The following is a 68,080-nucleotide window of genomic DNA, read 5'->3' as shown; positions in this document are numbered from 1 at the left end:
ACGGGTGGTAACCATCATTCCAGCTCATGTTTATTCCTGTCCAGGAATGATTCCTGGAGACATTGCCTCATAACTTAGGCCTCTGAACTTCATTATTTAAGTTATGAGATGGAAACATGATTTAGCTTTATACCTTTACATCATGTCATAAGAAATTGAGTCAACTTCTAAAATAAACATAGGGCCCTGGGAAATTAAGAAAAAAACCAGTTGATCTAAATTAAGAATTCATCTGTGATTATTAGATGTCTGCAACTATATTCAATTATGTTCAAATCAAGTTTCTTTATTATTTATTTTGCTCTATGTTTTACTGGCCTAAAAGTAATACCTATTTTATCTCAGAGGGATGTTGTGAATTTAAAATAATTATCAAGTCATTCCACAGCTTTTTCTGGGCTAAAACTCCTAATATAAACCTTTTGTTTGTTTTCATACACTTAATTTACCTTTGTTGTAGCAATAGAGAGAACTTTTCTAAATCTAAAATTATTTCCTGAAAAAACAGATTCAAACTTTAAGGAAAGACCTTTGGAGATCCCTTTTAGCACTGGTAAATTAGATTTCATTATTTCACAGCTCACAACTAGGCTGGAATCAAAGAACAAAATTCAATTTAACTAAGCAAATGTCTATTGGCTTGTAACAGTACATGCCAGGTGCCATCCGAGGCAGACAAATGATAAGACAAAGTTCCTATCCTTAAAGAGCTCAGATGTATTTAGGAAGATATCTGTGTAAACAAAAAAGTGACTATTTAACCGGTACAAATGTATGTATAAAGTTCCGTAGGCTGAATAGAGAAGAGCTGCTTGACTTCACAGAAGGAAAATACAGGGGAAGTTGTGGAAGGCTGAATAATGGCCCCAAAGATGCCAAGGTCCTAATCCTTGGAATTTGTGAATGTCATACCTCATAAGGCAAAAGTTACTTTAGATGCAATTAAATGAAACATTTTGAGATGGAGATATCCTGGATTATCAGGACAGGCTCTTAAATATAATCACGAGTGCCCATTAAAGAGGGCGGCAGGGGAAATTTGACTACAGTAGAGAAAAAAATGTAACCACAGAAGCAAGAGATTGTTATTATGCCAAGGAATGCAAGCAGCCTCCATAAGCTAGGAAAGGAGAGGAAATAGATTCTTCCCTAGAGCCCTTAGAAGGAACCAGGAGTGCTGACACCTTAACTTTAAACTTGTGAAACCAGTTTCAACCATCTGACCTCCGGAACTGTAAGAGAATAAATTTGTGGGGTTTCAAGCCACCAAGTTTGTGGTAACTTGTTTTAGCTGTCATAGGAAACTAGTACATAAGTTTTCCCAGAGAACAAGAGTGATGTCTGCCTGACCTGGGTTTTAAAGGATGAACAGGAATGTTAAAAGAAGAAAGAGAGACTTTCCTGGTGGCGCAGTGGATAAGAATCCACCTGCCAATGCAGCCTCCTGGTCTGGGTAGATTCCACATGCCAAGGAGCAACTAAGCCCGTGTGCCACAACTACTGAGCCCACATGCCACAACTACTGAAGCTTGAGCGCCTAGAGCTTTTGCTGCACAAGAGAAATTGAGAAATATTGCTTTCCACAATAGAGAAAGCCCATGCAAGACAACAAAGACCTAGTATAGTCACGAAATTTAAAAAACGAGAGAGAAGGAAGGACAATCTGAAGAAGACTGAACCCTCCTTTTCTCTGACTCTCCAGTCTCAGAAGATAGGAAGTTGGACCATAAGATTTATGATTTTCCACCCTAAGTTTTGTGACATATGCCTCATTTTTTAGCAATAAGAAGAATAAAAGATTTCCAACACAGGTGTTATTTTTCTTCCCTTCACATCACCTCTGGCTTTTCAGTTTGAATTTTAATCTTTGTTTTTACAAAATTTCTTACATCTCAGAGAGGAGAGACTTTAGGAGAAACATTCTTCAGAGAGCAAATGAAAAGACTTGAGAATCTGATAAGGATAATTGTTTATTATTGGAGAAAGCGTAAAACAAGCAACAGAGAGTCCTTGCTTCATTTGTTTGGGACTAAGAAAAACAAGATAGTGAAATTAAAAGTTAGCAAGAGCTCTAAACTGGGTATAATTGAGTAGAGAATAAGTTACCCAGAATATAGCACAGACACAAGGATATATAATTAAGAGAGAGGGCAAATAGATGAAAAGCCCCAACATGTATATTGAGAGTTCTAGAAGAAAATAGCAGAATGATGGTGAAACAGTGTTTGAAAATGTAAAAGATAAAATTTTTAAGTATTGATGAAAGACATCAATCACCAAATTTTAAAAATAAGCTTTTAATATTAATAAAACAAACACATGCTGAGGCACATTATAGGAATATTTATACAACATTAAAGATAAAGAGAAAATAATAAAAAGCTACCAGAGAAGAGAGGGGGAAAAAAAAAAGATTACTTATGAAACAACAGTGATGACTGATAAAGGACTTCCCTATAAACTTAGAATTTTATCCCCAGACAAGATATCATTAAAGAGTGGGAGCAAAGTACATTTTGATATACCAGAAAGAATTAAGGAAAACTTTTAAAACCACCCATGCAATCTCACTGAAAACTATAAATGACAATTTATAAAACTGCTTGGGGGACTTCCCTGGTTGGGACTCTGTGCTGCCAGTGCAGGGGTGTGGGTTCAATCCCTCGTCAGGGAACTAAGATCTCACATGTGGTGCAGCACAGCCAAAAGATTTTAAGCAGAAGTTTAAAACTGCTTGGGAAACTTTCATTTCTGGCCATGATGGTATTACAGGGACCACATTTACCCTCCTGCCTTAATCATCTAGAAAACTGGACAAAATATATGAAGCAACAGTTTTCAGACATCAGACAACAGGCAGCACAGGACACTGATCCCTGAGAGAAGGGAAACAAATCAAGAGAATCCTATGGGTACCCCCACTTCAGGCCACTTTGTAGAAAGAGGAGACCCAAACAGAGCCTGAAAATCTCACTGCATTGGGAAGACAGAGTTTGGAGTTCAGGGAAGCCTAGGTAGCTAACTTGTGCCTTAAAGCATGGAGATAAACATGGAGAGAACTATGAAGCTCTTCAGGAGCCTCTCAAGATCTTGGCTAAACATACTCATGATGAAACTATCAAGGCTCAGGAAAGAACCATTTGAAAGGAGGAGTTGGAAGAATCTTCCAGTGGTGCGAAAGCCATTTTGGTGGAGAGGGTAGCAGGATTCCAGCTGGTAGGTTTCCTATTACTACTGGGTGTATGTGTGTGTGTGTGCTCAATCACTCAGTCATGTCCTGTTCTTTGACCTAATGGACTGTAGCCCACACCAGTCTTCTCTGTCCACGGAATTTTCCAGGCAAGAATACTGAAGTGGGTTGCCATCTCCTACTTCAGGGGGATCTTCCTGACCTAGGGATCAGGCCCACATCTCTTACGTCACTGGCATGTGAATTCTTTACCACTGTGCTACCTGGGAAGCCTCTTAGCAAATCATAGAACCAAGAGATTACAAACTTGAGGTCATTTGTTACTTTGTGTGTGAGTCTCAGTTAAGAACTTCTGTCCTCATGGTGACCACAAGAACCAGCAGGACTTTTCTAAGTAACACTCTGGTTCTCTTGGGCCAATCAGTCAGACTCAGCTTGTAAGTCCTCAGTTCTCAGTAGCCAACAGAACAGAGGAGTTCTTTAAAGGATACTGAGGAATCTCTAAGGAATGTTTAAGTGTGACACAGATCCTCCCTGGAAATTACCATCACTTTTGCCAGCTGTCCCTGCTCCAAACCACTGTGGCTCTTGAACTTTACCACCACCTCTTCAGTCTCCCCACATGGCCCCATCCCAATGAATACATATCTTCTCACTTGATTCCTCAAAGCTCAGTTTAGTCCAGACACAGAGGCACAGATATGAAACACAAGTAGTCCATGACTGCCAATCAGTTCAGTTCACTTGCTCAGTCATGTCCGACTCTTTGCAACCCCATGAACCACGGCACACCAGGCCTCCCTGTCCATCACCAACTTCCAGAGTCCACCCAAACCCACGTCCATTGAGTCAGTGATGCCATCCAACCATCTCATCCTCTGTCGTCCCCTTTTCCTCCTGCCCCCAATCCCTCCCAGTATCAGGGTCTTTTCCAATGAGTCAGCTCTTCGCACCAGGTGGCCATATTGGAGTTTCAGCTTCAACATCAGTCCTTCCAATGAACACCCAGGACTGATCTCCTTTAGGATGGACTGGTTGGATCTCTTTGCAGTTCAAGGGACTCTCAAGAGTCTTCTCCAACACCACAGTTCAAAAGCATCAATTCTTCAGTGCTCAGCTTTCTTTATAGTCCAACTCTCACATCCATACACGACCACTGGAAAAACCATAGCCTTGACTAGACGGATGTTTGTTGACAGAGTAATGACTCTGCTTTTTAATATGCTGTCTAGGTTTGTCATAACTTTCCTTCCAAGGAATAAGCCATTAGAAGTGGCTATTCTTCAGATTCCCGATAAGGCAGAGCCAGCTCAGCCTACCCATATTCCCCGAAAGGAATCTCTAGATTATGCCACATCTTGGAGTCTTCATGCCAGCAAGAGGCACGAGTCTGAAGAGAATCTTTCTTTTCCAGTTCAAGGCCTGCTTATGTTCACTTTAGAACGTCTGACTGAAGCACTATCCTTTTCCTTACGGGGGAAACACTCACCTCCACTTTGGCCTGGTTGACACAGTCCCAGGAATCATGGACACTTTCCAGGCTTCCAATAATCCAGCTCTAGCACCACTTTGTAAGATACCAGTTGTTCAGACCAGTCTGTCCTGTGTGAGATACGAAGAAAACTGGCATACTCCTCAGGGTGGCTCCAGTTTTGTGATCACCTGTGAGCAAACACTGGATAAAAACGAATGGTCTCCTAAGAACAAATAAGGATTTTAAGAAATATTCCAGTCTATATTCTTATTTAGGGGGAAACAGATCTCTCTCTGCAAGGGTACAATCCTGTGAAAGACATAATTTATAACACAAATAAATTAATCCCCGCAACTCAGTCTGAAATATCCGGATTTTGGTTAATAGTAATTTCATGATTTTCTTTAGGATAAAAGTGAGTATTTGCTTTATGTATGTGTAGTGGGCCCATCCTGGTGATTTTCCTAAGCAAAGACAGACTGCTTCAAAATGAATTTACATCTTGCCTTCTAGAAATATAAAACTGAAACTGAAATTTTAAAAACTGACTTTAAAAAACATTTCATTTATTGGGTACCCTTTAAAATTTATGAGTACAATGAGGAGCATGGACTGGACCACATCTCAGAAATAGACTCCTTCCCTCCTCTTTTCTACTAACTTCAAAATATCTGTGTTTCTTTTTTCTTAGCCTTAAATCTTCCCCCCCGCCACTTTTTTCCACCTCCATGGACCAATCTTTCACATTTAATCCCACATGGGGGGAAGTGGGAGGGCAGCTCAAGTATAAGTGTATACATATATATATATACATATATATATATATATACACACTTATGCTGATTTGCACTGTTGTATAGCAGAAACAAACACAACATTGTAAAGCAATTATCCTCCAATGAAAAATTAAAAAAAAATCACACATAGGAAGGAATGTAGCATAAAATCTGTTGAGCTTCCAAAGGTAATCTTTTATCAATAGTATAATGTCATCAGAAACTAGATGTGAAGAGAGTACATGAACAGTCAAAAGTAGTATTAGAATCTCCCAGAAAAGCCTGGATGTGGGTTAGCCTGGGAGAACTTATGTCTCAACTTCTTGCTTTTTTCTAATTCTCCCCTCACTAAACATCTTTCACATGCAGGTTAGGTTTCTCAATCTGTGGTCTGTTACTATCTGAGGGTCTTGAATTTTCAAGGCACTATGAGTCTTCTACAATAATTTTATTTTTTTCTTTTTAAATTTTTATTGGAGTATAGTTGATTTACAATATTGTGTTAGTTTCTGCTGTACAGCAAAATGAATCAGTTATATATACATCCACTTTTTAAGATTATTTTCCCATATGCATCATTACAGAGTATTAATTAGAGTCCCCTGTGCTATACAGTAGGTCTTTATTATCTATTTTATATATAGTTGTATGTATATGTCAATCCCAGTCTCCCAATTCCTCCCTCCCCCTTTCCCTCTTGGTTACCATAAGTTTTTTTTCTATATCTGTGACTCTATTTCTGTTTTATAAATAAAGTTCATTTGTACCTTTTTTTAGATTCCACATATACACGCGATCATATGATATTTGTCTTTCTCTGACTCACTTCACTTAGTATGGTAATCTCTAGCTTTATTCATGTTGCCGCAAATTGCATTATTTCATCCTTTTTAAAGGCTGAGTAATATTCCATTGCATGTGTACCACATCTTCTTTATCCATTCCTCTGTCAATGAATATTTAGGTTGCTTCTATATCTTGACTACTGTGAACAGTGCTTCAGTGAACATTGGGGTGCATATAACCTTTCAGATTGTGGTTTTCTCTGGATATATGTCCAGGAGTGGGATTACTGTTGAAGCGAGCACTTCTATAAGAATTTTAAAACATTGTGCTTTAAGTTTATAATAAAAGCTTGTTAGCATTTTTGGATCATCTGGATTAACATCTGACATTTTTGAGTGATCCTGAATTAATGTTTAAGTTTACAGTTTAACTAGTGTCCTATTATACTCTGAAATTAGCATTTAACTTTTAAGGCAACGTTGCCCAACCTTGGCAGTGTGTATGTGGTGTCCCTTAAATCCCTCAAAATCTGCAGGTATGTCTCAGTGGTAGACAATTACTTATGCTTGAAAAACTGGCTTTAACTACTTTCTTTTCTTTCCTCATGAAAGAAGCTCATGAGAGGCTAACAGAAACAGACAGACAAAAGTTTTTAAAATGACAAGTATTTGTCAGTTTATTCTCAGTGTTTGACCAATTTGAGGGACAAGAAAATAAGCAATCTAATTTTAAATATGAAAGTTGAGAATTCCCAGGCAGTCCAGTGGTTAGGCACCCCACTCCAATACTCTTGCCTGCTTGCCTGGAAAATCCCATGGACAGAGGAGTCTGGTAGGCTGCAGTCCATAGAGTCACCAAGAGTCTGACATGACAGAGCGACTTCACTTTCACTTTTCACTTTCATGCAGTGGAGAAGGAAATGGCAACCCGCTCCAGTGTTTTTGCCTGGAGAGTCACAGGGATGGGGGAGCCTGGTGGGCTGCCATCTATGGGGTCGCACAGAGTTGGACACGACTGAAGTGACTTAGCAGCAGCAGCAGCCAGTGGTTAAGAACTCAGTGCTTTCAGTGCTGTGGCCAGGCTTCAATCCATCCCTGGTCGGGGAACTAAGATCCCACAGGCAGTGAAGCAAAAAACAAAAACAAAACCCCAAAACCTATTATTTTTAAAAATAAGTCAAATGCAATACTGTGATACTGTGAATACATAAAGAAATTGCCAAATTCTTAGAATTAGTTATTTTCTATCTACAACTAATTCCATGCCTTTATCCCTTTTTATTGAGTGAACTTGGTATATACTTTAGAGATCTTTTTTACATTCAGGCCAGCCCCTAAAGTACATGTTCAGAAGCTGCTTCTGCTACCATGTGTGATTGGCCAGATTTTTGAGGCTCACAGTTTACGAACTCAGGTAAATCAATCTGGAAATACAGTGTTTTGGAGTATTTTTGGTATAAAAATTTTTTTTGCTCCCCATCAAAGCATGAAACCTTTGTGTCCTCAGAATTGTAATGTGGTGGTTTGGGGGGAAATGGAGGTGAAGGAGGGAGAAGATAATCTTCGTATTCATTGTCTCTTCCCTATCTCCTTCCATGAGCTACTTAGTCTCCCCCATTTCTCCTCTCAGGGTTACCACTACCCTCCCAGTTCCTTACTTTTTCTTTGAATCATATTTTCTTTCCCACATTTTTCCTTATCTGTTTTTCTCCCATTTTATTTCAGGCTGTCTTCTATTTTTTGTAAACATAATTTAATGTTATTTCCATTCCATATTTAGCTTGTATATATGTATACTTAATAAATGGTAGATTTTTGGTTGACTAATAATACAACATTTATGCAAACTTGCCATTTTATATTTAGCTCTTCTTAGCCTTAAAGCAATCTGGAAAAGTAGATATTGTATGTCTTTTATAGATGAGGAACTGAGTCTGAGACAGAATAAGTAACTTGTGAAAGACCACACAGGCAGGCATTATATATCAAAACTGCTTTTTTTTTTCTTTTCACAACGTCACATTCTATTCTTAGAAGAAAAAAAAGAGGTTGAGTAATTTTACATTCCCTTAACACTGCCTTGGTAAGTAAGAGATCTCATCCAGGTTCATGATGACCAACCGGCCTAATTATCATCTTCTACCCTCAAAGCTTAATTTTAACCAGTTTCCGATGTCTGTATGTCTAGTTGTTACCTTAAATCAAACCATTTTCTCCTCAAATTAGCACTACCCCCCTTCCCCATCACACCATTTTCTGTTAATGGCTGCACCAATTTTTGTCATCCAGGGTCAAAACCTTGGTTATATTCATTCATTCAACAAGTATTTAAATGCTTTTGAGCACAAAGTGTGCTAGGGGTGCTGGGGTATAGAATGTCAAAAGTTTGACAAGAGTTTCTGCCTTCCTGAAGGCTTATAGTCTATCCGGAAAAGATAAGTGGGGATCCAAACCAATGTAGGGATATTAGAGAATTCCTAAAGGAAGTAAAGATGGGGGTGGGTGGGGAAGTGTATTCCATGGGTGAAAGCATAGGAAGAGAAAGCATGGAGAAACCCAAAGACATATTGCTGGAGCACTGGGTGGCAGAAACAGAGAGGAAGTGGGAGAGACATGCAGTAATTGAATCAAATATGAAAGGTCTAGTAACCTATGTTAAGGCATTAGAACTTTCTGAAGAGCAGGAGGAAGCCATGATTAGTTTTGTATTTTAAAATAATCTGTTTATCCTTTGAGAATTTTTCCTTTCTCTACCATCCCCTGAATCTAACCTATTACTAAATCCTGTCCATTTCTTTTTGTCTAATTTGTTCTTTTATCTCTGTTCCCATTGCCACCAATTTAGTCCCAGCCTGTCTCACGCTTAGATGAAGAGCCCTTTTTAGCTAGTTAGTCTCCAGGCTTTCTCTCTCCAAACTGCACACAAAGACTAGACCAATAAACTCCAAAGGCTCCACCAGGATAACACTGAAGTCCAAGCCACCCATTTTGGCACTTACGACCATTCTCTATCATGTCTAACGTTACTACTTAAAATCACTCTCCAACGAGGCAAGCAGCTTCCTCAAAAACCCTCCCCAAAGCAGTTCACTTTCTTCACCCCTGCAACCCCGTAACATTTTTCCCTTCTCCCCGGGCATAATGCACGTCTGGGGCATCCTGAGGACCTCAACCAATAGCTCTTCCATTCCCTTTTCATTTCTTCTCCACCCGCACAGACTTGGTCACAGAGAGAGGTCTTCATTTTCTTTGGTCAGAAAGACTGTCTCACATCCTACTCGCATAGGCCTCACAAGGGTACTTCATGTGCTCAGAACAAATTATTAATACTAGTCAACTCTAATTGAACCGCATCGGGAGATTTGTGGGAGTCCGAGGGCGCGGCGGAGAGAGAGATGGCACTTTAGAGGATGAACCGGAAGTGCCCAGTTCCACACAAAAGAGCCTCAGACAAAACGCGAGAGGCCAGGCTAAGTTAGTGAGAGGTACTAGCTAGGAGCAACCTACCAGGCCGCCCGAGGCGGGCCGCGGCCGTTGGTGGGCGTGACTACGCCAATCTCGCGGGAGCGGCGGTTGGGCGGGCCGTTGTCCCCGCGGGCGGGGCGAGTTGCTAAGGAAATGACTGCCCGCAGCGCCGCGCCGCGCCGCGCCGCGCCGGCTGGGCGGGGTCTGAAGCGGCGCCGTTTCCGCTTCCGCTCTCTCTCTACTCCCGTCCCGTTACCGCCTCCTGGCCCGCCTCGCGCCTTTCACCGGCACCTTGCGTCGATCGTGCAATTTAGCTAGTTCTTGCCACGCGCGCAACCCGGGGCTCCGGCTCCAGCGCCGGCACGGGTTGCGCTTCGTTCGCCTGCCCCTGAGGCCGCCGGTCAGCCGCCGCTATGGGTGCCTACCTCTCTCAGCCCAACACGGTGAAGTGCTCTGGAGACGGGGTCGGCGCCTCGCGCCTGCCGTTGCCCTACGGCTTCTCCGCCATGCAAGGCTGGCGCGTCTCCATGGAGGTGAGGCGGGAGGGGCCCATGGGCTGGCGGCTGCAGGGCGGGAACCCGACGGAGAAAGGGAGCGGGGGATGGGGTCATCCCCGGGGGAGGGTCCTAAACGAGAGGCTGTGGCCGCAGCGGCAGTTTGTGAGGCGACAGCGAGAGCGGGGCCGTGGCCGAGAGCGACCTGCTGGGGCTAGGGGACCGTGTGACGGTGGCCAGCTTGGCGGCGAGCTCTCAGCCATGTGGGGAGAGGCACCTTCCGCCAACTGACCGACCTCCCCGTGCCTTCGCGCCATCCTCTCGTGCCAACCCAGCTTTCCAGGCTCGTAAACGGTGTGAGGTTTAGTGTAGGAGTAAAGAAAAAAGGGACTATTTATCCATTGACTTTTGCTCGGGAGAGGCGGATAGATGTGAATGACTGTACTTTAAGAAAAAATGTGGTATGAGAGCTCTTTCTGGGCGAGGAGTTTGACAGTGAAAGGAAGCCAGGCAGATAGTCTGTTTCAAATTCATATTACCTAGTTGCCTGGTTCTGGGCACCACATGTTAATTTCAGAGGCTTGACTTGACCTCCAAGAATTGTCACTCGTTTTTTTCCTCAGGGCCTTTCCTAGCCTTTGGAAAACTTGAATTGTGTCAGTCATTCTAATTTCTTTTAAAATTATGCCTAAGTATTTTTTTCTTACTGAGAATACCTCTACAACTTAGTAGTTGTCATTTGCCTGTGCTTGTTGTAGTTTATAATTTCCTTGATTTTCTATAAAAAAAAACTTTACAGAAAACTTATCCTTTTATAGAAAATTGCACTGTTGATAAAATGGAAAATTCTGGATTAAAAGGAATAGTGTTGGGCAAATGGATATGAAACTACAAAGGTGAATAGAGAAAACTGTGGTAGGAGGGAAAGGGAGAAAGACATGTGTAAGACCTGTTTTTGTGAAGAGTATTGTGAGGTCTAGGCAGAGGAGCCAGGGAAATGCTCTAATTATGTCTGGGATGGAGGGTTTATCCAGTTAAACTAGGTGGGCTTCAGGTAGCAGGCAAATACTGTCTCCCTTGGGAATTTCTTCAAATCCCTCGCTCCTCCCTGTGGTTAGCTCTGGAATGACAGTATAAACTTAAATGGTTTGTTCTCAGACTCAAATTTTATACCTCTAGCAGACTTTATCTTCTCACCAAGTTTGGCTCCCAAATTTTACAACTTAGAAATTGAGGCCCAAAGAGATTAGGATAGCTGTGCCTTGGTGGAAAGAATCTGTAGGATAGAAATTTGACACACTGTTCTCATCTGAATCAACCTGAAATGAAGCATTTATGTTTCTCTATGGTGCACTGTATGGAGCTTACCAATTCAGTTGGGTGCTTGGAAAAAAAGCAATTATCTGGCTGGTGGAAATATCTTGATGGAGCTTTGAAAGGAAAGGCTTAAAGTCAATCTTGTTTTTGCGTTAGTTGGTAATTGGAGGTTCCAGTTCTATGGCATTTTCTGTTAATATTGTAAGATTTGAGGTGTCTGTCTCAGAGTAAGGCTTTTCCTTTGAGTTTCTCATTCCGTATTTTCCTCTTTTCCTCTCTGCTGTGGTTTTTTCCACTTCTCTGATATTCTTTCTGGTTTTCTTCATGAATTGAGTTGCTTGGATATTCAATTTTCCAAGTCATTTGTCCAGTGATTCTGTACTGTTTGCTTCTCTGTAGGGCATTTCCTTTTATTTTTGGTTTCTCCTCTGGTAATTGGAATATAAGTGTTTCATGAGAAGCTGTTTGGTTTGTAGAAATCTTACTAGACTATTCCTTAAATCCTAATCTTCCTCCTGAGAGATAACCACTTAGGGTTTTAAAATCTTGTTATACTATTTCTGAATCTCCCTTTGTTTGAATAGTTAAATATACCTAATCAGATCCTCTTGAAGTCCTGTTTGGGCTCGTGTTGTGCTGCATCCATAACATTTGCTTCTGGCTTTGTTTCCTTTCTCCCTAAAGTATAATAGTTTCTTTGCTATGGCAAGAAAAGAACTTTGACTTCAACCTCTTGAGTGAAGAGCTACCTCTTAGCTTTACAGAAAGTATACTCCTGTTCCTCTTAACCTTTGGGGCTTAATTCCGCCAGTTTATTAATTCTGTCAACCTTATTTGCTTAGTCCTAATGATTTAGTTGAGGTGAGTTTATCATAATGGCACACATAATAAAGGTTACTGAAATCCTGATTGATGCATAGATTCAGCCTTAGAGAGTACTGTTTATCCCTTCTCTTGAGGCAAGATGGGAACTACCAGTAGCTGGCATTTTATACTTTCTGCCCCTCTCTAGCCCCTCTTGCTGTGGAACCAGGGTGTTTTGAGGAGGGGTAATCAGATTACTACAGTTGATGTTCCCTTCCCTTCTACCTTCTTGATGATTTGGAGGGACCCTTAAGCTGGTGGTGGTGGTGGTGGTGGTGGTGGTGGTGGTGGTGGTGGTGGTGGTGGTGGTGGTGGTGGTTCAGTCGCGTCCAACTCTTTTTGACTGCATGAATGCAGTGCTCCAGGCTTCCCTGTCCTTCATCATCTCCTGGAGTTTGCTCAAACTTATGTCCATTGAGTCGGTGATGGCATCTAACCGTCTTATCATCTGTCATCTCCTTCTCTCCTGTCTTCAATCTTTCCCAGCATCAGAATCTTTTCCAGTGAGTTGGCTGTTCGCATCAGGTTGCCAAAATATTGGACCATCAGCTTCAGTATCAGTCCTTCCAGTGAATAATTAGGGTTGATTTCCTTTAGGATTGACTGTTTTGATCTTGCTGTCCAGAGGACTCTCAAGAGTCTTCTCCAGCACCATGGTTCGAAAGCATCAATTCTTTGGCACAAAGCCTTTTTTATTGTCTAGCTCTCACATCTGTACATGACTACTGGAAAAATCATAGCTTTGACTATACGGACCTTTGTGGCAAAGTAATATCTCTGCTTTTTAATATACTGTCTAGGTTTGTCATTGGTTTCTTCCAAGGAGCAGGCGTCTTTTAATTTCATGGCTGCAGTCACCGTCCACAGTGATTTTGGAGCCCAAGAAAACAAAGTCTGTCACTGTCTTCATTGTTTCCCCATCTATTTGCCATGAAGTGACTGGACCGGATGCCATGATCTTAGTTTTTTGAATGTTGAGTTTGTTTGTTTTTTTTAATTAATTCTACCAGTTTATTGCTACCAACCCATCTCCCTCCACCCTCATGCATGCATGTTCAGTCATGTAACCCCATGGATTGTAGTCCGCCAGGCTCCTCTGTCCATTGAATTTTCCAGGCAAGAATACTGGGACTGGGTTACCATTTCCTTCTCCAGGGTGAATGTTGTGTTTTAAGCCAGCTTTTTCACACTCTTCTTTTACCTTCATCAAGAGGCTCTTTAATTCCTCTTTGCTTTCTGCTATAAGGGTGGTGTCATCTGCATATCTGAGGTTATTGATATTATCCTCTGCAGCCTTGATTCCAGCTTGTATTTTGGGAGTTAACAGGTATGTTGTGGAAGGGTGCCTGAGAAATATTTATGGAAAGGCTCTTGAGTTTCTGGTGTCAAAGAGACTAGGGTCATTTTAGTTTTTGGTTATGAGGGTCTCTGAAGTGACAAGATTGTTTCCAGTTAGGAAGTGAAGATATATATTTTTATAGATACATACTGTGCATGTGTATATTATAAACACTTACATTTACCCCCTTTTAAAGGCAGCATCAATGCATAACATATAATTTTCAGTTGGATAGCTGTTGCCATATAGAAGCTGGCTTATTAATGGTCAGAATGGGTCATCTAGAATTGAATGTACATAAGGTTGAGCAGAAAGTTCTTAAGCTACATGCATGACAGTTTCAATCATTATATTAATAGGGGGGATATAAAGTGAAATATCACAGGCATGCTGTGGGGTTCCACTGGAGAGCAGGCATCTGAAGCTGAGGAGCATTTATTGTTTGATCCTCAGATTAGCGTCTCATCTCTGTGACTTAAAGCACTTTTTACTTATTGAACCAGATCAGAATTCCTTTGTCTAGGACATGGTTAAGCAACTTTCATGGAAGGGCATTCTTTTCATTTGATCAGCATGCAGTACCTTTTCTTCAACAATTCAAAGATAGTATGAAATGATATCAAATGTATGCCCTTGAGTACAGAGAAGTTGTTTCCTACTCTTCCTTTGTAAGTTTTCAAACAGTTGTAAGTTACAGTCAGAATGTATTTTTCAAGATTTCAAGAATATTTTACATAAATTATTTCTATTGCCTAGTCCTCTAGCAGTTAAAACTACTCTCAACCCCTGACCACCCTCTATTGGGTTATCTACTTAGAATTGTAGAGCTTGAATTTGAGTGTAGAAATAAGATCAGATTGGTAGTTCTTGTCATTATTAGCTATCATTAAATTTGTGCTGTCTGGAAGCACAGATCTTTCGAACTGAACTAATAGCATCTCTGATGCTTAATGACACATTGTCATCTCAGTACCAATTACAGTGGAGTTTTCTGTTTCCCTCTAGATCTTGTTCAAAGATGGAGTATATCAGCTTTAATCATGTGTAGTCCTTGAAAATGTATATTCAGGTTCTTTTTAAACAACTTTCTTGTGCCATGTCCATTTAAAGTATACATTTCAAGGGTCATCCAGGTTGTGCATGAATCAATCACTACTTCATTCCTTTTTTTGGCTGAATCATCTTCCATTGTATGCACATTTTGTTTATTTATTCATCAGTAGATGGACGTTGGGAATTTCATATTTTGACTTTTTTGAATAATGATGCTATGAACAATCATGTTCAAACTTTTGTGTGGAAATAGTCACCCTGCTTATTTAACTTATATGCAGAGTACATCATAAGAAACATCCAGCTGGGCTGGATGAAGCACAAGCTGGAATCAAGATTCCCGGGAGAAATATCAATAACCTCAGATATGCAGATGACACCACCCTTATGGTAGAAAGTGAAGAAGAGCTAAAAATATTTCTTTTGAGTGTATACCTAGGAGTTGAATTGCTGGGTCATATAGTAACTACCATGTTTAACATTTTGAGAAACTGCCTAACTATTTTCCAAAGTGGTGGTTCTATTTACATTTCTACCAGCAGTATAAGAGTTTCTCTTATACAGCAGTTTCTCTACCTCCTCCTTATACCTGTTGCCCTTTTTCCCCCTGATTATAGCCATTCTTATGGATGTGAAATGATATTCCATTGTGATTTTGATTATATTTCTGTGATGGCTAATGATGTTTGACATCTTTCCTTGAGCTTAGTGGCCATTTAGGTATTCTTGGAGAAATGTCTATTCATATCCTTTGTCTTTTTTTTTTTTGGCCATGCTTAGTGGCATGCGGGCATTCAGGATCTTAGTTCCCTGACCAGGTATCAAACCTGTGCCCCCTGGAAGCATGCAGAGTCTTAACCACTGGACCACGAAGGAAGCCCCTGTTGGTGGCTTTTTAGGCACCAGAATTTTAAATTTTGATGAAGTCCATTTAGGTGATCCATTTGGAGTTAATTTTTGTGTATGGTGTAAAGAAGGGGTCCAACTTCATACTTGTGCATCTGGATATGTGTTTGTCCCAGCATCATTTATTTAGGATCCTGTTCTTTTCCCTCTTTGAATTATCTTGGCATCATTTTTTCAGTCCAGTTCAGTTCAGTCTCTCAGTTGTGTCCGACTCTTTCTGACCCCATGAATTGCAGCACGCTAGGCTTCCCTGTCCATCACCAACTCCCGGAGTTTACTCAAACTCATGTCCATCGAGTCGGTGATGCCACCCAGCCATCTCATCCTCGGTCGTCCCCTTCTCCTCCTGCCCCCAATCCCTCCCGGCATCAGGCTCTTTTCCAATGAGTCAACTCTTCACATGAGGTGGCCAAAGTATTGGAATTTCAGCTTTAGCATCAGTGCTTCCAATGAAACCCAGGACTGATCTCCTTCAGAATGGATTGGTTGGATCTCCTTGCAGTCCAAGGGACTCTCAACAGTCTTCTCCAACACCACAGTTCAAAAGCATCAATTCTTTGGCACTCAGCTTTCTTTCAGTCCAACTCTCACATCCATACATGACCACTGGAAAAACCATAGCCTTGACTAGTCGGACCTTTGTTGGCAGAGTAATGTCTCTGCTTTTGAATATGCTATCTAAATTGGTCATAACTTTCCTTCCAAGGAGTAAGCATCTTTTAATTTTATGGCTGCAGTCACCATGTGCAGTGATTTTGGAGCCCAGAAAAATAAAGTCTGACACTGTTTCCACTGTTTCCCCATCTATTTTCCGTGAAGTGATGTGATCAGATGCCATGATCTTCGTTTTCTGAATGTTGAGCTTTAAGCCAGCTTTTTCACTCTCCTCTTTCACTTTCATCAAGAGGCTTTTTAGCTCCTCTTCACTTTCTGCCAGAGGGTGGTGTCATCTGCATATCTGAGGTTATTGATATTTCTCCCAGGAATCTTGATTCCAGCTTGTGCTTCATCCATCCCAGCTGGATGTTTCTTTTATGATGTACTCTGCATATAAGTTAAATAAGCAGGGTGACAATATACAGCCTTGACGTACTCCTTTTCGTATTTGGAACCAGTCTGTTGTTCCATGTCCAGTTCTAACTGTTGCTTCCTGACCTTCATATAGGTTTCTCAAGAGGCACAGTTGACCATAAATATAAGGGTTTATTTCTGGACTAGTCATTCCATTCCATTGATCTGTGTACCACACTGTCTTGGTTACTATAGCTATTTTTTTTCATTTCTTCCTTTTGAGTCCCTCTTATATCTATATGAACTTTAGGATCAGTTTGTCAGTTTCACTGCAAAAGGTACCAGGGATTTTGATAGGGCTTATTCTGAATTTGTAGATCAGTTAATGAGTATTGCTATATAAAGAGCCTCTTGATGAAAGTGAAAGAGGAGAGTGAAAAAGCTGGCTTAAAACGCAACATTCAAAAAACTTAAGATCATGACATCTGGTCCCATCACTTCACAGCAAATAGATGGGGAAACAATGGAAACAGAGACAGACTTTATTTTCTTGGGCTCCAAAATCACTGCAGATGGTGATTGCAGCCATGAAATTAAAAAACGCTTGCTCTTTGGAAGAAAAACTGTGACAAACCCAGACAGCATATTAAAAAGGAGAGACATAACTTTACTGGCAAAAGTCTGTGTAGTCAAAGCTATGATTTTTCCAGTCATGTATGGATATGAGAGTTGGAGCATAAAGAAGGTTGAGCGCCAAAGAATTGATGCTTTTGAACTGTGGTGTTGGAGAAGACTCTTGAGAGTCCCTTGGACTGCAAGGAGATCCAACCAGTAAATCTTAAAGGAAGTCAGTGTGGAATATTCATTGGAAGGACTGATGTTGAAGCTGAAGCTCCAATACTTTGGCCACTGGATGCAAAGAACTGACTCATGAGTAAAGACCCTCATGCTGGGAAAGATTGAAGGCAGGAGGAGAAGGGGATGACAGAGGACGAGATAGTTGGATGGCATCACCAACTCAATGGACATGAGTTTGAGCAAGCTCTGGGAGTTGGTGATGGACAGGGAAGCCCAGTGCATTGGGTTGCAACGAGTTGGATACGACTGAGTGACTGAACTATCTTAATGATATTAAACCTATAGTTTTCTTGTGATGTCTGTCTGGTTTTGGTATCAGAATAATATTGGCCTCATAGAATGAGTTGGGAAGTGTTATCTCCTTTATTTTGGAAGAGTTTGTGAAGAATTCATACTAATTTTTTAAATATTTGGTAGAGCTCACTGGTGATGCCATCTGAGCATGGGCTTTTGGTAGGAAGTGTTTGTCTGGTAAAATACACACAACATAAAATTTGCCATCTTAACCATTTAGAACGTACAGATCAGTAGTGTTAAGTGAATTCACTTTGTTGTGCAGCCAATCTCCAGAACGCTTTTCGTCTTGCAAAACTGAAACTATACCCACTAAACTACCCCCCATCCCCCTCCCACCCCGTACCCAGCCCCTAGCAACCATTCCTCTTGTACTTTCTGTCTATGAATTTGACTGCTCTGGATACCAAAGTACTGGCTGGCTTATTTCACTTAGCATCATATCCTCAAGGTTTATCCATGTTGTAGCATGTGTCAGAATTTCCTTTTTAAAGCTGCATGATATTCCTTGGCCCATATATACCACATTTTTAAAATTCATTCATCTCCTGGTGAACACGTGAGTTTTTCTACTTTTGGGCTATTGTGAACAAAGCTGCTATGAACATAGGTGTGTCAGTACCTCTTTGAGACCCTAATGGGAAGATTAAGATCAGGTTGTCTGGAAAAGGCTCACAGTGGATTAGCTGTGTCCTCACCAGGCAAAGGACTCCGCTGGTGTCTCTTACTATAAGAGTACTAATCTCATTCATGAGAGCTCCTTCCTCATGACTTAATTGCCTCTCAAAGTCGGCACCTCTAAATACCATCACATTGGCAATGAAGTTTCAATATATGAATGTTGGGGGGACATAAAACATTCAGTCTGTAACACAGTGGTAATATGTGCATATGATTTTTATAATCAGACAGTAATACATGACTTTTAAAAATGTAGTTCTCTTTCCAACCACTTTGAAAATTTTTTCCTTGAGTTGCAAAGATTTAGATAAATTTAAGTATCAGAAATCTAAATGGTTGATCCAGTAACAAAGGAGCTTTCATGGATGTATTTGTAACCTTAGGAATAATAAAGTGAAAGTGAAAATTGCTCAATCGTGTCTGACTGTATGCAACCATGTGGATCGTAGCCTGCCAGGCTCCTCTGTCCATGGAATTCTCCAGGCAGTTCTGCTGGAGTGGGTAGCCATTCCCTTCTCCAGGGGATCTTTCCAACCCAGGGATCAAACCCAGCTCTCCTACATGCAGGTGGATTTTTTACTGTCTGAGCCAGTAGGGAAGCCCACAGGAAAGGTAAGCAGTTTATTAATAACAGATCCATTGTTTGTCTAGATGGTCAGAGGGGCTGTGTGATACATGATCTAATAAGGCAAGACCTGAGAGTCCTGATTCAGGTGACCTGTGTATTCTACATCATTTCTTTCAGATCATCTCGGTTAATGTGTTAGGACACATCTCTAGGTTTAGAATAGTAAATAAAGGAGGAGTTATCCCTAAGATATTTGTAAAACAGCCTGTTTTCATGCTGTTTTGGACCTACGACACTTTTTCCCTATGGAATTTGGATAACGATACAAGATAATATATGCTGAATGCCAAATTATTGGTACAAACAGTCAATATTAAGAGAGTTCAGAACGGGAATGATCACAGAACATTGGTGTGATCTTTTGGAGGTGGTGAGACTAAGTGGACCTTTAGGAAATAGTATAAATGGTAACAAATAGGGAGGAGAAAAATGAGAGAAGGAAAAATATTAGAAGAGATAGGAGGAAAGATTGAGGTAGGCATGCTTACTATGCCAGGGTAGAGTGTTCTAGTATCAAGAGTGCTAAGAGTAGTTTCTTTTGGGGAATGGTATGAGTTAAAGAGACTATAGGTTATGGAGATGGATAGAAATGATTATTGAGTGCCTTTAGTTGCCAGTAAGTTATATGGAATTAATCTAATGCAGTAGGGTTCACTGAAGGGCCTGACAGTAAAACATCATATTAGGGAGATTAATCTGGCAGCTGGATGTATGTGGGCTGGATTACAGGAGATAGAGAGTAGAGACAGGAGAGGAGTTAAAATATTGAGTAAAGTAATCCAGGATCATAGTTATGAGGGGGAAGTTAGCAGAACTCAGTGATAGATGTTGATAGATGGAAGTCAGGGAGGACTGATGACTGGGTGTTGCCTAGGAGAGTTAAGATTCCATCCACAGGAATAAGACATGTAGGAGAAGCTGTGATTTTTGTTGTTGTTGTTGTTGTTGGGGGCAGTGACTGCTAAGTTCCTGTTTACATATGTTAAGTTTGAGGTGGAGAAGGGACATCCTGTGGAAACAGACAGTTGGAGGTATAGAATTACAGTTCTTCACAGAACCCAAGAGAACTTTTGAGAAAGCTGACATGGTTTGCACTATTTAATTTCATACAGTGGTTGGGGAGAATGAAGCCTGCAAAATGGCTATTTGGGTTGCTGTTATGTTTATTGCCTGTCTCTGACTTACGATCATGAGGGAGAAGGGTTTGTGTTTGAGAGGAAATGTTAATCTAGAAAGAGAAGAAATACTGCTTCTGAGGAAGACGTGAAGGAGAGGTTAGACACTGCTATGGAGAAATTAGAAATCTTCCTAGGGAAGTTGAGGTATATCTTGAAATAAGACCTCAATCTAAGTAAAGTAAGAGGTTAGCTCATCTGCTAAGTAATTGTTTTGTCGCTAAGTCCTGTCTGATTCTTTGCAACCCCATGGACTGTATCCCATCCACCAGGCTCTTCTCTCCGTGGAATTTCCTGGGCAAGAATACTGGAGTGGGTTGCCATTTCCTTCTCCAGGGGACCTTCGCCACCCAGAGATCAAACCTGTGTCTCCTGCATTGGCAGGCAGATTCTTTACTGCTGAGCCACCAGGGAAGCCTTTTTTTCTGCTAAGAATGAACAGAAAATATCCTTGAGAACTTGAGTAGTGTGGAAAAGGTTTGTGACTAACTGTGGTTCATATATTTAAGAGTCACTGCAGAATAGAGAAATTCTAAATGGAAGTAGTCACTGCAGTCAACATGATTTCATGACATTTTTATGACTAGCAATACTTAGTGGCTTAGATTCAAGGGTAAAGAAAGCAGTTGGTCGGGTTATACAAGGATGGATGAGTTTTTCTAGATTGCTAAGAGACAGTGTTGAAATGCTTAGCTCTGACTCAGAAAGGGACAGAAAGGCAAGGGTAAAGGTAGGGAGGCTATGGTTGAAGATATAAGGGGGGAATTGAAGTGCTTAGAGAAGGTAGAACAGTTCCAAGTGACATAGATCCAAAGCCTTACCAAAAGGTGGAGGAGAACAAACCTCAAGACAGGAAGTGAATCTTTATTGTGGGCATTCCTGTTTGAGAAAAAGGATAGAGAAAACAAATGTGAACTGGGTATGACATTCAGAGCAGAATACATGTATATACTTCCGTACTACATGCCAGTTTCCAAAGAATTTCTACTCATTTTACATCATCCTCGTGATTGTCCTGTGAGAATATGAATAATGCAGATACTCTCATTCCATATTATAGAAACAATTATTACCCAAATCTCACCTTCCACTATTTGGTATGCGATCTTACAGATTTCTTACATACAGATAATTTATGTTTTGTTTATCACTTAATATGTTGTGAAATCATTTCTAAATGAACACATATTCATCATTTCTAACAACTGCATATATTCCGTTGGAGAGATGTACTGTTTGTGATCTATTCATGGAAATTTAGATGATTATAATTTTTTTATTGTAAGTAATGCTATAATGAGCATTCTTTGTATCTTTTTATCCTTCCTTTAGTACTCCCATAAGATAAATCTAGAAGTCAAATTTCTAGATCAAAAGACATGCACATTTTAATACATATTACCAAATTGCCTTCCAGGAAAACTGCTAACTTACATTCCTGTTGATCAGAGTATGAGAATGTGTTTTTATCTTCACTCTTATTACTACTGGATACTGTTACTCTTTTGCATCACTCTAATTTGCACAAAAAGATAATTCCTTGTTTTTTTAAATGTCCATTTGATTACTGTAGAGGGTAATGATTTTTCCAGTGTTCACTGATGGCTAGATCTGCTTCAAAATCACATGATCTTGTGAAGAGCGACGAGAAGTCAGAGATTTTTTAAATAGAGGTGTGGGTTCAAAAGAGACAATACAGCTGTGATTTAGAGTGGTGTTGCAGGACAGAGAAAGACCAGTTGATTCTCTTGTCCACTGGGAAGTAGTAGACAGGAATAGTGCTAAACTCCTCTACCAAAAAGGTGCAATTAAAAGACATTTAATTTACTTTTGAAAAGCTAAACATTCCCATGGTTCCCTCTTGCTCCCATTCATCTGTTTGCACCCTCATGCAGTTTATTAGTTTTCTGTGTGTCCTTATAGTATTAAAGTATGAGAAGACAGATGTACTCCCTCTTACACAAAAAGCAGCTTACTAAATAAATATGTTATTATATGCTTTGCTTGCTTTATTTAACAGAATATCTTGGAGATTGTCCATGGATTTTTTTTTTTTTTTTTTTTAAGGAAAGCAGAATTTGTGGGTCTCTAGTATTCACTGACATGGTTTTAATTTACTGTTACTTCAATGTGTACAGACATAGACCTGGACATAAATTCCATGCCAACAAACCAAACTGCAAAATCAACAGAACTAAAATCAACATTAATGTGACATAGCTATTTTGCTGAAACTAATCAGACACAGCACATCTTGGCACATAATGGATACTCAGATATTTGAATGAATGAATGAACGAACGAATGAATGAATTCTGAGGCACGTTAAAGGCTGAGAACCACTGTAGAGACGATCATAAAAGGCAAGAAAGATGTTGGTGAAAGGAGAGGAGGGGGCAGTATGATAATCCCTGGCTTAGAGGGATGGTAGGTCAGCATGGCTGGTGGTGGAGTCATTGGTAAAGTGGGGGAGAGGAGGAAGATGACTTTGGTGTGGGGTTCTCTAGATCTCAGGGATGAGGCTAAGAGGCAGTTGTGTCGATGACCACACAGGCCATCAAAGGCCTTCTGAGGATCCCCATTAGCTTCTGGGGGCCTTTCTCCTGGAGACAGAGGGAAATAAAAGAGTCCCTCCTTTTCGTTTGCATGTCTTAAAGCCCTAAGTTTAATTTTCTAGCGGACTTGTATAATGACAGCATAGTCTTATTTTAGGGACAGCAGAACTGATACACTCAGATTTCCTCTATCAATATAATTTTAAAAATGTAAATACTAAATACTTGAAAGACAAAGTAGAACTATTAACTTTACTATTTAATCAGAATAAATAGTTACATCCTTTTTGTCTGTAGAGAATATACCTATAAGACCATTGCAAATTTCTTTTCAGATGTGCTGTGCCTTCAGAATTAAATGGTGTCTCAGTTCCAGCTGGGGGTGGGAGGTGGGACAACTCTTTGTGACCCCATGGACTATAGCCCTCCATGCTCCTCTGTCCATGGGATTATCTAGGCAAGAATACTGGAGTGGGTTGCCATTTCCTTCTCCACGGGATCTTCCCGACGCAGGGATCTAACCCACGTCTCCTTCATCAGCAGGCGGATTCTTTACCACTGAGCCACCTGGGAAGTGGCTGATTTAATTGTAAATTCCAGTTAACAAGTACTGCATACAGTGTAGTTTAATAACTATTTGTTGGAAAGATTTTGTTTTGTAACTGTATCCTCCACCTAGCCTGGTGGGGTAATCTGTTTTGATGGTGCTTTTCTGGGGATGGGGGGTGGGGAAGGGATACCTCCACTCAGGCTGTCTTAGGATTCTCCTAGAAATTTTGCAGGTAGGTAAGACTTTCCAGTCGCTTTGTCACTTTTTGCTGTCCTCCCTAACATTTTCTTCCTTGAAGTTCACTGATTCATAGAATGGGTCTGGAAGTGACTTTAAAGATCCTTTATTCTGGTTCTTCCCATAGCTGCCACAAATCCAAAAGGGTCAGGTCTAGAGTTCCAACAGCCAAACATTCTGCCATCTGGACTGAGATCTCCTAGGCTGAGGCTGCTAGACTGCAGAGGTAGTGGCCTGATTCATCTCTTCCCTTCTTCCCTCCCGTCTTCCTTTCCTTTTGCTCTCTCCCTCCCTTCCCTCCTTCCTCCCCGCTTCCTTTCTCCCACCCTTGTGCTGTTCTTATCATCCCATCTTCCTTTCTTATTTCTAGGCCATGTAGGTCAGCCACGGAAGGGTTTAGTGAGATTAAGATGTGAAGGCAATCCTTCTGACCTGAGATGCACAAGGAAGAATATCCTTTGACCTTAAGAAATGCTAATTATGCTCTTTTTCATAGGATGCTCACAACTGTATTCCTGAGCTGGACAGTGAGACAGCCATGTTTTCTGTCTATGATGGACATGGAGGTAACTTTAGCAGATCATATTGGTAAATTCTGGGAACCCCAATTCCAGGTCCTTTGTTCCTTTTTTTCCCAGAGTTCTGGTCCTCAGATACCATTTCCTGCCTAGTGCTGTTTTTCTCTATTCTGCCATTCGTTTTTCCCAGTAGGATATTTGATTTGTTCTTAATCTCACCAGGCCTTGTTTTAATACAAGAAGGCTTCCCATATATTAACATTTGTCTCTTTTTCACTGAAAACTAAGTATACAGGTGAGAAAACACATGGGCAGTATTAACATAGCCCCGAGAGAGGTGATGGTAAAATCCATTTTCTTGGTCAGAACATCCTAAAACGTTGTTCAGATAGGTTTCAGATGTGCTAAGATATTAAGCTTTGGGATTCACTGGTGTGTTGATATTGTATCACTTTCTGTGTGTGCAAAGCTGTGCTCTGGGTGACTTTACCTTTCTTCTAGGAGAGGAAGTTGCCTTGTACTGTGCCAAATATCTTCCTGATATCATCAAAGATCAGAAGGCCTACAAAGAAGGCAAGCTACAGAAGGTCTGTCTTCCCACACTGTTCGTTCTCCATTTCTGCAGACTTTCTTTTTCTTCCTCACCTCTCCCCGGCCCCAATCCTTGGCTTTTCTTTTTTGATTGCCACCTAGCTATATTTCTTAATTCTTTACCTAAAATGAGCTTATTCCCACTTGGTCCTTTTTAGAGTGTCTTATTGATTCCCAAGTCTCTGAACTGTTTGTCTCTGAGTTATCTCACAGCTTGGTGGATCACTCTGATTTGCGTCCCATCCTTGTGCCCAGGATTGTGTATAGTCAATTCATTTTGTACCTGCAGTTTTTCCTACACTTGCTTTATACTATTTTGCTTATATTTAGGCTTTGGAAGATGCCTTCTTGGCTATTGATGCCAAACTAACCACTGAGGAAGTCATTAAGGAGCTGGCACAGATTGCAGGGCGACCCACTGAAGATGAGGATGAAAAAGAAAAAGTTGCTGATGAAGATGATGGTGAGTGTGGCACCTTTTGTTTGAGAGGAAATAGGCATATTAAAGGACTATTCTTTAATATACATATAAATTACGTGTCAACTCTGAGAGAAAATGGCTTCCTTGAGACCTGGGAAATCCCCTGTATGTTAAAGAATCCCCTGTACTACAGGTGGTCACGAACAGGAGAGAGGATTAACCTTTGTTGAGTCCATAGTGTTGTAGTTGTAAGAACTTTAGTATACATTATCTTTTGTCATTGTAATGGGGTCTTTCTGGTTCCTTTCGATGTTTATGTGATCTTTTCTTTTAAGATTGGAACTGCTGTTAGCTATACCAGCCGGTCATTAAGCCTGGGCCATAGGCCTGGACTGGCATTGTGGACTTCCTGGGTCCTCAGTCAGAATAGGGTTTCCAGCTTACCCATAAAACATGAGAGGTGATAGGCGACACATACAGTGACTAGTATTCCTTTGACTAAGAAGGGAGTGAAACACAAAGACCAAAGGAGATATCTGGAGGCTGATGTTGCTTGAGGAAAAGGAAGCAAAGGGCTGTTTTTCTGTTTTCTGAGTTGTGAAAAGAGACAGGAGCTACTCGAGAAGGGGCGGTGGTGGGCAAGTAAGTCGGAAGTCAGGTCACAAGGGCCATGGAGGTAGTAAGGGACTGCTTCCTGGAGGAGTCTGGCGTGGGGCGCTGATGTAGCATCTCCCCTGCAGTGGACAATGAGGAGGCTGCACTGCTGCATGAAGAGGCTACCATGACTATTGAAGAGCTGCTGACACGCTACGGGCAGAACTGTCACAAGGGTGCTCCCCACAGCAAATCTGGAGCTGGGACAGGCGAGGAACCAGGGTCCCAGGGCCTCAATGGGGAGGCAGGACCCGAGGACCCATCTAGGGAAACTTCTGCAGAGGAAAATGGCCCCACAGCCAAGGCTCACACAGGCCTTTCCTCCAACTCGGAATGTGGGACTGAGGCAGGCCAAGGTGGGGAGCCTGGCACTCCCACTGGTGAGGCTGGGCCTTCCTGCTCTTCAGCCTCCGACAAGCTGCCTCGAGTTGCTAAGTCCAAGTTCTTTGAGGACAGTGAGGATGAGTCAGATGAGGCGGAGGAGGAAGAGGAAGACAGCGAGGTAAGGGCCCATGGGGTCAGACAGATGCTGAAGTTGTAGAGAGGGCCTGGTTGATCGTGGTGCATAATTGCTTTCTACTCTTTTCTGTCTCCTATTTTGACAGCATCCCGCAAATATAGTTTAAGCTTTTAAAAAATTCATTATCTCTGCTAACACAGGTACCATTAGCGCCCTCTTACCTCTTCTTTTGTTGACATTGTAACAAATAGATTTAGTTCTAGCCTTTCAGAATCTGTCTCCTAGAGAGATAACAAGATGGTCTTCCTTTTGGATAGTTGGGTGTTTTTTTGGGGGCAGCTTATTCTCTGGTCATGTTGCTGGAAGGTGCATTTGGCTAGCAGCCCTGGCCTTCCCCAAGGTTTCCTGCTAGTGACCACTGAACCTAGTTCAGGAAACCAGTATTTCCATGCTAGCCCTCTCTCCCTTCTGCCACATTTTTCCATCAGGATCTTACATGTATGCATCTACTATGTTTTGAGAATGTGTGTTCAGTAAAGGCCTCTTGGTTCTGAGTGCGTTAGGGGGAGGGGCAAGGGGGTCACCCCAGCCTCAGTAGCCTGGGGTCGTCCCTCTGGCAGGAATGCAGTGAGGAAGAAGATGGCTACAGCAGTGAAGAGGCAGAGAATGAGGAAGACGAGGATGATACTGAGGAGGCTGAAGAGGATGATGAAGAAGAAGAGATGATGGTGCCTGGGATGGAAGGCAAAGAGGAGGTGTGTGGGGAAAGGGTGGGCAGTGAATCTGAGAAAGCCAAGAGGCTAGGTGTGGTGAATTCTCTGACTGTGTTTTTGGGAGAAGGGTCCCCTTTCTGTCTTCGCATTGAAGTCAGTGGTCACGGGGGGATTTACTCTACTACAAGGGGAACTAGGTCTTTTGGGTAGAATTGTCTCACAAAAGGGGGCCAGCATGCTGTAGTTTCTGCAAAGATTAAATCTGTGTTCCTTCTGTCTGTTAAAGCCCTCTTGGTGGTCCTAGGGAGAGGAGAAAATATAGGAGAATGATGAGAACTCTTATCCAGGAGCTCCTATGATGCTCCCTTTCTTCCTTTTAAGCCTGGCTCTGACAGTGGTACAACAGCAGTGGTGGCTCTGATACGAGGGAAGCAGTTGATTGTAGCCAATGCAGGAGACTCCCGCTGTGTGGTGTCTGAGGCCGGCAAAGCTTTAGACATGTCCTATGACCACAAACCGGAGGATGAAGTGGAGCTAGCACGCATCAAGAATGCTGGGGGCAAGGTTACCATGGATGGGCGAGTCAACGGTGGCCTCAACCTCTCCAGAGCCATTGGTAAGTGCCAAGAAACTATGGGAAAGACTTCTGGGGTCTTGTTCTCTGTTCTAGTCGCCTATAGCAAACTTTAATCTTCAGAGGCCTTTTATTTTTCAAACTACTTTTGTATGTACTACCTCTGTCCCTTAAACATCTCTGTGAAATAGGTAAGATAGGTATTGAAAAAGACAGGTTAGTGACTGACCTAAAGTTCAGCAACCTAAAGACAGGGCTGAAACCAGAAAAATTAAAACTCACTTCATCCCACTAGATAATAGAACTTGTAAAGAATAGAAATGAATGGCAGGGTTTGACTGGCCTCAAAACACAAATCTGTGGGAGGTGCTCAGACTACTTACTCATCAACCAACCATTCCTTTACTTCAGGAGACCACTTTTACAAGAGAAACAAGAACTTGCCACCAGAGGAACAGATGATTTCGGCCCTTCCTGACATCAAGGTGCTGACTCTCACAGACGATCATGAGTTCATGGTCATTGCCTGTGATGGCATATGGTGAGCACTGGCAGAACACCCTAAAATTCCCTTTTTCCCCTGCAGTGTTACTTCTCATGTGGGGCTCTGAGCTTCTTTATCTTCTTACTAATGACTATAGTCAGCCCCTTTTTTCAGGTTGCTCTAACATTAGAGCCTATATAGGCAACTAACTTGGTGTCAAGATCCCCAAGCGGAAGGCAGAGCTGACAGCAGTCTCTGTGGGTGTTTACATTGCCCTGGGGCATCTGTCAGGCTTCCCAGGTGGCGCAGTGGTCAAGAATATACCTGTCAGTGCAGGAGACAGGTTCAGTCCCTTGTTTGGGAAGATCCTCCTGGAAGAGATATTGGCAACACTAGTATTCTTGCCTGGAGAATGCCATGGACAGAGGAGCCTGGTCGGTCCATAAGAGTTGGACACACTTGAGCAGCTGAGCACGCACACATGGGGCATTTGTCACCGATTCTATCCATATTCTTCTACTCTGCCTTGGTGGGACTAAAAAAGATTCTTTACTGTTGTTTATGACCCCAGGAATGTGATGAGCAGCCAGGAAGTTATAGACTTTATTCAGTCGAAGATCAGCCAGCGTGATGAAAATGGGGAGCTTCGGTTACTGTCATCCATTGTGGAAGAGGTAAGTCCAAGGATGGAAAAGGGTGTTTGGTTTGTGTATCCAAAATTTTCTCTTTTAGCCTAAGTTAAAATCAGAGCCTGGGAATATCACTATTTACTGACATACTAAACTCTGACTAGAAAGATCCACTTTCCCTCGCTTCCCTGACTTATACCTTATGGACTCGCTTATAGCCTGTTTTGTGGCGCCTGTTGCCTGTTCCCTTCCTTCTGCCACCTTGTCTCAGCAAGGCCAGCCCTCTAAGATTTTAGGTTCCCAGAAAGTTTTCAAACCCTGCAGCTGAGCTGCCCCTTCCCTTTTGTAGCTGCTGGATCAATGCCTGGCACCAGACACTTCTGGGGACGGTACAGGGTGTGACAACATGACCTGCATCATCATTTGCTTCAAGCCCCGAAACACAGCAGTGCCTCAGCCAGAGAGTGGCAAGCGGAAACTGGAGGAGGTGCTGTCTACTGAGGGGGCTGAAGAAAATGGCAACAGTGACAAGAAGAAGGCCAAGCGGGACTAGCGGTTGTCAAGATCTCTGCCCACCTAGACTGTTTTCTGAGCCCTCCAGACTGAGACTGAGTTTTGTCTTTTTCCTTTAGCCTTAGCAGTGGTTATCAGGTGTGCAGGGAGAGCTGGGTGGCTTGGCTCAGCCCATTCCAAAGAGGGCTCTCCCTCCACACAGCAGCCTGGGAGCCTCTGCTGTCCTCCCCAGCCTCCTCCTTGCTCCTTGGGGCTCATCACCGGTTCTGTGCCTGTGCTCTGTTGTGTTGGAGGGAAGGACTGGTGGTTCTGGTTTTTACTCTGTGAACTTTATTTAAGGACATTCTTTTTTATTGGCGGCTCCATGGCCCCTAGCCGCTTGCACCTGCTCTCTGTTGTACACTTTCAATCAACTTTTTCAGACTAAAGGCCAAAACCTAATCGTGCTCATGGTGTCCTTTTTTTCTCTACTGCCATCTTCGCTCACCCAGGGTGCCCTGGCTGCGTACTTAATTCCCACCAGAGTAGCATCTACGTAGCCCTTTTCCTGCGCGCGCGGGCGCGCGGTTGTTTGTGCGTATGTGTGTTCGCGCCTGCTTGCCTGTAGTGTAAGTTGGGGAGAAGGGGCCTGGGTATTGTAACTCCCTGAGCTGCTGACAGGCTAGCCTGCCGTCGCGGCTCATTCTCACTGCCTCCTAGAGTTAGGAATGATTTCCTTGTTCCTCCTGCAAGGAGTCAAAGGCTGGTAGACTCAAAACCTAGGGGTAGGGTTCGACCTGTCCTCCTTACCGGCGAGGTTCCACCTGACTCCTGATTGGCTCTTCCGCTTGCTTTCGTCACAATCACTTCCTGGTCACACTGTGGACGCTTTAGCTGCTGTTACTTTTCACGGACTACGCGTCCCGTGTGGCTCTGCGGCAGCGGAAGCGGAAGCGAGTACGGAGGTACCAGCTGGTGTCCGTAGGGGGGTAGGGGGCTCCATGAATGGACGCGGCGGCGGCGGCGGGAGCGGCCTGAGCTGGGCGCCGGGGCCAGGGCCGGGGGCTGCCCGGGGCCCGCGCCGCTGTATGGGGGCTGCCTGCGGGCCCTGAGAGGAAGGGCGGGCGGGCCGAATTGGGAGGGCGGGGCCGGGCGGCCGCAGGCCGGAGGCGCGTCGGGCTGGAGCCGGTCACGATGCCCCGAAGGAAGCAAAGCCACCCGCAGCCCGTGAAATGCGAGGGGGTCAAAGGTCAGGGGTCAGGGGCCGTGGGGTGGGGAGGAGCGGGGGTGGGGTCAGTGGCGAGGGTTCGGGTCTGGGTGGAGGGCGACTCCTGAGGGATGGGGTGGGCGATCTGGGACTCCTAGCTTCCCATCAAGGTACCCGAGAGGGTCTGCGAGTGCGGGAAGTACGGTCTGTGAGGGTTGGCTCCCCGGGTGCGGATGATGGGCTCGGTTCCTGAGGGAGAATCTACAAGCCCCCTCCCCTCTTCAGTGGATACCGAAGACTCCCTCGACGAAGGACCCGGGGCCCTGGTATTGGAGAGTGATTTGCTGCTAGGCCAGGATCTGGAGTTTGAAGAAGAGGAGGAAGAGGAAGAGGAGGAAGGTGACCGCAACAGCGACCAGCTCATGGGCTTCGAGAGAGACTCTGAAGGTGGGTTTGGGGGCACTTAAGGAAGTGGCCACTGGAATCTCAGCCTTTAGAAGGCGGGTTAGGTTTAGTGCTTGTGAGCAAAACATGCTTTCCTGCCAGTGCGACGGGTTTAGTGTAAGTTTAGATTTGAGCTAGATTTCTTCATTTGTCTGATGGTCCTTCACTTTGCTGAGGTGAAGTTTTGGGGCCTGGTTCAAAGATGTTATGAATAGTACAGTGGAGGAATCACAAAAAGCAACTGATTACAAGTAAATGCCCTTTTAATAACCTTGTCTTGCTCCCTAGCCCATTCATTCATTAAGAGTTTAAAGAGGTTTAGGGAAGCAACCTCATTCATGCTGGTACTTATAACTCCATTTCACCTGCAACATAAACTCCTTTTGTACTGAGGTTTTAACCTCTACCCTCAAATATCCTTCACAGTCTTCCCTGTGATCTTAGCATCACCCCATCCTAAGTTGCTGCACTACCTATCCACTTAATGCCAATTCTGGAAGTTGCTTTTGAAAGTCACTGAAGGAATCCACATAAAACGGAATCCACCCTTTAGGCTTAGAAGTAGCATTACATGCATTACTTTGCTTCTTCTCTCCAAATTTTGCCTCTTGAGGTAGTATGAAGCTGATTATAAATTAAAAACTGAGTCCCCACTGGTGGATGAATTAGAAAAACGTCTCCGGCCTCTGCCTTGTGTATTTTTGCTTTCTTATCCCAAGAATTACGTAATTGTTGATTGATTTCAATCGGTGGTCCACTGTGAACCACACCTTTTTTTCCATTTCGTGGACCAATATACAACTCTTGTCATCACTGGGTTAGTCCAGGCTCAGAGGTAGCTAATTCATGTTCAATGTTTAGGGTCACTGAATTGAAGGGTGGAGCCCAGCAAGTGGTGAGGCTACAAGTGACAAGGAGGGAGTTTTGAGTCTGGTTCTGCTGTGTTGATGTCTCTTCTCCTGTCTGTCTCACCAGGAGACTCTCTGGGGGCCAGGCCTGGGCTTCCCTACGGGCTGAGCGACGACGAGTCTGGGGGCGGCCGCGCACTAAGTGCGGAGAGTGAAGTTGAGGAGCCAGCCAGGGGTCCAGGGGAGGCCAGGGGTGAGAGGCCAGGCCCAGCCTGCCAGCTGTGTGGGGGGCCCACAGGTGAGGGGCCGTGTTGTGGGGCAGGAGGACCGGGTGGGGGGCCCCCGCTGCCCCCACGGCTACTGTACTCATGCCGCCTCTGCGCCTTCGTGTCCCACTACTCGAGCCACCTGAAGCGGCACATGCAGACACACAGCGGGGAGAAGCCATTCCGCTGTGGCCGCTGCCCCTACGCCTCAGCCCAGCTCGTCAACCTGACACGACACACCCGCACCCACACTGGCGAGAAGCCCTACCGCTGTCCCCACTGCCCCTTTGCCTGCAGCAGCCTGGGCAACCTGAGGCGGCATCAGCGCACCCATGCAGGGCCCCCCACTCCTCCCTGCCCGACCTGTGGCTTCCGCTGCTGTGCTCCACGTCCTGCCCGGCCTCCCAGTCCCACAGAGCAGGAGGGGACAGTGCCTCGGCGACCCGAAGGTAAAAAGCCAGGACTAAAGAACCTGGGACATGGGTGGGTGGCCTTAGGGGGTACCTGCATTCATAGCCCAGGTGTCATTGTCCCCACAGATGCCCTGCTGCTTCCAGATCTGAGCCTCCATGTGTCACCAGGCGGTGCCAGTTTCCTGCCGGACTGTGGGCAGCTGCGGGGTGAAGGGGAAGGCCTGTGTGGGACTGGGTCAGAACCACTGCCAGAGCTGCTGTTCCCTTGGACCTGCCGGAACTGTGGGCAAGAGCTGGAGGAGGGGGAGGGCAGTCGGCTGGCAGCAGGCACGTGTGGGCGCTGCATGCGAGGAGAGACTGGAGGTGGTGCCAGTGGGGGACCCCAGGGCCCCAGTGACAAAGGCTTCGCCTGCAGCCTCTGCCCCTTTGCCACTCATTATCCCAACCACTTGGCTCGGCACATGAAGACGCACAGTGGTGAGAAGCCCTTCCGCTGTGCCCGTTGTCCCTACGCCTCTGCTCACCTGGACAACCTGAAACGGCACCAGCGTGTCCACACAGGAGAGAAACCCTACAAGTGCCCCCTCTGCCCCTATGCCTGTGGTAACCTGGCCAACCTCAAACGTCATGGTCGGATCCACTCTGGGGACAAACCTTTTCGGTGCAGCCTTTGCAACTACAGCTGCAATCAGAGTATGAACCTCAAACGCCACATGCTGCGGCACACAGGCGAGAAGCCCTTCCGCTGTGCCACCTGCGCCTATACCACGGGCCACTGGGACAACTACAAGCGCCACCAAAAGGTGCATGGCCACGGAGGGGCGGGAGGGCCTGGCCTCTCTGCTTCTGAGGGCTGGGCCCCACCTCACAGTCCTCCCCCCGTTTTGAGCTCTCGGGGCCCGGCAGCCCTGGGTGCCACCAGTAGCCGAGCTCTCCATACAGACTCACCCTGAACTAGGTCCTTCTGTCCCAGGGCTCCATGCAGTAGTCCTGACCCTCCTGTGTTTTATACAGACGGACCAGAAGCCACCTTCTCCTTCCTCCCCCGCTGGCCAGGGGGCTCCACACTGACTCACCTAGGCACTGTATGGACCAGCCCAAACCCCATGGGCAGGGGACCTATATGGACCAGGGGGCCTTGCCTTGACTGATGCACTTCATAAGCTCAGTGAGAAGGGCCCTGTATTCATCTCCACTGCTCCCAGGGGCAGTGGAGGAACTGGCTGGGGGACTGTCCAGCCTCACACCTGTTTATTTAACTTATTTCAGTGCTTTATAATAAAGGAAACACTAACAAAGCCATGTCTATGCTGAGTTGGCAGTGACAAGCACGGCTCAGGCTCACCCTTAGCACAGCAGTGTGTGCTGTGATGGGGGGAGCAGGGGCAGAGAGGGAACCAGAGGTAGGCAGCAATCAGGCTGAGTTTAATGATGGGGAGCTGGGCCAGACCGTACACAGACCTCTGCCCATCCCCTTGGCTCATGGCCCTGAGAAGCCAGAAGCAGCCTGAAGGGAACTGTGGTTCCTCCCCAGGCAGGTAGCCATGGTCCCGTGGACTTTGTGCAAAATACTAAATGCTAATTTGGCATTGAGGGCCAGCTCTGGGCGATCCTTTGTGTAGCCAGCCCCAGGATGGGGGGGAGGGGGAGGAGGAGCTGGGTTAGGAGGTCCCTGGCTGAGAGGAGAAAAGGGAACAAGAGAAAGGAAAATGCCCCATGTCTGGGGGGCAGGGCGGGATACAGGCACAGGGCAAGTTTCTGAACATTCTCCCAGGGCAGAGGGCAGACATCCGAGTGCTGGAGATCACAGGTCCTCGTCTCCAATGCCCTCGAAGGCAAAATTGCCATGGACATCACTGGCACTGGCATCTGTACCGGGAGTGCCAATCCCCCGCAGGCTCACAGCACTCAGCTTGCTCTGGAATAAAGGCAGGGTTGGGGGTCAGAGGGCTTGAGCCTCCCTGAGATCCCCTACAAACACCAACCTCGCCAAGCCTTGTGGGAAACTCACTGAGAGTTTGACCATGGACTCCCGGCTGGCGTCCGGTGACTCCTGGAGAAGAGGAGACAGCAGCATCAGAGAGCTCGTGGGGAGGTCAGGCAAAGCTGGGGGCTGGGGGCTGGGGCACCGATCAGGGAGCAGTACTTACAAGCAATGGTGGTGACTTCACGGCTTGCTGGCTCTCTGAGCGTCTCAGGGTGCCCCCCACCCGCCGCCGCAGCATCTGGGGATGGAGACGTGAGGCACTGCTAAGGGCAGGATCACTCCCATGGGAATCCTGAGCCTTCCCCTCCCTCTCAGAAGCGTCAGCCCTAGGACAAAAGGCAGGGAGAGCACAGCCACCGCATACCTTCCTGATACTGCCGCCAGATTTCTTCACCATCAGTTCATCTACCATGGACTGCAAGCAGATACTCATCATGATAGCCTGAGGGCAAGGGGAGAGCTCAGCCTGACTAGAGTGGTCACCCTGAGCCCAGAACCCCTAGGACAAGGGCTCCCACTCACATGGAGTCCTGGAAGCCCTAGACTTGGGTATCTAAGAGAGACGGTGCAATGGGCTCCAGAGGAGGTCTGAGGGTGGGCTCACACCTGGGGGCTGGTGATGGTAACCCACTGTAGCCGGTCCTTGCTCATGAGGTATTCAAAAGCCAGTTCCAGGCGCACCTCACCCCGGCCCCGGCCGGGGCTGCTTGTGCCTCCACTGGGCAGTGGCACCTGGAGAAGGGGAATCAGGTTGAGTTCGTTCTCAGCCTGAGAGACTTGCCTTGACCTACTCCAGCCTATTCCTGAAGCTCAAGGCTTGCCAGGCCTCCATCCCAAAGGCCTCCCCCTCCTACCCCAACTCACAGAGGAGGTGACCCGCCAGCACCGCATGCGGGTGACCCGGAAGGAGCCTTCACGGAGTTGCTGGCCAGGCAGGCGGAGCTGGAGGCTGAGCTCACTGTTGCCTGCGCTCACCACCACCGGACAGTCCTTTTCTGGGAAGTCAGCCACACAGGCATCGAAGCGCAGGTAGCCGTAGTGCCGCAGTGTCTGGGCCAGTCGCAGGAACTGAAACCCAGTCACCATGGGGGCGAGTCAGGAGGGGAAGCAGGACCGCCCAGAGGAAGCAACCCCTTGGAGGGAGACGGGGAGGTAAGGCTCACCTCCTTCTTGGAGACCTTCTCCTGCAGTGATTTGAGCTGCCGGTGCTGCTCCTTGGTGACCAGGATCCAACCATGCTCAATGTCTGCTACCGTCTACAGTGGAGACACGGTGTGAGGGGCTGCTCCCAGTCAGAGGTCCAAAGAAAGTGTCCAGTTACCTCTGTCCAGCCTGACCCCTAGCCCCACATCTGAGCCAGCTCTTTGCAGTGAGTATTCTTGACCAATCAGCTTACAAAGCAGGGAGAGTACAGGCTGTGCCAGATGCCCTCAGAGTATGCTAGGAACTTCCCCTTGAATTGGCAAGTAAAAACACGAAAGGAGCTTTCTCGGCAGAGTGGGACACCAGCTCAGGGGAAGGGTTCTGAGGCAGCTCCAAGCTCACCTGAGCATAAAGCAGGTTCAGGCCAACCCGGTTCTCCATGACATCGTCATCATAGGCAGAGTCCCAATAACTGTGAGGCCAAGGGGTGGAAAGGGGTAATGGGGCTAAGCTGAGAGAAGGCAAGAGGTAGAAAGGAAAGGGGGGCAAAACGGGAGCAATGTGGAACTATGGGGTGAAGGGTGATAAAGTCAGAGGAAGCTTTGGAGGCCTAGTAGAAAAACCCAGCACTACCCCCTTGCCCAGGTCACTCTGTCTCAATACATGGCCCCGTAATCCAACCCAGCACTCTCTCCCTCCTCCCAGCCCACCCCTGACCTCTTCCTTAGCACAATCTTATACTCTTGACTCCGAAGACTGGTAACAGATACATAAGGCAGCTCAAACTCTTGCAACTTCCGTACAACTATGGGTTTAAAAAAAAAAAAAGAAAATGTCAAGACTCAGGGGAGGGAAAGCAAGAGGGGAAGCCCTGGGGAAATGCCTGCCACATTCTTGGGGGAGACAGGGAGGCAAATTTACTACTTGAAACAGAGGGAAGTTGTAAAGTCCAGAGAAACTCACATGAAAAGGCTCCATCCTCTTTTTCTCGAACTAGAAAGAGACTGAAGTAGCCAATCAAGTCATCTGGAAGATCCAGCTTTGCAGCCACAGCCTGGGGACAAGGAAGGAAGTACAGGTCCTCAAATGGGGTGGTTCTAATCATCTTAAGCCTGGGAAGGAGTGCAGGGGGCACAGGGGAAGGAAGACCAGTGCAGAAGTGCCTCACCTCCAGGACATCCTCAGTCTGATCTGAAGTTAGCACATTGACCAGAACTTTCTGCCCATTGCTGAGCAGCACCTCCAAAGAGACCTCTTCTGTGGGGACCTGCTGTGTCTCCTGGTTGTGAAAAAACATGGGAATGGAATGGGAGCACCTCCTTGTTAACCACACCCAGTGTCCAGCTCTGACCCCTTCCCAACTATGTATTTCTAGGTCCCTCCAGTGCCTTTATTCTCAGCTGCTTAATTATAAGCTGTGTTTCCATAATTTCACCGGTACAGCAGAAGCCCCCTTCCATGAAACGGTGCCAGAATAACTCCTCTGTACTGACCTGATTAAAATGTGGTGGCCCTAAAGGAAAGTGCTTCAACCTTAAATCTTGGTCCCCCAAGGCCTTACCTGCTGTGCCCGACGCAGGAAACTATTGAAGGTCTCACTGCTCCCAAGCAATGGGTCTTGTCGAACTGTGGGGACAAGAGAATGATGTTCTAGTAACTTAACGGTCTCCTCTTGGCTCCTTCCAGTTCTCTTCTTGGTAGGCTCCCTTTCCTTGGCTGATGGTGGCCTATCACATCTTCCAGCTGGCCTCACCCCACTCACTGTTTGCATAATTTCTTTAACTTAATTTTTATTTTTTGGCTGACCATGCAGTATGTGGGATCTTGGGTTCCCGACCAGAGATCAAACCGGCACCATCAGCCTTGGAAGTGCAGTCTTAACCACTGGATTGCCAGGGAAGTCCCCTGCATAAACTCCCCACCTGCCCTACCTTTAGCTACCATCTAGTTAAGTACTGCCTACAGAACTTAATGTTCATCTAAAGCACATCAAACACAAATGAAGTATGAAGTTTTCCCCACTAACTAAAAATGCTTTAAGACTGTTTAGTATTAGTACTTCTTACAGATGTCAGGGCCAAAACTGCTTTTCTGGTACCCAGATGCTAGAGCATATTTACATGTTATTTACTTTTGCTTACTAAATCAAACAAGAGGCTTCCCAGCAGGGCCTTCTACAGAATCAGCTGTTTTGACTCTCCCCATAATCCTCAACAGAGTCAGCCTCTGTTCCCTCGAGCCACTCACCAGCTTGCATGTACTTCTCTAACTGCTCCCTCCTCTGTTCCACCTCAGCAGGTGTCAGAGAGAAAAGCTTCTTTGGGGGAAACGCAGGAAGCACATTTGCCCCATATTCCTTCCGAAGCTATTTGGAGAAAGAGATATAACTCTTTACATAAACATCACAAGTGACAAGAGGCAATCCACATTCATAATGTTCTCTTGGGCTCCCCTTCCTTTTCCTCAATCACTGCTCCCCTACCGACCCTGTTCACCCAGGAAATGATTCCTTTGGCAGGGGCAGCCATTCCTCTATCCTAGATATATGTCCTTTCCAATCTTACAGTGTGCAAGTCAGCCCCTTCATAGGGTGGGAAGGGTTTCTATAGGGCCAGGGCCTAGTGAGCCCCTTGATTATCTAGCAAGGCTGTATTCACTGAACCCCTACAGGAAGCAAAGGGTTTTGTAATGAGAGTTTATGTGCACAATCATAGCTAAGTATATTCACAAAACAATCTTAGGATTTAAAGGTACACTGCAGATCAATGAATCCATTTTTCAGTTGGAGTAGCTGAGGCCCAAAGAAATCAGGCAGCTTGCTCAGGGTTGCACAACTAGTTATCAGTAGAATCAAGACTCTACTGAATTAAATACAGAGCTCACAATCTGGTGATGAGAACAGAAACAGTACATCACAGACACAGGATAACTGGAACAGCTACACCCACTCAGGTGCATCAAGGAACATAGACCCAAACTGATGAACGGTTTGTATGAATCGGGAAAAGAATTTCAAGTTGCAGCTCAGCTGACAGAAGGAAAGTGCTTTGGCAGCCGAGGGGGAAGGGTGGGCGATCTCTCCATGCACAGGCACAGGCAGGGTACAGGCTGTGTAAGACGGGGCAGAGAAGCAGGAAGGAGAATGGGAGTATAGACAGGGGTGGTTAGAGTGGCAGACATTAAGCTTCCTAGGGAGTTCCCCGGAAATGTCACAAGACCAGACAAAGCACTAAATCCTCCCCTGCGGCTGTGATTAAAAGGGAACTACAGCCTACGGATAAGAGACGAGGCGGGAAATGGAGACGCTGGTGCCCAGGTGGAGGATAGGGCTTGACGCTGCCTCAAGGCAGGGGTGCCAGTCCCACCTGCTCGTGCAGCCCCAGGAGCTGGCTGTAGCGCACCCGACAGTGCAGGACTCCATTCACGTGAATGTTATAGGCCTGAGGACACAAAAGCAGGCAAGCATTTTAGGGTCGCGGTCTGGGCGGTCCCCTTGCGAACCCTGGCCGGAAGTGGCCTGGCACAGCTGCGCTGAGGAACGCGCCGAGATCTTCCGAGGATTGCCAGTCTATCTCCCCCAGAGCCAGGTCCCAAAGCAGAAGGACCAGTCGGGGCACACTCGAGCGCTCGGGCTGCAGTCTTCTTCCCCAAGAGGCCAGTGACGCCCACCAGAGTAGCCGCGGCCCAGCCGAGGGAGGCGATGCGGCCGAACAAAGGACCTACAGGAGCTGGGGCGACCTCTGGACGAATCTCAGACGTAATATAAGCTCCCAGCGAGGCCGTCGGGAGTCGGCGGCCTGTGACCAGGCCTGAAAGCTGGCAGCCAGACCTCGGAGGCCGCTCGGAGAGGCTCCGGCCCGTTATCCCCGCCCCTGCCCGATCGGGCTCCGGCCGCTCCTCACCACGTAGGCGGAGCCGCCGCTGTCCCCGCTGCGGGACTCGGTTTCAGGAATGGAAAAGTGCATATTCCCTGCAGCAGGGCCCGGCCGGGCTCCGGACTATGAGGGCCGCAGCGGCTTTGCACGCTCGCCTCCGCTTCTCAGCGCGTCCCCGCAGTCTCGCTCGCCATTTTTGGGGGTGGAGGTGGGCGCGAGATCGGCGATGGGAAGGGCTGGGAACGTCCGCTCTGGGACGCAGCGCCGCCTGGCATTCTGGGAACTGTAGTCTAGGGTTGGAAGCTTAAAATTGAGATGGCCCTTATCGCGACCCGTAGCCCGGGGCGGGGCCCCAGTGCACGCAGGGGTTTGTAGTCGGCCTGAGGCTGCGCTCCACGGGTGTCTACCCAGGGGGCGCTCCAGTCACGGTGACCCCGGCGGGCGGAGCCTAGAACGGAGGGTGATGGCTACCGTGGCTGTGGCTGTTCGCGAGGGTGAGTGAAGGGCCGGGCGCACAAATAAGTACGTGAGCCAACGGCTCCAGACGGCTATTTCTGGGCCCTGGGTCCCTCTGGGCCCCGTCATTTGGTTCCCGCGCCACGACGGACTCTGGCCGGCAGCGCCTCGGACGCACTGCGCCGCGCACCGTCTTGTTTCTCCGGGAAGAGTGCGTGCTCGTTTCTTTCCCCCGCCCGGCTTCCCTTTGATCTGGCCGCGCACTGCGTCCCCACGCGGATCCCAGGCTCACCTCCCGCTTGGTGGCGGAGCCGAGCTCTGGTCATGCCGAGCCAGCAACCAGCTGTGCCGAGTACGAGTCCCCCCAGACCCTCCCGGAGCCTCTCTAGTTCACTTTGTGCCCTGTTTTCTGATGCAGACTCGGGATCTGGGATGAAGGCGGAGCTTGCTCCTCGGCCTGGGGTAAGTGAGGGTGCCCGCTCAAGCTACCCTGTCGGGCGGTGCGCAGGAGCCTGTATCAACTTCATTCCGCCCCAGCCTCCATCCTCGTTCCACTTTATTTTTCGGTAAAGGCAGCGGATTTTTACAGAGTTTTGTCAGCCTTAATGGTAGTGTGACTCTTGAAGGAGAAACTTCGATCCCTGTGGGCTCTTAGCTTGTAACAAGGAGCTGGTGAAACTCAGGAAGGATTAGGGACCGTGTGGGAGTCTAGTAAGTATCCAGTAGTGTTTATTCATTTTTGGAATTATTGGGGAAGAGCAGTATTGTGTGTCTGTGTCTTAGGCAGGGGGGAGGGAGATGACCCAAGAAGAAAAGCTGCAGCTTCGGAAGGAAAAGAAACAGCAGAAGAAGAAACGGAAGGAGGAAAAGGGGGCAGAAGCAGAAACTGGCTCCGCTGTATCTGCAGCCCAGTGTCAAGGTGCGGGGGCTTTTCAAAGGGCTGGGGTGTGAAGCTGGTAAAGGGATGTGGTGGGAGAAAAGAGGGGGAGACAGGACAAAGTTGATTTGAACAAGTGAAAAGGAAAAGAGGCTTTGGTTGGGGCATAGCTAGTACTTACCTGCCCAAGAGGCTCGGGCACCTCCTTCTTCTACCTTTAGTAGGCCCAGCCAAACACCTGGCAGGACCGGACAGTCAGTTGGGCACTGCCAAGGAGAAAGTTCCAGCAGGTAGGAGTAAAGCTGAACTTCGAGCTGAACGGCGGGCCAAGCAAGAAGCTGAGCGGGCCCTGAAGCAGGCGAGAAAAGGGGACCAAGGAGGGCCACCTCCTCAAGCTTGCCCCAGCACAGCTGGAGAAACCCCCTCAGGTATTGTCCCTTCATTTCAAGATCTCCGTTGATTCAAAGGCCTATATTAGCTGAGGCTTTCCCACCAGAGAACAGCTGCCAGTTTTTACCTTGGTTCGCAGAGTTCACAGTTCTCCCGTCAGCCTCTTCCTACCCCTGTTTCTTCATCTACATTTTTTCTCCAATTTTCTACCCCGCCTCAAATTTCTCTTGATGTCCCTTATGCCCTGAATGTAGATTTCTCTTTATCACCTACAGTGTCTTGAAGACATGTTGTTATCTTCTAGGAGTGAAGCGTCTACCTGAGCATAGTCAGGTTGATGACCCTACACTTCTGAGAAGGCTTGTGAAAAAACCAGAGCGACAGCAGGTAAGAAGTGGGTTTGGAGTATGGCCAGAAAGAGCCTAGGGAGATGGAATAGAGAGAGGAAGGTTGCTTGGGGCAAAGTGAGACCTTGGAAAAGGATGAGTATTTGGGTCAAAGCGGGCTCACTGTCGTCTTCCTTCCCAGCATCATCCCACAGTTTTAAACTCTGGGCCCTTGGTCCTGTCCTCTTGTTTTGTCAAGGTTCCTACACGAAAGGATTATGGATCCAAAGTCAGTCTCTTCTCCCACCTACCCCAGTACAGCAGACAAAACTCTTTGACCCAGTTTATGAGGTAGGATTTTATGAAACTGTCATAACTTTTAAGTCTGAGGAGTTTTAGTGATTCTGTTTTCAAAATGACTGGAACCTGGAGGTTGGATCTGTGGAAAGAAGTATAAACACAAGGCAGAACTGTTGAGGAAATGGGGGTGTCTGTGCTAGTGAAGGAGGTTCATTTTCATCAGAGGCAGGTGGGCTGTAGGTGCTCAAGTTCCCTTGCAAAGTGTATGACACCGCCATCCCATCAGCATCCCATCCTCTGTGATCCACCCAGCCATGGTGCGGCTCGGCCTGCAGTACTCCCAGGGCCTGGTCAGTGGCTCCAATGCCCGGTGCATCGCCCTGCTTCGTGCCTTGCAGCAGGTATGTCCCATCTTATTCCCTCTTATGACCTAGCCTCACCTTCCCCAACACTACTCCAGCTTCTCTCAGCCAGAGTCATCTCCAGGGGAAGATGAAATGACACCATCCTAGAAGTCTCTCCTCAGAGAAGCTTACCCTATCCCCCTTTCAAAGACTTTTTTCAGGGGACATTTTGCCAATCAACTTGTGTACCCTATAGGTGATTCAGGACTACACAACACCTCCCAATGAAGAATTGTCAAGGGACCTAGTGAATAAACTAAAGCCCTACTTCAGGTAAGGATGACCACTGCACGTCTGCTCCCACTCTTTACCTTGTTCCGTCCTTTTGTTGAAGCCTTTTTCTTGCTCTTCTATCTCTGTTTTTAATTTTTCTGTCTTCTCTTTCAAAAGATGTTTTTAAGTGTAAAAGCTTTGTGAGCTGTAAAGCATTGCATGGATGCAAGGTGTTGTGGTTGTTGTTGTAGCTTCCTGACTCAGTGCCGTCCCCTGTCAGCGAGCATGTACAATGCCATCAAGTTCCTTAACAAGGAGATCACGGGTGTGAGCAGCTCCAAGCGGGAAGAGGAGGTGATGAGTATGAGGCATGAGCAAGGCATGCATGGGAGGATGGAGCTGGAAACATATTTGGGACTCCCAGGAAGGGCAACTATCTGGTCTGCCTGGACAGGGGTTAAGGAGGTGGTTGGACTGTCTAACCTGGGCCCCTTTTAGTCTCATTGTTATATGTTCAAGTATCTGGCATGATAATCAAAGGAAAAAATGTCCATTTCTTGTTTCTTAAGTGTCTTACTCCATTAGGCCAAGTCAGAACTACGAGCAGCTATTGACAGATATATAAAAGAGAAGATTGTGCTTGCAGCTCAGGCAATCTCACGCTTTGCTTATAAGAAGATCAGTAATGGAGATGTGATCCTGGTATATGGATGGTATGGGCCAGACCCTACGACTGAGAAAACTGGGAAGTGAAATGATCTGAAGAAGGGACTGCCCCTTTGCCCTTTAGTAATGAGCTGACCATCAGTCAGTGACATTTATAACTGAATCCTCCTCTCCCTTCGCTCCAGCTCATCTCTGGTATCACAAATTCTTCAGGAGGCTTGGGCTGAGGGCCGGCAATTTCGTGTGGTAGTGGTGGACAGCCGGCCACGGCTGGAGGGAAAGCACACGCTACGTTCTTTGGTCCGTGCTGGGGTCCCTGCCTCCTACCTGCTGATTCCTGCAGCTTCCTATGTGCTCCCAGAGGTGAGGGCAGAGTAAAGGGACTCCAAAGTGGAGTAAAAGGGTACAGTAGTGTAGACATAATCTCACCTTCCCAACATTGCAGTTACCTAGAAATCCTAAAACTCTATAACCTTGTTGATAGCTAATAGGAAGAACATCTCCAGCACATTACACAGCATGTCTAGCTATGACAGGAACCTTGTATTAAACTACCAGCCACCACGAGGGAACCAGACAAAAGTAACTTCACAGTTTAGTCTTCCTGTGGGTGGTGCTGTGAATCAGTGGTGAGGTGTTTTCCAAGGGCCATTATTATGATTTGTTATTCATTGTCTTAATGTTGCTATCCTGGGAGGAGTTGGAAACCTTATTCTGTATTGGTCACACATGATTTTTTTTTTTTTCCTTCTCTCTACTCTTCAAAATAGGTTTCTAAGGTGCTATTGGGAGCTCATGCTCTCCTGGCGAATGGGTCTGTGATGTCCCGAGTAGGGACGGCACAGCTGGCCCTGGTGGCACGGGCCCATAATGTACCAGTGCTGGTCTGCTGTGAAACATACAAGTTCTGTGAGCGTGTGCAGACTGATGCCTTTGTTTCTAATGAGCTAGGTAAGGAGGCCCAGGCGGGCAGAAGAGGAAGTTCCGGGGACCTGAGAAGATTTGGGAGGGAGAAGGGAGGTTGAACTACCACTCAGGTTTTAAAAGTACATAAAAGGGTGCACCTCCCATTGCAGATGACCCTGATGATCTGCTGTGTGAGCGAGGAGAACATGTGGCCCTGGCTAACTGGCAGAACCACTCATCCCTACGGTTGTTGAATCTGGTCTATGATGTGACCCCCCCAGAATTGGTGGACCTGGTGATCACAGAGCTGGGGATGATCCCTTGCAGTTCTGTACCTGTTGTCCTACGAGTCAAGAGTAGTGACCAGTGAGTGGCGGAACACAGGGTCAATAAATGACATACTCCCTACACTTAGCAACTCTGCTGCCTGTTATCCTTTTTAGCATCACCACCACTTAGGAGTCAAGACTCCCCAGTCCCTTTTAGCACCTGCTGCGAACCTCTAGACAAACCTTAATGGAAATGTTCTCAGGTGATTAGGTCCATGCCAGTGCTTTGGGGCCAAAATGAAGGTCAGCATGGAAACCAAAAATTATCCCAAGTCATCAACCATTTATTGAGCATCTATGTGCCAGACACTGAGCTAGATATAAGGAGCAATACAATAAGGACAAGTAAGAGTCCTATCCTTAGTATTTAGTGTTGTTACTATATTAATGTTAAATGAATACAATGGTATTTTATTAAATAATCTTACACATTAATATATATTCTTAGTACTCAGTAGTTAACATGTATTGGAAACCGTTGGCCCTTTCTTATCATTTACAGAGATTCATACCATCCTATGAAGTAAGATTTTACAGATGAGAAAACTGAGGCACAGAGAGTTGAAGTTACTTGCCCAGTGTAATGCTAAGTAAACTGGCATGCGATCTCAGGCATTCTGGATCTAGAGTCTGTGCCTTTAATTTTTATGCTGTGTGCTGTTAGGGAGTACTCATCATGATGGAGGAAGACACATGGTATCTACAGTATGAGATAAATTCTACTAGTAGTAATGAACAGAGTTCATTGGAAGCAACTCAGGAGATCTAGTGAGGTTGGGCAAGACTTCACAGCTAACATCTGACCTGGGCCTTGAAGGAGAAGAAATTTCCCAATTGGAAAAAGGATGAGAAGGCAGATCAGCAGAGGAAATAACTTAGACTACAGAATAGGCCTTAAAATGATCAGCTAGTTCCAAATTGTCAAGTCATGAGGTAAAGCTAGAATGGAGGCTTATGTGGAGAATTAGTGATAAAGCTGTTAACATAGGTTGGATTAGGTTCAGATGGTGAGAGTCTGACCATTATGGTTAGCCTAAAAAAACAAGAGTCATCCGTTTTGTGTGTGTATATGTGTGTGTGTTATTGAAAAATTTCAAGTAGCATAGAAGTACAGTGAACTATACGAAGAATCCCCCTCACCAAATGCAGTAATTATCAAGATTTCCCATGAATGCTTTCTGTTTTTTTTTTCCTTGCTGAAGTTGCGTTAGACCAAATCCCAGTCATTATATCATTTCACTCCTCCAAACATCAGCATATCTCTAAAAAATATGGAAACTTACCATGTTATTATACTTATTATTCTTACTATCTTTGTCTAATCCATAATCAAATTTCCTTCATTGTCTCAAAAGTGGCTTTTTACAGTTGAATCAGGATCCATACATTATCTGTGGTTATTATGTCTTTTTTGTTGCCTGAATTATTTCATTAGAGGATGCAACATGGTAAATTTTTTCCCTAATTACATCATTCCATGCTTAGTAGCTGATAATCTTCTATAAAGAACTCTCTCTCATCAGTTCATTTCAGTTGCTAAGTCGTGTCCGACTCTTTGCGACCCCATGGACTGCAGCATGCCAGGCTTCCCTGTCTATTACCAACTCCTGGAACTTGATCAAACTCATGGTCATTGAGTTGGTGATGCCATCCAACCATCTCATCCTCTGTCTGTCATCCCCTTTTCCTCATGCCTTCAATCTTTCCCAGCATCAGGGTCTTTTCCAATGAGTCAGTTCTTTGCATCAAGTGGCCAAAGTATTGGAGCTTCAGCTTCAGCATTAGTCATCAGTTACTATTCTGAATTACTAATTCATACTGGAAAGGCAAGATCAATGCTTAATTTGTTAAATTGTCAATTTTCAGGAATTGATCACTAGTTACTTCCAATGCCATGCAGTGAGAAGTTGTTGAATTTTTGCGTTTTCTCTATAAAAATCATGAATTCATTTTTTTTTTTAAATTGAGCATACCACTCAATCATCAAAATTAAGCAGAGGTTCAACAGGATCAGCTCTGTGCTTTAGAAAGCTAACTGGTAGAGATTAGAGATGGAGAATCAGATCAGTAAAAAAAGACTGCCCATCAATCAAAACCACAAGTGCACCTAAATTTTGGTCCAGCAATTCTGCTTCTAGGAATTTATACATATGAAGTAACTTAGATACAAGGTTATTTACAGCAGCATCTTATTGTCCCCCCTTTTGGCCCCTGTGAGGCGTGCCCCTACAGTGGAAGCAGGGAGTCTTAACCATTGGACCAACAGGGAAGTCCATATGTAACAGAGCAGGACACCATGGGACCTTCCCACACAGCCTTTCCCCTGCATCCTCTGCTTCAGCTCCTCTCAGGTAACTCAATAGTAGTATTTGATGCACATTTCCCAAGTTGTTTTGCAGATGTAAAAAATCTTCCCTCTCCAACAGATGTAAGATGTTAACTACCATGAGCACACAGTTGAAACCTTTTGGGGCGTTCAGGGCTTTTAGGCATGAGCCACTCAGCTCCTTGTATGGCCCTGCAGTAAACCTTTTTTTTTGTTCCAAATTCCGTTTCAGTTTGTTTGGCTTCATTGTGTCTCAGAAACATGAACTTGCACTAACACATAGAGCAGCATTGTTTGTAATAGCAAAAGACTGGAAACCACCTAGATACCCATTAATAATAAGAACTAACACTACATTTATATAATTACATACTAAGCAATCATAGGGGCTTCCCAGGTGACTTTGTGGTAAAGAATCTGCATACCAATGCAGGAGACTACAGGTTCTATCCCTGCATCAGGAAGATTCCTTAGAGAAGGAAATGGGAAATCCACTCAAGTATTTCTCGCCTGGGAAGTCCCATGAACAGAGGAGCCCGGTGGGCTACAGTCTACAGGGTCTCGAAGAGTTGGACACGACTTAACAACTGAGCACACACAAGAAATAACAATAAGGAAGGTTTTTATGTATAGCAATGGAATAGTCTCCAAGGTACACTCAGTTAAAAGTAAGGTGCAGGACAACTTGGATGCTGTTTGAATTAAAATGGGGAAAGATGTATATGTATTTGCATGAGTATAAATACAGAAAATGTCTTGGACTTGTAACAAGAAACTGCCTAGGTAGATGTGGTCTGGGAGACTGGAGAGAGAAGTGGAAAAGACTCTTCACTATACCCTATACATTTTTTGAATTTTGAATCATGTGAATGTCTTATCCCCCAAATAGATACAATTATTAATATGAGAAAGATTTTGCAATAGTTGAAGTCAAAGATAATCTAATCTGAGGCAACAGGAATGGAAAAGAGTCAGGTTTGTTCATTAGAGAAATAAATGGTTGAAACAAATTTTTTAATGAGAAATGCTTGAAATTGAGAAGAAACACAGCCTCCACTACACCCACTTCAGCACTCTCACAGAGCCTGTCCTAAGCCACAGCACAGTCATAGCTTGTCTTAGGCCACTTAAGACGAATGGATGGGAGTCCCCTTGCTCTAGCTTTTAAATCCTGGCTAGCTTCTCCCTTGCTTTTCATAAATATTTTGTGTAACCAAGGGAATTTAATAGATGAGATTATCTGGGAAAAGATTGGTTTACCCCATCCTTTCCTGTCCATATTTCTACGTCCTGAACTCTCCTATTCGGTATATGCAGACCTGTGTGATTTACAGCTTTAAATGCCTCAGGAAACGGCAGAAGTTTGTTGCATTCTTTCTCCAACCACAACCGACCACCCAGGGAGGGAGTGGGGAGAGGCCTGCGACCAAGGGGAGGGTCCAAGCCTGAGGATCATTTGAGTAGAGCGTCTCCAAGCCAGGCTTTTCTTCTGCTCCTCCCCTTCACTGTGTTTCGGTCTCGGGTCCATCCCTGGCTTCACTAGTGGCTGGATCTGCTGGGGGCTGCCCTGGGGCGGAAGCCGGAGTCGTCCCCCCGCGGCCCAAGGCACGGATTCCTTTGTCTCCCAGGCTTCCGCTCGACGGCGCGGGGGTTGCGGGTAAGTACTCTCTGGTCTGCCCGGCCCTGCCCGCCACGGGCCAGTAGTCTTCGCACAAAGCCAGGATTCAGCGATCGGGAGCGACACTCGGGCCTGGGCGCCCGCACTCTCGAGGCTCGCATAGAAGCCGCGTGGGAACCCGCGGGGGCGCGACGGCCGTCACCGCGCAGGCGTCAGTCTTCCCTTCGGGACACTGCAATTCCCATAAGGCCGTGCCGCGTCCCCCGCGTCTCGGAGGCCCGGGAGCGGCGCCCGCTGCGACGGGCTCGGGGACGCTCGCCGCACTGCATTATGGAATACATAGTCTAATAGAAAACGTCCTGGGGCACAAATTCCCGACCAAACCCACGTGTTTACCTTGTGCACTGGGGGGGTGGGGACGTCAATGAAGAGTAGCTACTAGATTTCGTCATAAAACGGCGACCAGACAGGCGGCGCCATCTTCGAACTTGGACTTCCGGAAGGACTTTGGTGAGGGTGAGTGTACCGCAGCGGGGTGTGAGGGGCCCCACGGTTACTACCCCCCCTTCTTTTTTTGGTAGCACTAAGACATTGGGAACCAATTCCGGCTCCGCTTTTCCGCCTCTGCTCAGCATCGCGACCTCCAGCCCCCGAGCTCCTACGGAAACCGCCGTGCTCCCACCTCCCTAACCCACGGTGGCAGCCCCTATCTCTGATCTCCTCGGGTTTCGCCTTCTTCCCCAGTGAGGTGTCCGTTACATCTTTTCCTGTGTCCGGGCCCCGGCGCTGCGAACATTGCAAACCTCGAACTCTGCGAACCTACTGTAGTTCTCAGCCTTAGGAAACTCACGGCTCACTTCCCGAACAGGCTAGTGGTGAAAGCTAACCCCACTCCCAGAACTGAGAAAGGGCAAGCGGTCACCCCTAGAGGGGTGGCGGGTCAAGTCTTCTCATTGTAGTGTGTTCAGCCTCTTCCTCGGCGAGGTCCTTCTAACCCTGGGGGTTGTGCCCCGCGCGCTGCAACCCCATTGGCGCAGCCAGGGGCCAGTTATGTTTCCCAATCTAGTCCTTTTATCACGCAGCAACTTGGCTTTCTGTTCGGGAAGGGAGAGGTGGCGACTTCAGCTTCACCCGCGAAACTCACTTTGTTAAAAGTGCAGGGTGCAAGCCCCATGGCCCCAGCGGCATATTGTTACACAAACGTCATTCCTGTGCCTTCGTTCCTTTTTGCTACCGTTTCTTATCAACTGTAGCACTTTCTTAATTGTTTTCTTTAAATTGATTTAATTTTAAGGTTTAAGTGCTTTAGTCTTGATCTAACTAGTCCATGGGTTTCATGGACTAGTTAAGGTTTTTTTAAATACAAGTTAAAATAAAAACATAATGAATCAAATTAAATTGTTCAATTTTGTATCAGAAGTCATCTTGCAGACCACCAGTTGTACCATAGGAACACTTTGGAAATAGTGTATTAGACCATGTAGTGTGTGTAAAATACTTCCATACCTGCAGAACAGGGTTACCTAATCATTTTCCGTGATTGGGGAGATCAGGCTGGCGGCCTTGGAGCAGCATGGGAACCAGACAATTTGGGGTGCAGATTTAAAATTTTGTAAATCCTGGTACAGATTTATTAAACCTCTTTTGCTTGTGTCCAAAATTTGTATTGTAAAGTCAAAAATGGAAATTAACCACCACGCCCTGCTCCTGCCTTCTCTGAGAAGTGAATCCTTATAGAGATTCTTGTACCTTGAGAAGTTAGTCCTTAAATCAACAAAGGTTAATGATTGCACTTACCATGTACCAGTTTCTGGATACAATAATGAATCAGACAGACAAGGTCCCTATCTTATGAAACTTATAAAGAAAATAGATACGGAATAAGTAAATATCCATATCTCTTATTAAAAAATCCAGATGGACTAAAGAGCTACATGTAAGATCTAAAACTTACAAATCATTAGAAAACAATAAAAAGATATTTTATATTCTGATATTATTATCAATGGGGTAGGAAATACCTTTTTAAAGACAGGAATTTCCTGGTGGTCTAGTGGTTAGGACTCTCCACGTCCACTGCAGGAGGCAGGGGTTCAATCCCTGGTCTGCAGCTGGGATCCTGTGTGAGGCAGGGTGGCCACAAAGACACAAAAGCCATAAAGGAGAAGACTGAGAAATTTAACTCATAAAATTTAACCTTAGTTTTGCAAGAAACATTATAAGCAAAGTTAAAAAAGGTAGATACAGAGAAAAATATTCACAACATAACTCCACAGATCAATAAGAAAATGATCAATTTGTCCTACAGAAATGGGCAATTCATAAAAGACATAGATGTCCAACATATAAAAAAGAAGTTGCTAACCTCAGTTATTATCAGGACAATGCAAATAAATGGGCTTCCCTGGTGGGTAAAGAATCTGCCTCCAATGAGGGAAACTTCAAATGGGTTGTCCCTGGGTCAGGAAAATCCCCTGAGGGAGGGCATGGCAACCCACTCCAGTATTCTTGCCTGGATCGCAAAGAGTCCGACATGACTGAGTGACTAAAAGCACACACAAGGAGGAATTTTTTCACCCATCAGACTGGCAAAAATCGAAGATTGACAAGGGTAGTTAAATGAGTATACCCATTTTTACAGTTAGTGGGAGTATAAATTGATTTTCATCTTGGCGACCTGTTTGGAAGTATCAAATTTTGAAATGTGTGTACCCTTTAACCCAGTAATTTCACTTCAGATGATTATTCTAGAAAAATAATTTCTCATTACTGAAGAGATCTATACTTGAATATTCATTGCAATAGTATTTGTAATAGTATTATAATCCAATTGTTCATTAAATGGGAAATATCCAAATAAACTATAATCCTATGGAACACCACATAGTAACCCAGAAGAATGAGATAGATGTATGTGTACAGATATGGAGAAATCTTCAAGACATATAGAAGTTCTCTTAACTGATCTTTATTTAACTAACTCCCTCTATTAACTGACATTCTCCATTTCCTCTATAAAGCATGCAAACTGATGCCCATGGCACACTGAATTCTCGAAGCCTATAGGTTTTTTTTCCTGTAGGTCTGAGTACTCTCACTAGTTGATCTGAATGCTTGCCAAAAGTTATTGTATTGTTTCCCATCATTTTTAATGTCAATTGATTTGTCACTATATTTATATATTTGTGACATATGTTTAAACTTTAAGAAAATTTGAGTATGTACAAGTTACGTTTCTATTAAAACTGAATTGAAATATGGCAGATACACAGGTGTTTTATTGTTATTTACATTCTACACATATTTATATGTATTTTGTATCAACTAAAGGTTTTATACAAACCTAAAAAAGAAAAGAAAGCAAACTAAATTGAATACTTTGGAAGGACAAAAGTAGTGAGTTTGCAGATAAGCAAAAAAGCTGCCAACTAGGTGTAAAGACAAGAAACAAGTGAATTGTTAAATGTTAGAAGGCGTCTGCTCCAGTTTAGAAGGAAGCAAGGGAAAGGAAAAAGATAAGGCTTGCTAGTTTCCTTGGGTGGGCCCAGAGAGGGCATGGAGCTAGAACATAACTGGAAAGCTTGACTTCAGAAAGTGGACGTCAGACTCACAAGCAGGGAGTGTTAGTTATTTGACAAGAAATTGAAGTATGGCTTTTGGTTTTTTCTTTTTGAATATTTTTTTGACTATGTCAGGTCTTAGTTGCAGCACACAAAATCTTCCTTGTGGTGCACAGATTCTCTAGTTATGGCACAGGGCCTCAGTTGCTCTGTGACACATGGAGTCTTAGTTCCTTGACTAGGGATCGAACCTGCCCCTGCATTGCAAGGCGAATTCTTGACCGCTGGTTTTTAGTTTTTGTTTCAGAAATCTAAGACTTAGTCATTTGCTGAAGACTATGGGATTAGACACTAAAGGAGAGGGTATGGGAGCTGACAGAAAGAAAGTGTGACTTTAGTGCCCAACCAGCTTAGATGCGCTGGTTGCAGTAGGTGATTGGTTCATCCAGGACTTGAGTTTTGCCAGGCCTATGAAACAAAAAGATGAAAAGAAAGGAAGTTTGTAATATCAACAAGAATCGGATTAAAATAAAGGAGTCTAAACTAGATGGGATATGGCTGACGCAGGGAGAAACTGGAGTGATCGGTGGATAGTGGAGTAATTAACATGGTGAAGAGTAGATACAGTTATCATAGTTGAGCAACCTGGCTGTAATGATGGGAGGTCGTGATCAGATAGTGGGTGTCTTAGTGATTTTGGAAGTTAAAAGAAGGTTTTAATATGTTGGCAAGGTCCAGGGTGTGACAGTGGAGTGGATACTAGTGATTTAGCCAGATGTTACAGGCTTGGAAGGAACAAGGTTTTACAGGATGGGGAGGACTTTTCGGTCAAGAATTGGCACTGGAGAGGAACTGAGAAAACACTGATCCCACTTTCTACTCTGGGGTAAGTGGAATTCGAGAGAATGAGCAACCTCCACTTGTGAGCCTGGAAAGCTAGAAACTCTACTTCCTGGGATTTTTCCATTCAAGATTCTGAATATAATTTAGGTCTTGCAAATCAAATATGCTCTTGAAGAACTCAAATTTAGACTTGAGTTTAGAGAGGAGGCAGGCCAGAGGGCATGCATTCTGCTTTCACAGATTGTGGCAGTGACACAGTTCTGGATCTGCAACCCAGAGAAGAGTCTGCCTCAGTCAGTCACTTTCTGATTATTGCAGAGGCAGCTTGTTTATGGAGCCATCACCTATGGCAGGGGCTTCTTGATTCAGCTGTGACTCCCTACCGTGGCAGAGAGAGGCCAGGTGGTTCTTGAACCAGCAGCTATGAACCACTTCTCAGTTTGATAAGCACTTGTTCCTAAACTTCTTTTTCCCCTAATCCTTCCTCTGTTCGGGGGATTACTTTTGTAATTTCTAGAAACTTGTAGAAGTTTCTATATTTAGAATGTCATCCTGTTATCTTTACATGAATGACAATTAAGAATTCTCTTGATCCTTCTGTTTCTTTATCCTCTGGCATCAAATGTTTCTGAGAACTCCCAGGCTGACCTGATTCCCTCCCACCCCGACTTGTAGGAGAAGTTTAGTTTTCATTCAAATATTTCTTGATGAGTCTTTATTGATCTTTGTGTCCTTTTTATACGATAAGCCCTTTTAACTTTAGGCTGAGAACTTGCTTTACTTCAGGAAAGTACACATTCTGTTTTTCTTTTCAGGAAATTTTCTTTTGTTAGGTCCTTGAACATTTTTTTCTAGTCCCATTTTTCTTCTCTGTTCTTTAGAAATAGCAATTATTCATATATTGGCTCCCCACTTTCTCTTTTCACCCATACCATCTTTTCACTAGTCACCAGTATCTCTTTATAGCCTGCATGGTTTCTCTCAAACACCTTTCATACCCCTGATTGTCTTTTCAGTAGTTTCAACATTTTGCTTCTCCTCTGATTTTCATTTCTTTTATTCAGTTTCTTTCCTTATGACTACCAACTCTTTTTTTTTTTTTTTGCCTTGCCATTGTTTTATCTCTTCTTTGATCTCTTATTTCTTGGATTTCACAGTCTCTGGCTTTTTTGAAAATATAGAAGTTTTTATTGGAAAATTTCTTGTTTTCTGGAGACATTCCTTGAAACGGTCCTTTTCACCTTTCATTTGAGTCCTTTTTATTCTTTCTGTAGCAACTATGCGTAGGTCCCATTGGATCCTTTTTGCTTATTCCTGATTTTGAATGGAGTAGTTCTCTCAAGGTTTGCTGTTTACCAGAGAACAATGTCGGCTTCCCTGGTGGCTCAGTGGTAAAGAACCTGCCTGCCAATGCTAGAGATGCAGGTTCAATCCCTGGGTCAGGAAGATCCACTGGAGAAGGAAATAGCAACTCACTCTGGTCTTCTTTCCTGGGAAATCCCAGGGACAGAGGAGCCTGGTGAGCTACTGTCCATGGGGTTGCAAAGAACAGGATACCACTTGGCAACTAAACAGCAACAAAGAGAATAATGTAGGTGGAGTCTCATTGACCTCTATTTACCTTGATATTGTTATATCCTATCTTTAGCATATGGTGTTATAATGTATCCTTAGCACCTGAGTTAGAGAGTTGGCTGTTACTATAGTTCATAAGGATATCTTCTTGAAGAGAGACAGTTGGAAATTTTAATTTGTATGATATTTCTTATGGTATTTGTATTAACACACTTTCCACTGAGGCTGATGAATTCTGCATCCTTAAGACATATACAGAGATTCCTCCTTTGATCTGAGTTATTTCTTCCCTTTTGTCAAAAACAGGTAGGTTATTCTGGTCACAAACTGGGCCCTTGTAGAGTTCTCTGTTGCTCAGGTTTTTGGTGTGGCAGTCACTGGTTTGTTTATCATTGTCAGTTTACTTTGGTCCGTGGTTGCATAGCTGACTTTTTGGGTTTGAAGAAAATGAAGACCTGTGACTATTTTTTAGTCTATTCTTCAATGTCTAAATAGTTTCTTAATGTAGTGGGATGTTCCTTAATTGTCTCATAGGCTACCACCTCCCCCATCCAGCTGAAAGATTGCTAGCAGGACACTAGAAATTACCTATCCTTAAATAAATCTGAACCTTGACTAATATTCACAAAGATGGATGTTAGCTCTAGTCATCCTGTCCTCCTTCAGTTTGATCTAAATTTTATAGTATCTGGCAGCTATACTTTATAGTTTATTTTAGAAACTTGTGGCCCTTCCCTGCTTCAAAACAGGTGACTTTTTTTTTTCTTTCTCATTTTTTTTTAGAGAGGAGTGATTCATTTCAGTAGGTTTCAGAGAAAGGGGTTAAATAATTGTTCATTCACTTTAAATCATCTAAATAAAGCACTTAGAACAGTACTTGGCGCATAGTAAGCATTTACTAAATGGTAGCTTGTTATTGTTTGTTCATTGTCAGTTCCATGAGGTCGGGCACCTTGTCTGCCTTGCTTATTGTCATGTTACCAGTTCCTGGAATAGTGCCTGTTATATAGAAGATGCTTAGGAATTACTGCTGAATGAATGAATGACCAGAGTTTGGGTTTCTGGTTGGTGGGGAAGGTGGGGGGGAGGTTGGAGGAACAATGATGAGAAGAGAAAGACAGGAAAGTGGAAAAATCTGAGCTCTTACCGGAAGCTTTTTCCTTCTAGTCATTTGTATGTCTCTTGCATGCAGGGGCAGCCATTTTTTGGGGTGCTGATGGATACCTACGGGGTCGGCTATATGGCTCTGGAGGAGGCCGGCCCCGTGGGGAGCATGACTGTGGTAGACTCTCCTGGACAAGAGGTGCTGAACCAGCTTGATGTCAAGGCCTCCTCAGAAACAACCAGTGTGGAGGCTTCCATAGAGATGCCATTATCTACCCCTTTCCCTGGATATGATGATTCTCTTGATGAGAGCAGGCTCCTTCCAGAGCAGGAAAGCCTCTCCAGACTGCAACAGGAAGGTATGTCCCTTGACCTTTCAGCCTTTTAGCCCCCCATGCTCAGCTTAAGATGAATGAGAGCAGGTCAAGCTCATAGGACTTTACAACCTGGATATGGTGTAATCTGTTCCAAAGAGGTTTGAGCTCTGGTCCCATCTCACAGACCCATATTCTTCTCTACAGATCTTTCTTCAGAGATGTCAAAGGTCCCAAAGCCTAGGGCCTCAAAGCCTGGCCCGAAGAGAGGTGGTAGGACACGGAAAGGCCCCAAAAGGCCCCAGCAGCCTAATTCTCCATCAGCCCCTCGGGTTCCTGGTCTCTTAGATCAATCCAACCCTCTGTCCACCCCCATGCCTAAGAAACGAGGTCGAAAGTCCAAGGCAGATCTGCTACTGCTGAAGTTGTCCAAAGGCCTAGATCAGCCAGAATCTCCACATCCAAAGATGCCCCCTGAGGACTTTGAGACCCCTCCTGGGGAACGACCCCGCCGAAGGGCTGCCCAAGTGTAAGGATTGTGGGGCACAGCTTGGTGGAGGGGGGCTGGGGTGAAGGGGTGGGGGTGGGGCAGATGCTGGAGAGATAAGTGGACTGTGGTGAGGTGTCAGGTAAGCAGGGGTGGTGCTGGGTTCTGGGCACTTGAGCAATCTTCTAGGTCTTAAAACAGCAGTTTCTGTCTGTGGTTAAATTCTGTCTGTGGGCCGTTTCTTTCTGTACCTCATCCTATCACATTTTCCACTATTTCCTCCAAGTCTTCACTGCAGTTTCACTGCGCTGTATACGTCAGCATATATATATGTCCTTCCATCCTTTCCATTTTCCCTCAGTGATCTCTGACTGTGGTAGAATGTGAGGTACTTCAGACTTGGAGTCAGAAGACCTGGGTTCAGATTCCACAATGTGATCTGAATCATCTTGGCCAAGTTAACTAACTTTCCTGGATTTCTGTTTCTACATCTGTCAAAGGGGAAGGGAAATTAATAGCCATTTCACATGGTCACTGGGAGGATCTAGTGGGATGAGAATCAGCCAAGTGTCAGGCAGAGGGGACTCTGGGTGAAGTGGCTGTGCTATGGCTCTGACTCTGCCCTGTCCTGCAGGGCACTTCTGTATCTTCAGGAACTGGCGGAAGAGCTCTCAACAGCCCTGCCTACTCCAGTGTCCTGTCCTGAGGGCCCCCAGGTGAGCAGCCCTACCCAACCGAAGATAATCCAGCCGCAGGCAGCCTGTCTCCGTGGAGAAGGGGATAACACCGCACGGGATGAAGACTTTGTTCTCCAGGTTGAGGCTGAAGAAGCAGAAGAGAGCGAGGCCCCAAGTGAGAACTCTTCTGACCCTGAGCCTGCAGCACCCCGAAGCACTGCCCGAGGATCTACTCAGGTAACCTGATTGGACAAGAAAGTGGAGGGAGAAATAGGATTATTGGGAGGATCAGCAGGGTGCCCAGAAGGAAGGCTTTAGCCTAGTAACTAGGATGGCCAAAACAGGGGAAAGTTAAGAAAGAGCAACTTCAAACACAGTTGAGATTTTGGGAGCTGAGGGTGTAGCCAAACAAGATTATTTGTTCATACACTGAGCATCTCCTCTGTGCTAGGAAATACAATCATGAATAAGACAGGGTCCTCCATTACAAAGCTTACAGTGTAATAAATGCTGCACCAGGAGTGAACAGAATGCTTTAGGCATATAGAGAAAGGATGGTTAACTGCTTAGACTTCATATAGAAACGCTAGTTGAGTTAGGTCTTGAAAGGAACAGAAGTTTTCCAGAGAGGATGATTTCCCAGAAATTGGTTGTGGCTGCAGCATAGGGCTTGGGTTAAAGTGGGGAAGATTAGACTAGAGAGGATGAAAGAAATGAAACTGGTAGGAGCCAACAAAGAGTATGTGCGTGTATAATTATGGTAAAATAGATATAACAAAATTTACTGTTTTAAAATGTACAATTCAGGGGCATTCAGTACATTCACAATGTAGTATAACCATCACCACTAGCCATTTCTAAAACTTTTGTCATCCCAAACAGAAACTCTGTACGACAATGGTTTGTAGATAGGAAAAGAACATGATCGGTTAGGAAAATAGGTTAATTTGCAGTTGACAATGAGAAGATACCTTCAGTTCTCTAGGTGAAAGGTGGTAAGGGCCTAAACTAAGCAGTGGAGGAAGAAAAGATGAGGAGACAGATACAAGAGATATGTAAGAGAATTAATAGCAGTTGGGAGTTGAAGGAGAGGAAAGGGTAGGAGTTTCCAACTTTGATGATGCTCTCATACACTGAACTTGGGAACACAGAAAGGTTGGGGGATGCAGGAAGGGTGAAGGTAGGCAGGCAAAGTGATGAGTTTACTGTCTGACATGTCGAGTTGGAGGGGCCAATGGGTCAAGGGCCATCCTTCTGGAGACATCTGGTTGCCAGTCAGATATACGGGACCAGTGCTTTACTCCTCCCAGGTGCATTTAAGGGAGCACCAAAACCCTCTAATAAAGATAAATGTCTCACTGCAACATTTTTAAAATAAAAATTAATGCGACAAATCTATGCTGAAGAAAATATTAAAAAAGAAGAAAATATAAACATTTTCAATATGCTGAAAGAAAATATAAAAATTTTCAATAAAGGCAGGAAGTATACTAGTGATATTCACTTTTGCCTCAAGTTCTAATATGGCTCAGCACCACACTGTATGAGTCTAAATTTTGTAGAAAAGTTGAGACTGAGTAAAGGTTACATTTGCTAAGATGCAGTCAGGCATAAAAATGGGGGTCAAAGCCATGAGTCAAAGGATGAGATTACCAGGAGTACATGTATTGAGGGTTGAGAAGACACAGGAACTCTAGGAAATACCGTCAGTGACTAACCCTCAAAGGAGGGAGAGACTACGAAGGTATAGCGGTGGAAGGAATAAGGAGAGACTACCCCCAGGGCAGGAGCTTCAGGAAGCAAATAGGAATGCTCTGAATTAAGTGCTGTAGAGACACACCAAGGAAGATGAACAGGAAATAGAGAGCAGGTTTTGCTGGAGAAGTAAGAGCAAAAGATGGAGAGGTCATTGTAATGGTTAAGATACAAATCGTTTAAGATGCTGATAGGAGAAAAATCAGAGAGCAAGTAGTACCAGGAGAAGAAAAAGCTGAGACAGCTCTCTCCTGAGGATTTTCTCTAACCTGTAAAATTCTCTAACTTACACTTTCTTCAATTTGATCCTCAGAAGCAGAAGCCACACGTCCGGGGAATGGCTCACAATGGCTTACCAAATCACATCATGGCCCCTGTTTGGAAGTGCCTTCATCTCACCAAGGATATGTGAGACTTGGGGAACGGGAGCTGGGGATGAAAGGTAGGGGTGGAGAGCAAAGGAAGACCGAGGACCCAGCCTAGCAGTGGGGCTGTGAGAAAGGGGGGCAGGCACCCGCAGGGTAGAACACGGGAATGACATTTGTAACTCAAAGGTACTGCTGCAAAGGCAGAAGCTCTCAAGATGTGCTGTCCAATATGGTAGCCACAAGCTGTACGAAGCCATTTAAATTTCATTTAAAATTAATGAAATATAATTAAAAGTCCAGTTTCTCAGTTGCTCTAGCCACATTTAAGTGCCCAATAGCTACTTGCAGCTCGTGTGTTAGATTAGCACAGATAACAGATTGCTCCCATCCTCACAGAAAGTTATGGGGCAGTGCTGCTCTGGAATCTCTCTTCCTTCACTAATGCTACTTGTGCTCCTCCAGCCGAGATCAGAAGCATTCATACTGGGAGTTTGCGGAATGGATTCCTTTAGCCTGGAAGTGGCGCTTGTTACCTGAACTGTAAGTTGAAGGGGCATCTTTGAAATCTAGGAGTGGGTGACACCCCTGGAGACAGAAGGGTAACTGAGGACTCTAGATTGATCATCAGAATCCCAGTACAGGTGAAACTTTTCCTCATTTAGACTGTTTGTTCCCTTTGCCATCCCCTAGTGAGGCAGCTCCCTACCTGCCCCAGGAGGAGAAGTCCCCGCTGTTTTCTGTACAACGTGAAGGACTTCCTGAAGATGGCACCCTCTACAGAATAAACAGGTGACGATTGCATCTCTTTTTTCTGATTCTGGGAGACAGAAGTAGGAAAAAGGGATGTCAGAAGGGATGGGAGATTGGCTCTGTTCTTCCCTGAATACTGGTCTAGTTGGTCCCAAGGCTAGGAGAGCTGCCTTTATTTGCTCAGCCCCCTCTAATCTGTAGCGCTTATCCCTGCTGGCCTAGGGAGGTTGAGGGTGGAACAAGTTTTCAAGGTCACATCTACTCAGCTAGACCTGGACAGACTGGCCCTAGAGTGAACACTGTAGTGAATCAGAATGCATGGGCTGTCACCTTTGAAGGTGAGCCTGGAGCTAGACAGACTTGGGGAAGGAAAGGAGGAAGATAACATGGTGGCTAGGCCTGGTCTCACTTGTAGACTGTGAGTGATGTTCTGGTGCTTGCTTAAGTCAGGAGCTCCAGGTGGTGCTCCCATTCTGTCTGCGTTGCTTTTTTTTTTTTTTTAATCTTTTTTAAGAACAGTATTAGGTTCACAACAAAACTGAGAGGGGGATACAGAGAGTTCCCATATTCTCCCTCTCTCCCCACCCTGACAAGCACAGCCTTCCCCATTATCAACAATCGCTCACCAGAGGGGCGCATTTGTTATGATTGATAAACTTACACCAACACATCACAATCACTCAAAGTCCATAGTTTACTTTTGGGTTCACTCTTACTGTTGTACATTTTATGGGTTTGGTTAAAGGTTTAGTGACAGATATCTATCATTATGGTATCATACAGAGTATTTTCATTGCCCTAAAAATACTCTGTTCTGCCTGTTCATCCCCTACCTCTCCCACCCTCAGCCTCTGGTTATCACTGACCTTTTTACTGTTTCCATAGTTTTCCCTTCTCCAGAATGTCTTATAGTTGGAATCATACAGTATGTAGCCTTTTCAGGTGGGCTTCTTTCACTTAGTAATGTGCATTCAAGTTTCCTTCATGCCTTTTCATGGCTTGATAGGTCATTTCTTTTTCATGCCAAATACTGTTCCATTGTCTGGATGTATCACAGTTTATTTATCCATTCATCTACTGAAGTCCTTACTGCCTTTTACTAGCTCCGTTTTTTCATCTTTGCCTTTTCTCTAGATTTAGCTCTATCACAGCACACCCAGAGCGCTTGGATGTGTCTTTCTTCACGGGGGGCCCACTCTGGGCTCTGGACTGGTGCCCGGTGCCAGAGGGGTCAGCAGCCTCGCAGTATGTGGCTCTTTTCTCCAGCCCTGACATGAATGAGACACACTCACTGAGCCAGCTGTATTCGGGCCCTGGGCTGCTCCAGCTCTGGGACCTTGGGACCTTGCAGCAAGAAAGCTGGTGAGGTGGGGCTGGGACACTGCCAGGGGAGAGTGGTGGAGGAGGAAAGAAGGGTGGGCTGGGCTGGGAGCAGGGGAAGGCTCAGACTGGGTTGAGACAAGGGGAACACAGGCTCTAGAAGCTCTAGACCCTTCCTTCCTACCCATTCTCTGCACATGCTCTCTCTCTCAGTCTTGGCAACAGAGCCCACTTTGTCTACGGGATAGCTTGTGACCATGGCTGCATCTGGGACCTCAAGTTCTGCCCCAGTGGAGCATGGGAACTTCCAGGCACCCCTCGGAAGGTACTTCCCAGTTGACTGTGGGGTGGCCTTTGGTCTCAGCCAGAACGAAGGGGACTTGGGTCTTCCCAGAGTTGGAGAAAGGGAAGTTGGAGAGTGGGGGGTGGAGTTTTTCCAGCAACTCCATATCAGACTTTCAGGGACCAGAAGCTCACGCATTTTCTGAGACATGCCTGCCAGCAGCAAGTCTCAGTGCAGATCTGGTGTCACCCTCTAGGCTCCTCTCCTGCCCCGACTGGGTCTCCTGGCTCTTGCCTGCTCAGATGGGAAGGTGCTGCTGTTCAGCCTTCCCCATCCCGAGGCCCTGCTGGCTCAGCAGCCCCTAGGTGAGTACTGCCCCCAAGGAGAATGGGGCTGCTGGAGTTGTGGCCAGAGCTTAGAAGGGCCTATCCATCCCTGCACCCCAAAACTCCTCTAGGCCCAGTGTCTCCAGTGCAGAGCCTTACCCAGTCACTCCTCCCATTCTGACTTCACTCTTCCCCATTCTTTTACTTCTCTCTTTGGCAGCCTGCAAGCTGTCCTCTCTCTTGCAGTCTTGTAACTGCCTTCTTGGAGCACATTGTCTTTGATCTCCCCACTTCCATGCTCTCCTTGCTCTCAGGTCTTCCCCCTCTCACTGCCCCAGTTAGCTGGCTGTGTGAGGGGCTGCCGCAGGCTGAGGCTGGTGCCTGGCGCTTGTCTCCTGCCACACTCCTCTTCCTCCCCCAGCCCTGTCCTTACCTCTCCCCCGCTCACCACCAAACATACATGAGAACACGCTCTCTCATGTGAAGGGAAGGAGAATATGGAGCTGAAGGTGAGCATGAAGAGGAAGGGGCAGAGAAGGGCAGCTCCCATTTGATTAAATTTATTTGTTTTTCAACAGTACTACATGTTTAAAGAAGAGGGCCCCTAGGTTTAAACTCTGAGAAATCCCCTATTTAGTGGTTTCTGGTGTTAGGCATGGATTGAGAAGGGAGTGGGAATTAAGGAAGTTAGGACAGAGGTGTACAGACAGTTCTTTCAGGATGTTAGTCTGTGAAGGAGATCATAATAAATGAGGGCGGTGGCTGGAAGTGAATGAGGGGTAAAGGGGGAGGGTTCCTTTGCAGCCCAGTGGTTAAGAAGCCACCCTTCCAATGCAAGCAGGGGCACAGGTTCAGTCCCTGGTCAGAGAACTAAGGTCTCACATGCCATGAGGTGTGGCCAAAATAAGGGGTAAAGGAAGGCTTTGGTTTGTTCATTTGATTAACCAGAGACGAGTGCATGTTTTACTTCTGTGCTTGCGAGTGACCCAATAGCAGGAGAGAAAGTGGAGAGTCCAGAAGGGGAGATCAGATGAGCCACGTTCTAGGTAAGGAAAGAGAGGATGAGAGGAGAGTAGAGTGGAGAGATTAGCCATTCTCATAGGAGGAAGGGCACAGTCAAGTAGAACAGGAAGAAAGAAGGATCTGGGGGCAAGCAGAGGCAAGTTCACACATTGATGGTGGCAAGAGAAAAGTGAGAGGGAGGGGCATTGTTGAGAGGGCAGGGGTGCTGGTCTGCGAGCTCAGCCTGGTTGGGACCCCAGCCGTCTGGATCTAGAACTTCAGTTTCTGCCCTTCTTCCTCACAGATGCAGTGAAGCCTGCCATCTATAAGGTGAGTGAGGAGCCTGCTCCCTTAGCCGAGGCTCCATCTTCTAGAGCCTCCCTTACCAATTCCACAGTGAGTCTCCTTCCACCTCTGGAAAATCTCCCACCCCGTGCTGACTAAACACTGATTTGAGCCTTCATTCCAGACAGTAGTTATGCCTAATCCTGGTCTTGTCTCTCTGTCCCTGCAGGTTCAATGTGTGGCAACCCTCCAGGTAGGGTCTATGCAAGCTTCAGACCCCTCTGAGTGTGGTCAGTGCCTTAGCCTGGCTTGGATGCCCACCCGGCCCCACCACCACCTGGCTGCTGGATATTACAATGGTAAAAAACAAAACATAGGGAACTATTGCTCTTTAAATTTTCGTATATGCTTGTTTTTTGGTTGTTGTTTCCCTTTTGGTTCAGTGTTCAACATTATGTAGTTATAAATATTCATGCTTGTAGAAAAAATACAGAGAAGGGAAAAATATCACTAGACTTTTTCCACTCAGAAAAAAAAAATTAAGAATAGATAAACATCATTTCTTGCTGTTCTCTATGCATGTATAAAAGATGGAAAGAGAAAGAATTCTATAAAAATGGGATCATAAAGATACTTTTAAGATTAAAAAGGGAAAAAATAAAAATTTTAAGTAACATTAAGTAATTGGTATCATTAGGTTGTTACTGTTTTTACTTGTGTGAATTAGATCTTGGTTGCATCATGTGGGATCCTTCCTTGTGGTGCACGGACTCTCTAGTTGTGCCACGAGGGCTCAACTAAGTTGCTCTGTGGCATGTAGTATCTTAATTCCCCAAGCAGGGGTCGAACCTGAATCCCCAGCGTTGCAAAGTGAATCCTTAACCACTGGACCAGCAGGGAAGTCCCAGTTGCCACTGGTTTTAAATAACAGTTTCACTTTTAGGCACACCAGTAGACTTTCTGCTGGGGATGAGGAATTTAGCACTCTTACCCTGCTTTCTTTCATCCCTCTCACTATCTCCTGTGTCCCTTTTGGTGGTCTTACTCTTACATTGTCAAGGTATGTGATACTTGACGCTGCTTTGCCATCTTAATTCCCAGAATTACTAAATCTTAACTCTATATTGAAAAGAGTGCCTGTCTCCACCAGACCTTTCATCTCAGGCTCCCCCTCGGTGGCTCTGTTATTTAAATTGCTTAGCTGTAATTCACTGTCAAGTTTTTTCAAGAAAGGCTCATAAGTGTTACATTTACTGAGTTTCTATATAAAAAGGGGATGTCTTTTACATTGATCAAAGTTATACTTTTGTTTACCTCATCCTCTGCCAGGCTGGTCAGCTTGCTTTGTGGATCAGCCCAGTTAGTTTATTTGTCCATTTGTTTTCTATTCCTCTACATGTTGCTTTTGGCTCTTTGCCTGTTCTCTTTGCCATAGAGTAGAGTTGGCAAACATTTCTGTTCAGGTTCAGACAGTGAACATTTTATGTTCTGTGGGCTGTTTGGCCATTGTTGGAACCATCCACCTCCGCCATTGTAAAGTGAAAGCAGCCACAGACCTCAGGGAAACAAATGGGTGTGGTCGTGTTCCAGTCAGACTTACCAAAACAGGCAGCAAGCTGTGTTTGGCCCCCGGGCTATAGTTTGCCAACCCTTGTCCTAAAGGGTTTATCCTTTAAAAATAAGAAAAATACCCTTGGCTGTTATTTACTGGGTGCATTCAATCTATCTTTCAATAGTAGATCTCAAACTAAGCTATTACTTTTATGTTGATGAGCACTGGAACTAAAAATACCAGGTTGAGTCTTTAAACCATGGAGGGAATGTTGGCTAGCTAATCATGATCCCTCCAGTCTCTCATAAGGGATCGATCTGAGAGTAGAAGACATAGGTCCTAGGAGCCAGAGAAAGAAATTAGAGCAAGGAAAAGAGATTATTGTGTGCTGTGCTCAGTCGTGTCCAACTCTTTGCCACCCCATGGACTATAGCCTGCCAGGCTCCTCTGTCCATGGGATTTTCCCGGCAAGAAGACGAGTGGGTTGCCATTTCCTCCTCCAGAGGATCAAACCCATGTCACCTGCATCTTCTTTATTGGCAGGTGGATTCTTTACCACTGAGCCGCCAGGGAAGCAATAACCTAACCGTAACACCTATGCATTCTTTCCTGACCCTCAGGCATGGTGGTTTTATGGAACCTCCCCACGAACTCGCCCCTGCAGCGGATACGGCTCTCTGATGGCTCCTTGAAGCTCTACCCCTTCCAGTGTTTCCTAGCCCATGACCAGGCTGTGCGTACTCTTCAGTGGTGCAAAGCTAACAGGTATGGAACAGGAGGGTTGTGGCAGTGGGAGGTGAGGACAGGCTGACTCTTCCAGAGTTGTTTAGATTTGATCGTTTCCTTCTCTCATCTTTCCACAGTCATTTCCTAGCCTCTGCAGGGAGTGACCGGAAAATCAAATTTTGGGACCTTCGACGACCTTATGAACCAATAAACTCTATCAAGCGCTTCTTGAGTACAGAGCTGGCCTGGCTGCTCCCCTACAATGGTGTCACCGTGGCTCAGGACAACTGCTATGCCTCGTACGGCAGGATGGAGAGAGGATGAGCTCTGGGAACAGGCCCTCAGGGTTGGGGTGCATTGTGCCAGTTTGTTGTGGGGAGAGGAGGGTTGTTTCACTGAGGGAGTCTGGATTTTGGGGGAAGAAATGAGTCTAATCTTAGAAAAAGGAAGATTTTCTTTTCTTTATCTCTTACAGTTATGGACTCTGTGGAATTCACTACATTGATGCTGGTTACCTTGGTTTCAAGGCCTATTTCACTGCTCCTCGAAAAGGCACTGTCTGGGTGAGCCCCTCTCTTCCAAACCTTCAGTACATAGGCAAACGGTTCCTAGTGGTGGTCAGAAAGAGGCCATAGGTTTGGAAAGAAAGAGAAGATAGGTGTGTGGTAATTATCATCAAGGATATGGATTATGTTAAACTTATTTATGCTTGTTTATGTGAATATGTCTTTCCCCCTCAGACTGTGCAGTTGTTACCAATTCACAGAACTGAATGAGTGAGTGAGTGAGTGAATGACAAATATCTGTCTCTTCCTATTAGAGTCTTTCAGGATCTGACTGGCTCGGGACAATAGCCGCAGGAGATATATCTGGAGAGCTCATTGCAGCTATATTGCCTGATATGGCACTGAACCCAACAAATGTCAAGCGACCTTTAGATCGAAGATTCGTACGTATATGAATATTTAATAGCACCATCTGTTGGGTCCTAATCCACCTGACCTCCCAAATTAGTGCTGCCAAGTAGCAGAAGAGTCTCCCAGCCCCAGTATTCTCCCTAGAAGTCTTAGCATAGAGTTGTACATAATCTCCCCTACCCTCGTGTATCTGAACATAGGTTTAAACATACCCTTTTCTTCTACCCTAAAGTCTTTCCTGCTCCAAACCAAATTTCTCTCTTTTACTTTTACCTGGTTTTCAGTATTACAGGACCTAATCTCACATTCTTCTTTCTAGCCTATATATAAAGCAGATCTGATACCATATCAGGACAGTCCTGAAGGTCAAGACCACACTTCTGCTTCATCTGGGGCCCCCAACCCTCCCAAGGCTCGAACTTACGCTGAAACGGTCAATCATCACTACTTGCTGTTTCAAGACACAGATTTGGTAAATTGAGGCCAGGAGAATGGGTGCAGCATTAGAAAACGTAGAAGACGTGAGTCCTTGTATAGCAGGGGATCTAGAGGAGTTGCAGCAGAAAGATGCAAAACTAAGAATCTGCTCGCTTTCTCTCTCCTCTCATACCCTCCTCCCCAGCGTTCGTTCCACGGTCTGCCCCACAGAGAACCGATGCTGCGCATGCAGGAGGGAGAGGGGCAAACGCGGCTCTGCTTGGACCGGCTGCAGCTGGAAGCTATTCATAAGGTAGGAACCTTACCTCTCAACTCCTCCCAACTCTGAGCCTGTGAGCCATGAAATCGGAGAGGAAAAGGTAACAGAGATGGCAAAGGAGGGGAAACAGCTCCACACCCTCATCCTCCAGAGCACGACAAACACATCTTTCGTGGTCTTCTTGTCCTGCTTCTCACCCCATCATGGTCCTGTTCTTTCAGATTGCGGCCCTTCTTTTTGCTCTTAGAGCTAGGACTCACCCTGAAGTACCAACTCTGAGCATCACTTTTGTTTTCTGTTCTTTTCACAGGTACGTTTCAGTCCAAACCTGGACTCCTATGGATGGCTGGTCTCTGGAGGGCAGTCGGGGCTGGTTCGGATCCATTTTGTCCGTGGACTCACCTGTCCACTGGGCCACCGTATGCAGCTTGAAAGCCGAGCCCATTTCAGTGCTATGTTCCAGCTGGCCTCCCCCTCTCCAGGGCCTGGCTTTCCTCCAACCAGCCATTGCCTCCTGCCCGGTCCCTAGTCATGGTCCCCACAGGACCCTCGGAATGAAGTCTGCCGAGAACAGTTGGCTCCGAGCACACAGCCATAGGAACTGGGGCCTTCCTGGACAGTGATGCTGCCAGGCCTGGATCTTTAGACCTGCCTCCCCAGGACCCCTTAGATCCCTCTCCTTCCACAGACTTCTCCTGTCATCATGGCCCCCCGCGGGCAGGGGGGTTCTCCCTCCACAAACTCTCAAGTCTCAGCATAAAACTATGACTCACAAGAAACACTCAGCCTGACCTAGGCTTGGGAGTCAAATTGCTCATATTGAGCATATTGTGAAGTGGGTAAAGCTAAGTAAAGGTACTGGGTGTTTTTGAGACCACATGTGAGTGGGTGTTTGGAGAACTGGAAAGGGTATCTGCATGAAGGCTCCTGTCTGACTATACTCTGGATCCAATATTACTGCCTTCCTAACTTCCTCTTTAGAGTACCCAACACACAGGCTCACGAGCAGGTGATGGTAACTCATTGGACTGAAGCTGCTTATAGGACTTCCTTAACTAAGGAACACACCAGACGCCCTGCCAACAGAAGAGTGGCTCAGATCTTACTTGCTCCTGCTTATGAAATATTCCCAATCACTGGTCATCTGACCCTTCTTGAGCACTCCTAGACAGTCATGTTTTTAAAATCTTCCTTTATATCAAGTCAAAGAGTATACCTCTATACATTTTACCATGGGTGTTAGGAAATCTAGTCACTCTTCCCTGTGATTGCTCTTTTAAGTATTTAAAAATAGCTATCATGTGTTTCCCAAGTCTTTTCTTCTCTAGATTAAATATCATCAATTACTTTAACCATT

At 45.4% G+C, this 68,080-nt stretch overlaps 5 protein-coding genes across 13 annotated transcripts; 4 read left to right on the top strand and 1 right to left on the bottom strand.

Moving 5' to 3' along the window:
* Positions 1 to 9,809: 9,809 nt before the first annotated feature.
* PPM1G (protein phosphatase, Mg2+/Mn2+ dependent 1G) lies at positions 9,810 to 29,655 on the top strand. Its single transcript, XM_069580311.1, has 10 exons — positions 9,810 to 10,223; positions 24,149 to 24,218; positions 24,672 to 24,757; positions 25,092 to 25,224; positions 25,923 to 26,338; positions 26,917 to 27,051; positions 27,391 to 27,625; positions 27,995 to 28,124; positions 28,639 to 28,741; positions 29,046 to 29,655. The coding sequence occupies exons 1-10, from the start codon at positions 10,104 to 10,106 to the stop codon at positions 29,247 to 29,249; spliced, it is 1,632 nt and encodes a 543-aa protein (XP_069436412.1). The 5' UTR covers positions 9,810 to 10,103; the 3' UTR covers positions 29,250 to 29,655.
* Positions 29,656 to 30,077: 422 nt separating this feature from the next.
* ZNF513 (zinc finger protein 513) lies at positions 30,078 to 33,664 on the top strand. 3 transcript variants are annotated; one of them, XM_069580313.1, is made up of 4 exons: positions 30,078 to 30,153; positions 30,681 to 30,842; positions 31,815 to 32,402; positions 32,493 to 33,664. In XM_069580313.1, exons 2-4 carry the CDS (start codon positions 30,818 to 30,820, stop codon positions 33,317 to 33,319), a joined length of 1,440 nt encoding a protein of 479 aa, XP_069436414.1. In that variant the 5' UTR covers positions 30,078 to 30,153; positions 30,681 to 30,817; the 3' UTR covers positions 33,320 to 33,664. The 3 variants fall into 3 exon arrangements, with proteins under 3 accessions (XP_069436414.1, XP_069436413.1, XP_069436415.1); XM_069580312.1 differs by having other exon boundaries at positions 30,124 to 30,437; XM_069580314.1 differs by lacking the exon at positions 30,078 to 30,153 and adding an exon at positions 30,486 to 30,565.
* A 106-nt stretch (positions 33,665 to 33,770) lies between these two features.
* On the bottom strand, positions 33,771 to 39,705 carry SNX17 (sorting nexin 17). The gene is made up of 15 exons (XM_069580315.1): positions 39,399 to 39,705; positions 38,862 to 38,936; positions 37,744 to 37,861; positions 37,058 to 37,122; positions 36,665 to 36,775; positions 36,460 to 36,550; positions 36,214 to 36,301; positions 35,899 to 35,968; positions 35,517 to 35,609; positions 35,218 to 35,421; positions 34,960 to 35,085; positions 34,718 to 34,795; positions 34,517 to 34,591; positions 34,378 to 34,419; positions 33,771 to 34,284 (listed from the first exon to the last, which is right to left on the bottom strand). Exons 1-15 carry the CDS (start codon positions 39,459 to 39,461, stop codon positions 34,171 to 34,173), a joined length of 1,413 nt encoding a protein of 470 aa, XP_069436416.1. The 5' UTR covers positions 39,462 to 39,705; the 3' UTR covers positions 33,771 to 34,170.
* Positions 38,748 to 44,323, top strand: EIF2B4 (eukaryotic translation initiation factor 2B subunit delta). 6 transcript variants are annotated; one of them, XM_069580305.1, is made up of 13 exons: positions 38,748 to 39,865; positions 40,246 to 40,289; positions 40,611 to 40,746; positions 40,926 to 41,132; positions 41,399 to 41,481; positions 41,680 to 41,771; positions 42,007 to 42,121; positions 42,321 to 42,397; positions 42,589 to 42,691; positions 42,923 to 43,050; positions 43,189 to 43,366; positions 43,774 to 43,954; positions 44,080 to 44,323. In XM_069580305.1, the coding sequence occupies exons 1-13, from the start codon at positions 39,835 to 39,837 to the stop codon at positions 44,277 to 44,279; spliced, it is 1,575 nt and encodes a 524-aa protein (XP_069436406.1). In that variant the 5' UTR covers positions 38,748 to 39,834; the 3' UTR covers positions 44,280 to 44,323. The 6 variants fall into 6 exon arrangements, with proteins under 6 accessions (XP_069436406.1, XP_069436407.1, XP_069436409.1 ...); XM_069580306.1 differs by having other exon boundaries at positions 38,778 to 39,865; positions 40,929 to 41,132; XM_069580308.1 differs by having other exon boundaries at positions 39,726 to 39,865; positions 42,033 to 42,121.
* Positions 44,324 to 47,976: 3,653 nt separating this feature from the next.
* On the top strand, positions 47,977 to 67,600 carry GTF3C2 (general transcription factor IIIC subunit 2). Of its 2 annotated transcripts, none has more exons than XM_069580303.1 (19): positions 47,977 to 48,221; positions 55,353 to 55,623; positions 55,786 to 56,107; positions 56,700 to 56,979; positions 58,811 to 58,905; positions 59,328 to 59,405; positions 59,556 to 59,654; positions 60,750 to 60,977; positions 61,149 to 61,260; positions 61,475 to 61,583; positions 62,851 to 62,876; positions 63,061 to 63,190; positions 65,004 to 65,148; positions 65,247 to 65,408; positions 65,585 to 65,672; positions 65,930 to 66,058; positions 66,346 to 66,498; positions 66,649 to 66,756; positions 67,034 to 67,600. In XM_069580303.1, the coding sequence occupies exons 2-19, from the start codon at positions 55,377 to 55,379 to the stop codon at positions 67,250 to 67,252; spliced, it is 2,730 nt and encodes a 909-aa protein (XP_069436404.1). In that variant the 5' UTR covers positions 47,977 to 48,221; positions 55,353 to 55,376; the 3' UTR covers positions 67,253 to 67,600. The 2 variants fall into 2 exon arrangements, with proteins under 2 accessions (XP_069436404.1, XP_069436403.1); XM_069580302.1 differs by having other exon boundaries at positions 48,206 to 48,698.
* Positions 67,601 to 68,080: the final 480 nt, after the last annotated feature.

The sequence above is a fragment of the Ovis canadensis genome, chromosome 3 (genome assembly GCF_042477335.2).
Source record: "Ovis canadensis isolate MfBH-ARS-UI-01 breed Bighorn chromosome 3, ARS-UI_OviCan_v2, whole genome shotgun sequence".
NCBI classification, from domain to species: Eukaryota; Metazoa; Chordata; class Mammalia; order Artiodactyla; family Bovidae; genus Ovis; species Ovis canadensis.
The sequence above is the reverse complement of the archived record's forward strand: the minus strand, read 5'-3'. Positions and strand labels throughout refer to the sequence as shown.

Excerpts from the sequence above, each read along its gene's own strand:
- PPM1G (XM_069580311.1), top strand. The coding sequence starts at position 10,104 with ATGGGTGCCTACCTCTCTCAGCCCAACACGGTGAAGTGCTCTGGAGAC. Across the intron at positions 24,219-24,671 it reads TGTCTATGATGGACATGGAG|GAGAGGAAGTTGCCTTGTAC; the intron begins GTAACTTTAGCA and ends CCTTTCTTCTAG. Across the intron at positions 27,626-27,994 it reads CAACCTCTCCAGAGCCATTG|GAGACCACTTTTACAAGAGA; the intron begins GTAAGTGCCAAG and ends CCTTTACTTCAG.
- ZNF513 (XM_069580312.1), top strand. The coding sequence starts at position 30,383 with ATGCCCCGAAGGAAGCAAAGCCACCCGCAGCCCGTGAAATGCGAGGGG. Across the intron at positions 30,843-31,814 it reads CTTCGAGAGAGACTCTGAAG|GAGACTCTCTGGGGGCCAGG; the intron begins GTGGGTTTGGGG and ends CTGTCTCACCAG. Across the intron at positions 32,403-32,492 it reads AGTGCCTCGGCGACCCGAAG|ATGCCCTGCTGCTTCCAGAT; the intron begins GTAAAAAGCCAG and ends TTGTCCCCACAG.
- SNX17 (XM_069580315.1), bottom strand. The coding sequence starts at position 39,461 with ATGCACTTTTCCATTCCTGAAACCGAGTCCCGCAGCGGGGACAGCGGC. Across the intron at positions 36,551-36,664 it reads AGACTGAGGATGTCCTGGAG|GCTGTGGCTGCAAAGCTGGA; the intron begins GTGAGGCACTTC and ends CCTTGTCCCCAG. Across the intron at positions 35,422-35,516 it reads AGAAGGTCTCCAAGAAGGAG|TTCCTGCGACTGGCCCAGAC; the intron begins GTGAGCCTTACC and ends ACTGGGTTTCAG.
- EIF2B4 (XM_069580307.1), top strand. The coding sequence starts at position 40,152 with ATGCCGAGCCAGCAACCAGCTGTGCCGAGTACGAGTCCCCCCAGACCC. Across the intron at positions 42,692-42,922 it reads GCTCCAAGCGGGAAGAGGAG|GCCAAGTCAGAACTACGAGC; the intron begins GTGATGAGTATG and ends TTACTCCATTAG. Across the intron at positions 43,955-44,079 it reads CTTTGTTTCTAATGAGCTAG|ATGACCCTGATGATCTGCTG; the intron begins GTAAGGAGGCCC and ends CTCCCATTGCAG.
- GTF3C2 (XM_069580303.1), top strand. The coding sequence starts at position 55,377 with ATGGATACCTACGGGGTCGGCTATATGGCTCTGGAGGAGGCCGGCCCC. Across the intron at positions 56,108-56,699 it reads CGCCGAAGGGCTGCCCAAGT|GGCACTTCTGTATCTTCAGG; the intron begins GTAAGGATTGTG and ends CCTGTCCTGCAG. Across the intron at positions 63,191-65,003 it reads GGCTGCTGGATATTACAATG|GCATGGTGGTTTTATGGAAC; the intron begins GTAAAAAACAAA and ends CCTGACCCTCAG.